The sequence below is a fragment of the Indicator indicator genome, chromosome 8, assembly GCF_027791375.1.
Source record: "Indicator indicator isolate 239-I01 chromosome 8, UM_Iind_1.1, whole genome shotgun sequence".
NCBI classification, from domain to species: Eukaryota; Metazoa; Chordata; class Aves; order Piciformes; family Indicatoridae; genus Indicator; species Indicator indicator.
This window is the reverse complement of record NC_072017.1, coordinates 13,342,889-13,410,000: the sequence shown is the minus strand read 5'-3', so window position 1 is coordinate 13,410,000 and position 67,112 is coordinate 13,342,889. Positions and strand designations below refer to the sequence as shown.

General features: G+C 40.6%; 2 protein-coding genes across 2 annotated transcripts; one reads left to right on the top strand and one right to left on the bottom strand.

Annotated features, from left to right (window-relative positions):
* The first annotated feature begins 29,080 nt into the window (after positions 1 to 29,080).
* On the top strand, positions 29,081 to 31,916 carry SLC25A4 (solute carrier family 25 member 4). Its single transcript, XM_054382786.1, has 4 exons — positions 29,081 to 29,266; positions 29,581 to 30,067; positions 30,633 to 30,773; positions 31,123 to 31,916. The coding sequence occupies exons 1-4, from the start codon at positions 29,156 to 29,158 to the stop codon at positions 31,278 to 31,280; spliced, it is 897 nt and encodes a 298-aa protein (XP_054238761.1). The 5' UTR covers positions 29,081 to 29,155; the 3' UTR covers positions 31,281 to 31,916.
* A 5,848-nt stretch (positions 31,917 to 37,764) lies between these two features.
* Positions 37,765 to 64,883, bottom strand: CFAP97 (cilia and flagella associated protein 97). Its single transcript, XM_054383098.1, has 6 exons — positions 64,854 to 64,883; positions 55,295 to 56,176; positions 55,134 to 55,205; positions 47,730 to 47,992; positions 38,866 to 39,016; positions 37,765 to 38,149 (listed from the first exon to the last, which is right to left on the bottom strand). The coding sequence occupies exons 2-6, from the start codon at positions 56,154 to 56,156 to the stop codon at positions 38,022 to 38,024; spliced, it is 1,476 nt and encodes a 491-aa protein (XP_054239073.1). The 5' UTR covers positions 56,157 to 56,176; positions 64,854 to 64,883; the 3' UTR covers positions 37,765 to 38,021.
* Positions 64,884 to 67,112: the final 2,229 nt, after the last annotated feature.

Below are 67,112 nucleotides of genomic sequence, written 5' to 3'. Positions count from 1 at the left end.
AGAAAGTTAGAAAATACACCAGCAATACATTAGTGAATCTTATTTTCCTGTCTTGTGGTCCTTCACTGACAGAGCATCCCAGATCACTACTGCTGCTCTTGACAGCTCAGGAGAACAGTTACTTAACTGGAGAGTAGCAAGACTGCAAGATCTGATATCCACTGGGATGTGCAAGGCTTTTAGCAGTGTGTAGGAAATTTGGTATACTAAAAACAATCCCTGAGGGACATAGGTCTATTTGCTGACAACTATAGCCTAAATGAGCAGAAGGTAGTTGGCTGCACTTCTTGCACTGAAGAAAAGCCAGGACTGGATATGGTGTGACTCAGCTAACTGATGAGGGAGCTGCTGTTCAAACTGGTAGCAAGAAAGACCTGAAGATGTCACAAGTTTGTCCTCAAATGTCTCAGGTTCTACTAAAACCTCCCCTTGGATAGTAGCACAACATTCCTCTGATCTGCCTCACTGACCTAGTCTTTCTGCCTACCTCTCTGTTCTTCTTATCACCTGCATTTTTCTTTCCTATTCCTTCTAGTCTTTCCCCTGTGACTAGGAAAGCCTCTTTGCTGTCTGGCTTTCTTCCAGACTTTTTCTGCCCTATCAAAGCTTCACAGGATTTACATCATGTCTGCAGAAAAAGTAGTTCTTTAAATATTCCTTCTCCATTTTTTTTCCCTAATTTAACATTGTGGCTGCATTATTCATTTTCCAAGCCTGTTGGGAGCCAATTAGGAAAAAATAAAAAGCAGCACTAAATTTAGAAAACTAAGAAACAAAATGAAGATGTATTGAAGCCAGCTGACCCATAGGCCCTGGAAAGAGAGTGCAGGAGGAAAAGGTAACCCACTGGGTATTGCAGCCAGGGGCTGTGCTTAAGAGCTGGTCAAGAATGAGAAATCTTTCTGTTAGAGGATGACTGGCAATCAGAAGACCAAAACACTCACCTCCTGCATGCAAATTTGGGGAGACAACAGGAAAAAGCAGTCAGTTTTAGAGGGTGGGAGACTCAAGGGCGCACGGTTTTGGAAGTACAGGACTAAATTTTAACCTCTGGAAGGCCTCTTGCCTTAGGTCCTTCTCAGATGCACCACTGACAGCTGACATTCATTCTTAATCATGTCTGCCTGTGGTTACAAACTGTTTCTGAAATCTAGACAGAGCATCTGTGAATGATAAAGCAAACTCCAAAGGCACAGCTAACAGGTATACACTCTGCAGTACAGACTACTTTACCTTTGTAGGTTTGAATCCTGCCTGGCTCGCTGGGGTCTATCAGTGACATTAGAACTTCTAAATCAGCTTCATCAGAACCACACAACCTTTAAAAAGCTCATCTGCAAGGCAAAATAACTGTTCTGCAGCGTAACATGGCCCTCTGCTTCTCACCCAAGTGGTTTGGTGTCAGTGTTCCCTAACAAAGCTATCAGCTGGGAGAACAGCTCACACAGTATTTCAGCATTCTAATATCCTCTTCTTATAGAATAGTGATAAATAAATTTGTCAAAGTAAATTACTTAGATTCTCAAAAGCATTTATTATGCAGCTGCTCAACATGATAAAGTTTGAAAGGGGTCTGGACCACAGCTTTCATTGACATCAGGGTATATGTTGAACACTTCTCAAACGCTATCCTACATAACTGGTATATATCTTTTATACAAGGAAGGAACACAGCATAATCTTCCTTCAAAAACTGAACGAGTCAATTCCAGGTGTGCCGCTCACAAGACAGCAGTGACAAGACAACAAAGCACCACTGTAAGAGGCCAGGAATCAAAAGTAGTGTTATTAAATATAAATAAAGAAAACTAAACCTTTCCTCTATGAATATACTGTGAGGAGAAAGAGGTCAGAGGCAGGTAACCAGTGCCTTGATTCATCTCCTTTCTGCCTTCTGCATGTAAATAGCTTGCTACTGCAGTAGTCAGAGATTTGCAGATTGGGCAGTAGGAGACAAGCCACTGATGTATTTGCTTTCTGGAGCAGTTTCCTCTTCTTAGAGTCTGTGTGCCAGCTGGAGCACATGGCTCTTTTCTAATGTTTCAAAGGTAGTATTCAAAATGCTACATTTCCTTAGAAACCTTGTCTCACTTCTCTATAACATACCTAGAGCACATTATTAATAACTTTTGTCTTTATTAATTCATTTACCATCCTCCATAGTACGAAATGCCACTATAGAAAAATAAGTTAGATTTTATTGTTCTTGCTACACTAAACCTCTGCACAGTTTGTCTATAATTTTACACATTATCTGTACTGATTATATTCCCTCAGGCTCACAAATGATCCTCTGCTCCCAGTTAATGCAATTTCTTGAGTTCTCCTCTCCTTGATACCAGTGAGACTGGGAACAAACACCCTCTTCAGACACTGAACAGTGGGCTCACTCTCTACCTTTGTGTTTTGTCTCAGGCCTGCTTACCTGTCTGGATAATGAGAGAGGGCTGAGGGAAACAGATGACTGAGTGAGAGGAAGCCATCACAAGGCAGTGAATAACCACTTTTCAACCAGACTGAGATCTTTTAGAATGCTCTTTTCCAACCAAAGTAACACCTTACTTGAAGATAAACAATGCATTTAACTTACAGTAAAAGGAATTCCCAATTCAAATGTTATTTCAGTAAATGAAACATCTTTACTGACATTTTAATGAGATAGCCTAGATTTTCCTAAACGCTTCATAACTTTCTGTTTCACAGAAATTATTTAAAGACAAATGGGTAGAAAGAGAATGAAAAAGCAAGCTTTTTCCTGCCCTAAGAGAAAAGGAGCAAGAAATGTCTATGGAAGCAAGAAACATTCTGAATCTGTCTCAGCTGAGACACCCAGGAACAGCTCCAGACTCCCAGCCTGACCATGTACTGAGGTTACATAGTATGTCCATTCAAGGAAAATAGGTCCATAGAATCATGGAATGATTTAGGTTGGAAGGAACCTTAAAGATCACCTATTCCAACCCCCTGACACGGGCAGGGACACCTTCCACTAGACCAGGTTGCTCAGGGCCCCATCCAACTCAGCCTGGAACACCTCCAGGGAAGAGGTATCCACAACCTTTCTGGGCAACCTCTTCCAGTGTCTCACCACCCTCACTGTAAAGAATTTCTTCCTAATATCCAGTCTAAATTTCCCCTCTTCCAGCTTATTTCTGCACCCCTCACTCAATAGTCAAAATGGCTTCTAATATCAATGCATCTGCTTCCTGCGATCCATGCTGTCAGTGTGAAGACCAAAAAAATGAAACACAACATATTCCAGGCTCATCCTTAATATAGACAAATTAGAGCTGTGACTGGAGGTCACGCTGAAACTTGTGCAAGCTGTGTGATTTAGACATGGCTAAAATAGTGCTTTCTTAATATGTCCCCTGGCAAACTAGATGCCAAAGGTTCTTGAGAAGGAGCCCTTTCTCTGTGTGCAGGCACACTCAAAAGGATAGCTCTCTGATGCAGGGCATGGCAGCTGTTACTGGTCAGGTCCTCTAAGCAAAGCTAAGCAGGAGCTGCGTAAGGCAGTAAGAAAGCTTCATAGGAGATAGAAATCAGCTCAGCTGCTGCAGACATGTTGCATCCCTCCTGCCATCCAGGACAGGCACCCTGGAAGGGATAGCAACCCATGGAAGGCCCAAGACAGAGCAGAGGAAAAGAGGGAGATGGAAGGAACAGCAGAAAGAAACAACTACATCCTGACCATAACCACCTCTTCCCTCAGTGCTGTTCACTGGCTTTCTCGATGAAGAGACTGAGAGTAACTGGTGATGGCTACATGGGGAGGAGTTTTGAGGGAAGGAATGAAGCTGATCCTGGGAAAATTGAGGTGAAAGGTCTTCTCCTAGGTGTCTTAATGTTTGTCTTTCTTCTTAATAATTTTATATATATATACACATATATGAATTTTCAGTGAATTAATTCTTCCTAAGACAAGTCTGTTTTGCCCACAATGAAATTGGCAGTCATCTCCTTCTCTTCAGCTCAACCCATGAGCTTTCCCTTTCCCATTCCTTCTACTTTCTTCCTGCTTCCCACTGAGCAATTAAGCAGCTGGGTGGAAGTTTGGCAGCTGGCTGTGGCCAACCCACCAGTTACAGCAGAGAATCTGGGACAATGCCTGCAAGCAACATCTGGTTTTATAGGAGGAAAGATACCCCTGGGTGGATGATGAAAGTGAAAATTATGTTAAAATTATCTCAGTCACAGTAGCACAGTGTCACAGTATATCAGAGGTTGGAAGGGACCTCATGAGATCATCAGGTCCAACCCCCCTGCCAGAGCAGGATCACTTAGGGTAGTCTGCACAGGAATGCATCCAGGTGGGTTTTGAAAGTATCCCGAGGAGACTCCACAACCCCTCTGGGCAGCCTGTTCCAGTGCTCTGTCACCCTCACTGTAAAGAAGATTCTTCTCATGTTGAGGTGAAATCTTCTGTGTTCTAGTTTGAACCCATTGTTCCTTGTCTTATCACTGTGAATCACCCAAAAGAGCCTGGCCCCCTCCACTTGACACCCACCCCTCAGATATTTATAGACATTGATCAGATCCCCTCTCAGTCTTCTCTTCTCAAGACTAATCAGCCCCAGGGCTCTCAGTCTCTCTTCATAGGGGAGATGCTCAAGTCCCCTAATCATCCTTGTGGCTCTCTGTTGGATTGTCTCCAGCAGGTTTCTGTTTCTCTTGAACTGGGGAGCCTAAAACTGGACACAGTATTCCAGGTGTGGTCTCACCAGGGCAGAGTAGAGAGGTAGAAGAACTTCCCTCAACCTGCTGGACACACCTTTCTTGATACATCCCAGGATCCCATTGGCTCTCTTGGCCACAAGAGCACATTGTTGTTCCATGGAGAACTTGCTGTCCACCAGCACTCCAAGGTCTTTCTCTGTGGAGCTGCTTTCCAGCAGGGCAGCCCCTAACCTGTCCTGGTGCCTGTTGTTATTTCTCCCCAGATGTAGGACCCTGTACTTGTCCTTATTAAACTTCATGAGGTTTGCCTGCACCCAGCTCTCCAGCCTGTCCAGGTCACGTTGGATGGCTGCACAGCCTGACAGGTGTCAGCCAACCCCCCCAGTTTTGTATCATCAGGGAACTTGCTGAGGGTACTCTCAATGCCCTCATCCAGGTCGTTGATAAAGATACTGAACAAAACTGGACCCAGTACCGATCCCTGGGGGACACCACTTGCCACAGGCCTCCAAGTTGACTCTGTGCCACTGATGATGACCCTCTGAACTCTGTTGTGGAGCCAGTTTGCAATCCACCTCAAGTCCTACACTGAATGCTCAGTAACACTCTGGTTTTGCACTGGATTAAATGACATTGCCCCATATTAACACAGAAGTAACCTGAAAGAATCATCTGGCTTCTGGTTCTCACCATAAAGCAAATGAAGAGCTATTATCTAAGCTATGCTCTGGGGCCTATGCACTCTCTCCCACTCAACTTGGGCAACAATAGCCCCAGTGAGCATATATAATTATTTGTTTGGATCACATCCAAATACAGAATTATGACACAGAAGTATAATGATTTCTGTATAAAGACTAACTATTTCTAAACAACAAGCATGATAATAATATTTGAAATTGCTAGATTTAGTGAATTCTGAAGGCTGATTTGGAAATGGCACTGATTATCATGCAGAGAAAGCATTGCATCACTGAATGATCAGTTTCTATTCTTTCTACTGTGAGAAAAGTCAGGCTGCAACTTTAGTCTCTAAAATCCTCTCCTCCCTTATTCCAAGTTTCTAACCTAACAGCTCTTTTATTCTGCAGTTAAGACAGACCTTAGAATATTCATCCTCTTTTTCATATGCATGGTTTACTTTTGCATTTGACAGTGTTGGGATGTATGAAGGTCCCCTGACAAGGAAAACCAGATGTTGTGGGTGTCCATGTAAGTGACTTAAACCTAATCTTGGTAGCATTTGATAACAAAATGAGCACAGGGCTCATGCAAGACATGTAAAACTCAGCTTGTGCATATGGCCATTCATGTTCTGGAAATAATGAGGAGATCTCTCAATATCTCACTGGCAAGAGATAGTAGTTCAGCTCCTAGGGTCCCCTTACTATTTCTGGAAAAATATGAGGCCAAGCATGTCTGTACTTTCCCTGGCTGATGTAAGGAAAAGAGCCTTCATAAGCCCATAAACTTTTTTTGCACCTATACTTGTCTGCTATGCATCCAGGCTCCCTTACCAGCGCACTCCCATTTATAGCAGGCAGTTTTAACTTGTCAGTTACTGTAGATTCCTTCCCACATGGTTTCCTTCCCACATGGTTTAATGTAGATAGACCAAGTGTCTTAACTGACTTTTGAAACTCAACAGTAACATCTTGGGTGTTGTCTGTGATTCCCTGGTAGAGGTCAACCTCAGAGGTCAGCTTTTAATTTGTATTGTGTTCTCAAGTCACCTTGGATTGCAAAGGGTCCTGAAGCTGGCAGGGCTGGATTAGTACAAATTAGGCATCCCATGTGTTCCTACAAATCATGATGTTCAGTTTTGCTTCAGGTTCATAAGAATGTCAGATTCAAACCTGCATGTTAACCACTCTCTTGCTTTTGTTTAGAAGTCTGTCACTTCCCCAGTCTACAGAAAGCATGAAGGTATGTTACATGCCTTTAAGTCTTCTAAAATATGCAATTAGTATTTAAAGATCAACTAAATTATAAACAGCATGTACTGATAACATCAGATAATTTAAAATGTAATCGCCATACTCCATGGAAGAAATACTTTGTAAAGGAGCATATCTGAGAAAGGAGAATCAGTCTGAAAATGTTATGTGAGCCTCTTAGATGAAAAATAATGCCACTCACAAATGAGAAATAAAATGCATAGGCTGCATACCACAAATCAAATCTAGCCATGAACTGGGGGTATCTGACATTTCCATCTTCATCAAGGGGGATTCTGTCAAGTAGCAGCTCAAACTCTTCATCAGTAATCTCCACACCAAACCTGAAACAAACAGCAGTTAGCAGCACTGGCTTGCGGAGTTCACATTTGGGTCAACAGTACCCACAATACCCTGAGCATATGGCTGCCATTAACTCTTTGTTACTGCTTCGGTCCTCAAGATCAAGAGCACCACGTGAATATCAGAGGTTAATCAGGGTTTTGATCGCTTCAGCTTTCTCAAAGAAAGAAATTCTAGCCCAGAATCCCGGCATTGGTGGGGCACAGAAATAGAAATACTAGCATATTGAACTGTGTGCAATTGTCCTCTATAAAAAAGTTATTCATTACACTAAAACACTGGTATTGCTTAAACTAGTTAACTCTGAAAGGCTTTTCATTTGGACTGTTTAGCATGAAAGAAAATGTAGAGAAAAACTGTCTTTTCAGGAGATAGCTTCTTAGTGCTTTTGGAAAGCATTTCATAATGGCTTTAAAGACATTTTGCATACAAATATTTAAAAGTGGCAGTGTTTATTCATCAGCAAGAAAGTGTTTTCACTTCAGAACAATCAAAACATAATCCTTGAAATACTGGCATAAACAGGAATGACTCAAGCAATAATAATAAAGAACAAGGCGTTCATTCATCATTTTGCAAAGCTGATACAACTCAGCTGACTTACTTTTGGGAGGATATATTTTATTTTCAGTAAGGCAATGAAAGGGTATACAAAACATAGTATTTATTTGTGATTTTGGTTTCATCATCATGCTTTTCCATTTTACATAGCTCAGGAAAGCCTTCTGTTAGAGTGTCATTTGTCCTTACTTATTTTGGGGATTTCTAACTCAGAGGTTTGGAGCATGGCAAACAGCTCATTCTGTAGAATCCTTTACCCTGCTCTATTTCTGAGGAAGTCTGCTGAGGAGGGCAGTTTTTGCATTTGCCCTCAGCTGACAGTATCTTATTTTACTGGCTTTCAACTTCACTTATCTGCATTCAGTTAGTCATGTGCATTTAAGCATGTTGGACATGAAATGTCCATGAAATGTCCATGAAACCAATCAGAAACAATGTAACTTGCAGCATTTTTTACTTGAAGAACCTAAAACCTAACTTGGCTAGAAAGTGTTAGTGAGAACAGTTTTTCAGGAATCCATAACTGTTCTGGGGTTGAACACCGTTGCACAGGTCATTTGAATATTAGCTATTTGCATATATGATTAATGGATAAAATCTATTTGCTTACATGACCTGTTACAATCTCCTCCTAATCCTTTTCTGTGTCACTTGTATCAAGGGATGCCATCTCAGGATGGAGTTCAGGCTGTATATAAGGCATAAGCAATAGCGAGTCTGTGCTGAGAACCAAAAAGTTAGGTAAATTGGCCAACTTCCAGTCTGCAACTAAACCAGATAGACTGTTAAGTCATTATAGTACTTCTCTGTTTGTAACCATAGTTACAAAGTAAGATGAACAGGTTCCATGTAAAAGCAACACACCAGATTCAAGAAAGAAAAAGAACATCACTTACTGCAGCATTTATGGGTTTGTATAGCAAGCACACCTATCTGTATCAGAGGTAAAGAAAAGGGTTTCCCATATTCATTATCACTATCTTCAAATAGGCAGGAGAGCAACAAAGCCACAAACTGTTCAAAAAGTGAAATGAAGCTTTTTGAAGATTGTTCTGGAGCTAAACAATGGCTCCATTTTGTGCTCTCTTGGTCACTTCATTTGCCTCACTACAATAATTTTTGTAAAATCTAGAATGAGACCAAAATTCACATAGAGATCACTCCAGCTTCTTTGCTGCAAATAAATAATCTTTCAGTCACTAATTGGGCAGACTTCTCTGGGGGCTCTAGGTTATATTATTTTCCTCTCTCCATAGCAAAAGATGGTGTTCTGATTATGCCAATTATGCATGAAAAAAACCCAACACCATAAACTTGGGGTTTTGTTGTTGACTGAGATTTTTGATGTTAAATGAAGGAGAAAAATCTTCAGGCCTTCTGGTCACCAAATGGAAAGCAAAAGAAATAAAATCTATTGATAGGCAAAAGAGTAAGGATTTTCTTGGTACTCAAACCAATCTGATCATGACTTGTTACTGAGAATATTTATCATTCTGTAGGGTCAGTACAGCTCTGGATTACTGCTCATTTAATTTCACTTGGGGAGGCTGATAACACATTGGCACATGCAGTTCTCTAATGTGGAGTGAACCATGCCACTGCAGCAATGACTTTTGTCAGAGGAAATGTCTCAAATTGCTCTCCATATTAGGCTACCAAAAAGGGTTGTCTCAGTTTAATGGTCTAGAAAGTTATTGAATTGTCAGCTGCCAAGATGGAGTTATTTATACCCACATGGAAGAACTAACTATCTCTTTCCACTCTGTAGTTTCCCATTCCCAGCAGGACCCTGTAACTGTGATGTGCGACACCTGATCTGGGCTGTTGATCTCTGAAACCCAGATATATACTCAACAGCGTACAAATACCATCATTTAATGAGCTAAATGGATAATGTAGTTTCCACAAGGAGGGTGGATCAGAATCATACTCTCTTGAACACTTTGCTGTTAACCTCTAGTAGTATAAAAAAGCCTTCAAGTCGTTTTGACCAAAGCATTTCCAGTGACATGTAACTCATCCCTGAAAGTGGCTGGGGAAAAACATCAGTCTGGAAATAACCTAGTGATCTCCAGGTGAAACAGTTCCTCTTAGGAGATGTCAAAAGTAATTTCAGTGTGGAAGGTCCTTGAGCTTCCTAAATGCATCCATAGAGATGGGAGCTGATCCTGAAGGTCTGGTCTAAAAGTACACCTGTATAAATTTACTTTGTAGGGTGGTGAATCCTATTGGACTAGGAGGGGAGTCAATACAAGTTTCTGGAGGGTTTCCTATTCCCACCTTATGTTATATCTGCAAGGTCAGAAAAATACATAGACTGGGCTAAAGGAGGAGCTCTGGGGGATGGGAGGAACAAGGCTGCACCAACTTTGTATACTGACATTTTCTCCATTATTAAAATTCCAAAGACCTATTTTACATTACTGATCTCAGGATTTCTGGAAGCATGCTGTGACTACATTACATCCATCGTGCTCACTGGTCTGGAAACAGAAAAAGCATTGAATGAAGAGAGCGTATGACCTATACCATTTGTTACCCCAAGGCACTGATATTATACCCTTCATTCTGAACTTCCCCTCAAGCTTTACAAACATTTCTACAATATACAAAAGCAGTAAACAGGAGGATCAAGTGCTTCAGCATGCAAATGCAGCCACCTGAAACTAAGCAATGATTTAATCAAATAGCAACCACACACAACAGTTGAATCACTGGGTTTTTGAGGGTGCATTTTCAAAGGCAGGTGCAATGGGTAGGGCTTGAGAAAAAGATATCTATGAACTGGAGAGCTAAGCCTATTTAGACAGAAGCTGATGCAAAATGCAAGGGACTGGTTAATAGCGAGGTTGAGAGAAAATGCTTTGGCAAGGTGCCCAGAGCCCTGGCAAACGGAGCACCTGCAAAAAGTCACGTGTGGCTTATCGTACCAATACCTACATTTGCACATGCAAACTAGGAAATCATGATTTACATTTTATCATATATTTAGCAATATTCTCAAATAAAGTCAGTTCTCACCTCTCAGATATTATATAAAAGAGACAGAGGAGGATAAGGTACATTGGAAAATCCAGCAACTGCTTTTTAATCATCTCTAAAGATGGGTACTAAGGTAACAGCATGTTTTTAAGAGGTTGTTAGTGGGGGAGAGGGGGAGGGAGGGGCAGGGGGGCAATCCTCTGCAAGAAAACACTTGGGAAGAAGCAGAGAAATCAGAGATGAAAAATTAACAGGATGTCAAGACCACAATGCTACAGGAGCAGAGATGGCAAGGCAAGTAAGACAACAGACCAAGTTAGAGTGATAAGCAAGCCTAAAACTCTGATGGGCATTTGAAGAAAGAATGAGACGTTTATGATGATCTGATTGCAAGGAGAAGTGGGAGGAATATTCAAGCAGGGCATGATGTAGCCAGGAAGATAAACTAAAGGGATTATTTCAGCAGTGTGACCAGGGAATAAGGGTGAGGTAGAGGTACTTGCAATTGTTGAGAAACAGCAGGCTGTTGCGAGGTGTACAGCCATGCAGTTCCTATGTGCATGTGTGTGTGCAAATCATGGCTTCTGCTGGCATGCAGAGCATGAATTCACTACATGCTGCATTTGCTTATGAAAACATGGCCTTGTGCATCTTGTAAGAGATCACCAAGTACCTTGCCTGTGAAAGCAACATTAATGAATCAAAGAGTTACAAAGGAAGCAGAAGCAATTTCTCTCTCTCTTGGCATTTATTGAGGAATTAGCAAAAAGTTGGGCAAGTACTTAAATATTTATGAAAAGAGAACCTAACAATGGATCTTAAGGAAACTAAAATTATGTTTTATTGGCATAAATCACAGGTTTCAACTCCCCCAGAAAACCTCCACCTCTCATAATACAAACACTAAAATTATCTGAGTGTTCTTGTTTGTGTTGTTTGTGGCTATTTGGGCTTTTAGCCCTCTCATCACTGAAGGAAGACACCAGATGCATCTCAGCAGTCTTCAACTGTCAGGCAGCTTTCCAGAAGCAGGGACCTACCATGTAAATGCTAGGCTTAGGAAGCTGAACCACTGCAATCTTTGTTTGAAACTGCCTGGAAAAAACTGACCTGCAAGATTCAGAGGCAGGAAAAGGCAGAAAAAACGCCCAGACTGTCTCCTACGTATTCTTTCTCTATATTCTGTGGTCTCTCTGGCTTATAATGCTTCAAATAACCCAGGTACTGCAATTCAGCTCCAAATAATCAGTAGTTTGTGCCTGTTGCCCTAACATCTTTCTTGTGAAATGTTTTTCAAATGAATCCATTTTTTACCCTTTAAGAGTTATCCCTCAGTATGTAAGATTAACCAGGCCTCTCTGTCACTGGCATTTAGTTTTTACATCCTGGAATGCTGTTTCAGAGCAAGTTTAATTTAAAATCTCTCAGTCACTTAGGCACAGCAGTACAACACAATTATTTTCCCATTTCATCACCATTTCTCCAGTAAAGCCTCAGCCAGAACAATGCACACTTCAGCAGCAAAGCTCTTCTAGCTCTTATTTTGATCCTGTCACTCAGACTCTGATGGTAGGCAACAAATTGCCAGGGATATTGGATCACACCACAGACTCTTCAGAGCCTGGTATCCTCCCATTGGGAATGAGGCACGTGAAAGCCTTCTAAAACTTGTCCCAAAAGTCTCTTTTAATTTTTACTATTTGAATACAATCAAAGCAAGAAACAATCATTCCATGGCAGCAGTGAGACAAGGAAAGACAACACCAGGCATGCCTGTCTCCCTTTTGTTTCCATATAAAGAGAAGTTTAGCATTTAGGTAAGCATGCAACAGCAGCTCAAAAAAAGGCTCTGACATTGCCAATGTAAGAAACAAGAAGTAAAGAGCAAATATTTCCTGTTATAGTTCCCTATGTACATTGTGAGAGAGCACAAGCAAATCCATACTATGTCAAACATATGTTACGTTATTAAGAGATAACAATTCAGCACGCAGTACATGTACAGTGTTTTCCTGAACTGACCAGCTGTGTCCCTTTTCCTTCTGTATCTTGGATTATTTCACTCTTTAGATGCATAAATCAGAGACCAGCATGTCTAGATAGTTATATGACTTTTTGTCATCCCTCAATAACTGTGCCCTTCAGAAACTGATAGCTTTTACAATTATTGACCTCTGCATGCCATAGGAGGGAGAAGAGATGCATTGTCCAAAGTCACACACTAGGAAATAAAATTAAATCTCATGAACTCTTATGTCATGCCTCTTAAACCACCCTTTTAGTCCAATACCTTTCTACTCTTATTAAAGGGATCTTCCAGATCCCAGTTCTGTGCATCTTACCCTCAGATAAAACTACTTCAATGCTACCATATGTTTTTTTTTTTTGTAGTACTGTAACACTCATGATCAGAAGAGGTCTAAGTAAAGTAGCAGTTAAAATACTGCAAGCTCTCACCACCTGTCTATATGAAATGTGCCACAGCAGCAGCAGCCCTGGGTGCTAAATGAATAGTAGAAACATCAGGAATTGGGAGGAAATTAAAAAGCTTGACTATTAAATACCTTTCCATAGTAAAACAGACACATGAAACAGCATTGTGAGGATCTGCTGCTAAAATAATTTCTCAGCTACTGGGGTTCTGTCTTGTAGCACATTCTCCAAGAGGTTAGTCTGTTTACCAAGTGGCCATGGCAGACTTATGCTGCCAGCTGTACAATAATTAGGAGAAGTAGAAGGCCTTACTTCCGTCTCCTTACAGCAGATATCAAGACATAAAACCATCTTGAAAATCCTCATTCTGCCAGAACACATGATCAAGACTTATCAGAGTTAGCTTCTTCTGAGTGCTAAACTCAGAGAGGATGTCATAAGCAGAGACACCATGCAGGACCGTTTCTGTGGCTGTGTTCTCCACATATACTCTCTGGGCTGCTTTACACTGTGCTCAGGTCTAGCTTTTATGCCACTGGGGCTTTGAGAACATCTGGAATCGAGATGTTGCTCAGCAGCCTTCCCTCACCTGTGTGAGATTTATGAAGAAGGATGATGCAAACCCCAGTTCTTCATTTGAACTGTCGACATCATATGCAATGGAGGGTGTGAACTGCTAGGAGCACTGCCACACCTATAAACCATGAGTGAAAAATCCAGGCTGGGGAACAGGCTACTGTGGCAGTTTAGGCTGGGTGCCCCCTGCCACTGCCGCATGAGATACACCTCTGGTGTCCTGGGTGCCCACCCACAGGGGTGGACACAGGAAACGACGTATTTCTACCCATAAGTCCTGCACCCTATAAGGCCATCTGCAAAGTCATTCTCTTCCTCTTTCTTCCCTCTCTGCTCCCCTGGGAGATGTCCTCTCTTATCGGGTAATGCCGGGGGAGTATCCTCAAGGCCTCTTAGGCCTGTCTAGGCCTAATGCCAGGAGGAGGATGGAGGGGGGGGGGCAGTCTCAGACCTGGCCAGCCTGAGACTTGCCTAGCAGCAGGAGGGGGAAGAAAGAGCCCTGGGGGGTTTGGGTTTACCCTCAGGTGGGAAGAAGGGAAGGATTGGGAAGCCTCTGGGAATTCTGTGAGGGGTTCTGTACGCTTTGGGATACTCTTTGTCACTATGCTTTGTGGGTTTGTAGTTCTCTGTAGCTTCACCAATTGCTTTTTCCATTTAAACTTTCCATCACTCTCCAATCCGTTTGTGTGAGTCTCATTCTTTTGTCCCTTTTCGGGGCAAGAGACGATCTGTCTGGCCCCAAACCAGCACAGCTACCAAACAGAATAATTTCCTGCTGAAAGAGTTATTTTAGAAGCTTCCCAATTCAAGAACTGCACTGTTTTGGAGGGTACAAGGGGTGCCATTTCCTAACCCTCAAGCTGCATACTGCAGGGGGGTTCGACTAGATGATCTTTAAAGGTTCTTTCCAACCCATTCTATGATTCTATGTTAACAGCAGATTTCTGAAGTTACATTCAGACATAGCAAAAGAAATCCATTCAGGTAGTGCAGGTACCAAAATAGAATCTTTATTACAAAGCAAATGAACAAAAGTGATATAAGAAAAAAGAGGTTTTCATCCGCACAGCATGTTTTCTCTGGAAATGAACTTTAAAAACTTCACAACTAACGTGGAGACATTTTGCTTCTGTAAACCACAAATCTTACATTATATGGACTAAAGCAGTTGCTACTCCATTCACTTTCACTGAAGCTGGCTGGGCAGTTCCACCAAGATCCTCTCAGCAAGAAGCAGTGTCCCAGATGGAGCTTTGCCACACTGCCTGCTCTGCTCACAGCTGGGATCGATCTGCACACTGCTAAAAATATAGCATCTCCTGCTGGAGCATAAGAGAAACCTCATGTCTTATACCCTGAATGAATATACATTCAACACTAGTCCAGATGTGATTGGTAGTCTACCAGTTAGAGCACCCTGTTCTAAAATCTGCCCTTGCACACAGAGGAGTAAGACAGATAAGAAAGCTAAGTGCAAGCCAAGTCGTGTATGAATAGTGTACATGCAATGCAGGCAGCCTCAAGAGAGTTAGATCCTTGTGCAGAAGACTATGAAAGCTGATACTTTTTCCCTCTGAAGCAGCTCTAGATCTTTCTCAAACTGTGTGTGGACAAAACTTGGAAAAAAATTCTTATATTTCACTAAAGCTGAAGGATCAAAGTCATAAACCAACAAGCTTAAGTATTTGTAACAAATCTTAGCCAGTGGCAAATACTACAAGTACTACAAGTAAGTAGCTTCTGAAAATGTGATATAAAATTACATGATATGTCACATCACACACCACTGGAAAATATCTTTTGAACAAGTTGATGTGTTGAAGGATTCCCTCCCTCAATCAGCTTTTCACACTTGCACTTTATTTTAGAAACAAACTAATTTTAAAGTGAATTAAATATTTTTTTTTGAATAAATGATAAAAAAATATTCCAGAAAAAGATAAATTAATCCATCTCAAAATCCACAGCATATAAACTTGAAAATACTGACATCTTTTATTTGGGGCAATTGCACTGAGTATCATGTACCCTGATAAAATCAATGTTACCTTGTCATTACACTCCTTAAAATGAGTCAACTGATATAAAAATTAGCTTTTTATCAACTAAAAAGATAAAAGTCCAAAAATTTGAGAATTTCCCTACAAGTTTCCTAGAGCAGTACAATGCTACAAAACCCAGGACAATGCACCCAGTTTGGTACACCTTTCACCTTTGACTCTCGTTATCTCCCAGGCTCTTTGACACAGACCTGATCTTAGTGTGGCCATCGACATCTGCCAATGCATAATGCTCCATGTCAGCACGGAGGAGTGTTACACCTGTTTTATCCAGAAGCATCTGTTTGAGATCAGTGAATGTGCACAACTTCCTCATCTTCATATTCTGATGACTATAACAACTCCAGCCTAAACAGGCATCCTGTGTCTTAGCACCATTGCACAAGTTTCATTCAACTGAATTTATTAGCATTACACTAAGATGAAATTAGTGTGAAAGAGTGAAAATTAGAGCTCTTAACTCTTCAAAAGGCTAACTGGATCTTCCACCTGCAACTAACTGGCAGAACTAACTATTCAAAGCCAGATTACAGGCTCGTGACTTGGGCCAGACTTCTCTTTGCAATTCATGTCAAGGACTGATTGAGTGCTTCAGAACTCGGCACAACGAACACAGCACGTGCACAAGAGGAAGAGAGTTCTCCAACAAATTCACCAGCACTGATTTGTGGCTTAATTGTGGTTAAAACACAGCTTTTCATTATTATCCTTTTATGCAAAGCTCTGTGGAATTCAATTAAGATATCTATTGTACTGGGGAAAATTTAAAACTGCAATCCAGTGTCACCAAAGGGTCACAAGATAATTACAGTTCTCTTCAGTACTCCTCTCATTCCTGCAAAACTCTCGACAGGCTCAAAGAGAGACTGGCCAGGCTGAGAGCAAAGTAGCGTTGAACGCAGCCCGTTTATTGCTTCTATTACCCAAAGGGCGTCCTGCCATCTAGTGGCAAGGACATTCCAAAAAATTCACCCGTTTTTCAGAAGGGGAACTTCATTATGGAAACTTTCCCACATTGTAGTACACATCACAGATCTAAAAACAAACAAAAAACCAACCAACCAACCACCACAACAACAACAAAAACAACCAACCAACCAACCAAACAACCCCCCCCACTGTATATCACATGTTGAATATCAAATTTTAAACACCTATGCAGAGAGCCACTAAGAAAAAACCCACAAAGTAAAAAAATTAATCTCCTCTAACCATACTGCATTGAAATATGTAATATATGAGCAACTTTGATATATAGTTCTGCACACATTAAATATTAAGCTCCTTTTTCTAGCTAACTGTTCATAAGAGATTCATGCATCATAGATTCAGAGAACCAAACCATTGCACACCTTTTGCCAGGGACAGTTTTCTATAGCTAGGTCGCTTCTGTCATTTTCCTCAGTCCCAGCCAGGCATTCTCAGTCTCCTGCCTACATAACAGCTTCAACTCACTACTCAGGACATGCTGAAGACTCCATTTTTTCAAGGCTCCATGATTGCTAGGGCTGACATGACAGGAGATGGGGAACATGTCATAGGAGTGGAGAAGGCACTAAGTGCTGCCATTGAGTCATCAGGATCCTTATGTCAACCACGAAATTGCACCCTCAATTTGTAATCTAGTATGCATTAGTGTTAAGCTCTGCTGTGCTGGGTCTTGCTGGAATCAAGTTAACTTCATAGCAACCCATATGCTGCTATGAATTGTGGTATCAAGAGTGTTGATAGCACACTGTATTTTGGCTGTTGTTGAACACTGCTTGCACAGCATCAAGGCTTTCTCTTTTTCTCACACTGCCCCCCCTGTAGTGAGTAGGCTGGGGAAGGTGGGTGCAAGAAGATGAGAGGGGACAGTACCCACACAGCTGACTTGAACTGCCCAAAGAGTTATTCTATACCATATAACATTGTGGTCAGCAATAAAAATTGGGGATGAGGTTGTTTACCAAGGTAGCTATTGTAGCTGTTGCTCAGAGACTAGGCAGGCATCAGCCTGCTTGTAGGAGGTGGCGAGTGACTGCTTTTGCATTGTTCACTTCATTTATTAATCATCTTTATCTTAATCCAAGAGTTTTCTCTTCCTATTCTCTCCCTTCCTGCCTGGAGGAGAGCAAGTGGCTGCGTGGGTACTTAGCTTCTGACCAAGGCCAACACATCACAGACGTCCCATTAGCTTTTCATTGAAGATAGCACAGACAGATATTTCAGAGCTGACAGTTCAACGTTAGTGGTTTGCTCTGTTGATAATACAACAATGTACTGAAATGACACCTCCAAGACTAGGAGGTCTTTTCTAAAGAACAAGAGAGGTAGAAAGCAGTGAGGAATTACAGCTACTGGCGACAACCAAGATGGTTGTTGTTTCCTTGTGGAAAGGAGAGTGTAGGGGTACAGCAGAGCCTGCTGTTCCCAGCCTGGAATAAGCAACACAAAAAATGAATCTGTTCCACACAGAGGTGAACACAGAATAATGCTTGCTGCAAACTTTAGTTTCTAAGCTGTTGGACAGGACAGCATCACATCTCCCACAGTCTTGGAGAGACTTGGGTTATATCTGTGGGAGTAGGATGTGGGATTTCCTCCAACCATCACCTGTTACCTTCCAGTTCAGAGTGACTCCCCTTTATTCTGGACAACACCCAAAAATGCCCACTAGTGAAATGGCTAAAGAATCCTGGGGACTTAGTGCAAGCCATCTACATGTATATTGTGGCCAGAAAAAACAGAAGCTGGGCAAAGCTGGGCTTCCATATGAAAGGGTTAGGAAGGTCCTTATGTAAAGCTATTCATTGCTGTGAAAACATGGACAGCAGTATAAACTCTGTCTCTGAAATAAATCTAACCTATAGGAAAGAGCTGCAGAGGAAGAAAACTCATGCTGAAGTTCAGACAGATTGCGATCAAAGCATTATCAGGAGCTGTTAAACTCATTCCTCAAGGAAGTTGAGATCTCCATGGTGGAGATGGATGGCAGGAAATGTGTATCCAGGAATACAACTCTTGAAGCTTTAGACGTGTCTGTGCCTTGCTTACTTGGTAGTAGGGGTGAACTTCTCTGCAAATATTCAAAATGAAGTGCAAATAAAATCAAGTAATCGTGCAATACTCTCCTTAAAGATATAGGATATTCAGTGACCTGTACAATCATTTGAAACCACAGGCACCACACTGCTTTGGACATAGGACAAGAATCTTGAACACGACTGACTGGGAAATGCAAGAATAATCATTCTAAGAATAATGAGAAACTGGTAACATTTTTAGTCTTCAAAACATCAGCATAGTGGGCACACTGAGGATAGGGAAGTTGCAGAGATTTGTCCAGCTGTGGCTTGAAAAACTAACTGGAAATTCCATTCTTCCCCTGCCCCTAAAATCTGGTTACTTCATATAGTTTCCCTTATACAGAAAAACATGTGTGCCTTGAGCCTGTTTAGCTGCAGGCACTGTGGAAAAGGGTGCGTAACCAAACATTCCTAGGAAGTTAAAATTCTATCTCCCCCCAGACAGATGTTTTTGGATACAGAAAGTAATTCTTACCTGCACTTAACTGCCGTCTGAAATTCCCGCTCACTAATCACCTCTCTCTTAAATTTGTCATCAATTTTTTTTCTGAGGGAAAAAAAAAAAAAAGCAAACATGACAAAACAATACTAAGAAAACACAGCTTCATACACATTGAAAACCAGTATTAGTGAAAAGATTGACCTATTTTAACTAGAGGTTCCAAGACCTGGAGAAAGGGTTCAATTTAATTTCAAATATGTTGCCAGCCCTATATGGTAAGTGGAAAATTGTATCCTTCCCCCCTTCCACTCTAGCTCCAGCCCACACTATGCAGGAATGGCACAAGACTTAAGGGAGTTTACAAAAATACTGTTTTTTATAAACAGTCTATCAGAGATCTCAACCAACCAATGGAGCACAGTAGTGGATAATTTAGGACACTTTGCTGGCATGTTTCAAACTAAACATTTATATCTGAACTGGCCCTCTGTGATTGGAATAAAGACTACTGCACTGAGAAACACCCCAGTCTCCAGTTAAGAAGCATAAGCAAAAAGTATATAACATGAGATACAGACGCAAATTTTCCAAGCACTGCCAAACCCCAACTGCAGGACAGACATCAGGTTCTGCGAGTGTGAGAGAAGGCATCATTCTGGGGACCTAGTGTTTCTGATGACTGAGGGGTGAAGTAGGAAGAGAATGGAGCATGCCAGATACCCAACTGACAGCCAGATACCAAGGTTTCTAAGATACCAGGGATCCTGTTCCACAAGAGATATTTCCACCTAGCCTGCTAGCTTCATACTGCAGGAGGAGTGCAAAGGTGTTAAGGACTAAAGATTTCTCCACTGATTACCGTTTGTGGTTTGTCTGCCCTATAAGCGATTGAAAGAAAGCTGATTGTCTTTGCAAGCGTGTACAAATGTCCCTTCCTGAAATGAACCTGGTGATGCTGCCTCTTTCCATGCAATGCAGCCCACAAATTCTCAACAAGTCTCCTTTCACATTGCAGGATTGCTGCAGGCAGGAAACTGGTGTGCAATTCACCCGTCCCTATATAGATAGTCACACAGTCCTTGTTTACATCAGCCAGCCAGCTATAAAAGACAGATTCATACATGTCTAATGCATGACTTTTTGACACTTCTCAGAAGGTGATATCAAATTGTGGGATCCTGTCCAAAGACTATTATCTTTGGAAAAAGATCCCCCTCTTCTATCACAGGTGATTGTTCTGAGCACAATTCACACTCACAAAGGGGTCACATATTAAGCAAAATAAATGTGATTGGCAAGTGCTTAGCAGGACATGGCCAAGAGTGAAATTAAATCACACTAAACCAAGTTCGCCAACATGGCTTCAGTTACAATCATACCAGATGCTGGACTGATTCACATTCTCTCACTTCTCTGTGGAATCTTTGAAAGAGAAGACACAATCAGATTTTATCTGATCTCGCATCTTTCAGCCTACATTCCCAAGTTCTGAGACTACAAGTAAAAGTGATCTGGTTTTTATCTTCCATTAGAATTGTTTTCTGTTGTGAATGGTGATGTGGTGGCCGACCAAAACCATGGACTATGTAGAGCAATAGGATCACTTCTAGTCAAACAGGTTTTCCTGTCACTCTGGCTGAGATGCACAAATCAGCATCCCAATCAGATGACATAAAATCTTTGCTCTCTCTTCTGATATCAGGAGCCTGAGGAATGGAGCCAAATGATCCCAAAACTGAAGAGCAAGCCAAGTGGAAAGAAAGGTTAATCGGACATTTCTACCAGTTCATCTGCCTGCAAATGGGCTCCGATTTAAGTCCTGATTATTGTTTACAACTCTCATGTTGTTTAGTCAGTTGAATATGGTGGTGAGATTCTAATCCCATGCTGCCATCATGCCAGCTTTAAAACAGAAGTGCTGGCTGGAGCAAAGTACCATGGGGCTTGTAGTTTGGTTTGTAACATGAGAGGCTTCCTGTTCTCATTGTTGCTTCCTGTTTCTGGTCTGGCTGGTTTGCTGGTTGTTTTTGCTGGCTTGACTTGTTTACTCATTAACATGTTGTTGTACATTGCATTATTTCCATTAAACTCTCCTTATCTCAACCCGCAGGGCTTTGCGTGTTACTTTCTCTCCCAGTCTGGGGAGGGGGGACTTGCTTGTGAGAGAATGGGCTGTCTTAAACCAGCACAACAACACAAGCACAAAAGTCCTCACCTTTAAATCTCAGTTTGAGGGTGCAGGCTGGAGTGTTAGAAAAGTGATTCTCTAACAGCAATAAAAATATTCACTCCTGAAGGCAGGGGGAGCCATGAGCAGCCTCAGAGCTCTGCTGTTACAGTGACTGCCCCAAGTCAAAGCACATTTCTAAAAGGCATTGCCTCACATATTTTCACAGAATCAAAGAGAAGGTTTGATTTATTTTATCACTTATGAACTGCCTGCACAAACAAGTCACTGCAAACCTCTGCACTCTGTACAGCAATTTGTTATTGACAGGATTTATGTCTACAGCTGCTTTTATTTATCTCTGTACAACATCAGATGAGTCACAGGACCATCGATCAGTTCTGCCTTAGTTTAGATTTTTGTTTGCTTGTTTGGTTTTGATACTTGTTAGAAAGTGAGAAGTTTCTTTTCCTTGAAAGGGAGCCATCACTTGTGCCCTCTAAAGCACATCAATAGCTAAATCAATGCCCACACACAGCAATATATGTGAGGCAAAGACATTGAAGGCAAGGATTTTAAAATCAGTATCATAAGGTGAAATATAAATATCACATTTAAAGACACAAACATTAAGATGAGAATCAAGGCTTAATTTTGCAAAGTGAAGAAGTGGTGTTCCTGAATCACATACCACAAACCCACTTACATCATTTGTCAGGGCCATGAAATCAGCCCATATGTGGATATTATGTTCCAGAATAGAGCCCTAAACACAACCATTAGAGCTGCCAGGGATATCTCAGGGCTATGCATGCTGCAAGTCTAGTAGGGGTATACTGCATTAGAGCTAGGAAATACCCCTTGATGGCAGTTCCCTCTAGTTCCAATGAAAATACCAGATTACTTCTGTTTTTATACCACACTGGCTCACAGATTAGCCCCCTGCACACTGAAACACAAACAAGCACAACAGAAAGTATGACTTCCAGGTCACAAGATGCTTTGAACAGCCACAAGGACTACCAGTGCTAAAAACCAATTAAACTATTAGCTATATTCTGTTGCTGTGAACTAAACTGCTAGTGAATATGTGAGAGCACATTTCAACTGGCTGAAACGCTGTATGAAGTGACAGGGGGAAATAATTCATGTGTTCACACACTGCTGCTTTCCTAGTTATGTTTTGTTAACATTTTGTTGGATTTTATTATTAACTTTTAAGTTTTTCCTGAATGCCAACAGCAGAGGACAGCACTATCACCTGGTTCAGCTTAACATTAGACTCTGAAAAAAGACCCCAGACAATTTTTTTTCTTCTGTTTATCAGAAAGGTTATTCCAGGATACTTCTCTTGCACTGGGCAAAAGCCCAGCAGTTAGAGGCCCTGCCTACTTATTAGGTATCTCCGGCTTTCCGAGTCACCCTAACTATGGAAGGCCATGGTTCCTGGCTCAGTCCCAAGCTGACCTATTCAGGGGAAAATTAATCCTGCTTCAGAAGGCCAATGCTAAAATAAACTGGCGCTTGCTGGAAAGTGGAGAGGTGGCAGGGAAAAGGAGCCCATGTAAATGCTTGCTTCTCATCCCCTGTGATAACCAACCTCCTCCCACCCCAAGTACTACCTTTAAAGCTGAGAACCACCTCCCCTGCTGAGCAGTGCCCAGTAGGAGAAAGTGCACAGCTTCAGGGTAGTTTTCCTAAAAGCTGTGTCAATGGGATCTCTTCTCTGAAAGTGAGGGTATTTTTGAAGTGGGGGAAGATGGAGATAAGAGAAGGAGAGTGCTCTGCCTAAAGGTTTTTTTAATCTTGTTTTGCAGAGGTGAGGGGCAGAACAGGAGACAAAGTGTAAAATAATAAGCTGCTGGGAACCAGGGTCACTGCTGTCTCACAAGTTTTCAATTTTTTATCTCTTCCTGCCTGTGGATTATTACCAGTGAATGAGAAAGCCTTGTAACTTCAGAAATGCCTCACAAAAATGAATTGATGGAAACGCATGGAAGCCACAGAGACTCTTTTCAAATTACATAAAGATCTATCTATTGTGTTTGAACTGTTACTTTTGACCCAAGGTACTGGTCTAGTTCTGTCTACACTGTAATTTCTGAAAGGAAAGGCAAATAATACACAAGCAGCAGACTTGTGACCCCTCTGTCACTATGATCCTAGAAGTAATTTAGAAGGTCCAGACAATTTATCCCAGTCTGACTATTTCAAGACTGTTTCATGTCTGGATGACTGTTCCCATGACATTCATTTTCTCTACTATATATACTCAGAGCATCCCCTCTCTTTTATTCCCATTATAGCTGTATGGAAGATAGAGAATAGCTTAGTTTCTTCCACTACTGCATCCTACTGTACATGAGAAAAGACTAAATGGAGCAAAATGACAATTCTTTCTACAATGTTGACCTGTAAGACACTTTTGCAGCATATACTTGTCCATATAATACAACTGTATATCCTACACATATAATTTCAAGCGATCTAGCAATGTTAATAAAACATTTTCCTTTCTTTCTTACAACTTAAAAGAACATACTAAAAGGTCTCTTTTCCCATGGGATATGAAACAAGCACTCATTCTCCATGAATAGAGGAACTACAGAATGGGTTTTTGTCAAGCTGAGGTAACACACCACATACTATTCCCTGACTTCTGCTTCCACCCCCAGAATTTCTTCCCTTTCATATCGTGTATAACAGCTCAGCTGGGCAAATTAAAGTCCAAAGGATCTTTTGGAACTGAGACTTGAACTGGATCTTTTCTGGAGTGAATTCTGAAGTAGTAAAATGCCCCATCAAAGGACACAACAGATTTGACATCACTTGTTACTTTAAATCAGTATTGGCTCTCAAGGACACCACTTGCCTAGTTTAAGCATGAAGCTTTGACTTGGACTTACAAGCCTTTGGCAGATGCTGTATCCTATATCAAATAGGCTAGACTATACAGAGTAGCCTTTTCTGTCAGACCTATGGAGAGAAGCAGAAGCTATTTGCTTTTTCTTTGCTTTGCTGTTTCTTTCATCTGTCCATCATCTGGCCATGCAGTCACCATGACTATGACTGTCCACAGGTCTGCAGCTGACTGTGGTCATACCAGTAGTAGGGTCACAAACACTGCATATAATTTTTCAGCTTGACAATGGGTTTATCTTGCAGTTTCGGTTTGTTACAGTGCAGAAGTGGAGGCATCTGTTTTTTCCTGCATTCTCCTTAGTGACAGAGACACTAAGGGCTCATGAATATGACTTACTGACCATCACCTATGCAGGACAAACATTCTAAAACAAGATATTCCACTTCATTACACAAAACCCTTGTTTAAGTCAGCAAAAGTTGTGAAGATCTGATCAATGCAAACAAAAGGGCTCAGCAACGCCACCCACAGACAGAATGAAACGAAAATAAAATATGAAAATAAAACTACTGTCAGCAAGAAAATTATTAACTACTTCACAGAACAAAAACCGCTCTAAAGTCGAATCACAGAATGAGAAACTCTACAAGTCATCTGAAGAGTGGAAGAGGTAACAACTTGAGCAGGAGCTAAAAATACTGACACTGTTATTAAAAATAAAACAATTACATTATGATTGGATGTGTAGTCAGAAATAGCAGATGGCAACCAAATAAATCAGTTAAACTATTTCACTTAATTTAAATTTGTCAGCCTGAGACAACAAATTTTTAAAAGATAAAATATCCAGGACAGTAAAATCACATACAGAGGCAACTTAGCAAATAGAGCCCAGAAGTAAAGGTAGCAAACAAAAAGATCAACTTTAATTTTCTGACATTTCAAAATTACTGCAACACAAAGGAAGATAAAAAAAAAAAAATTGAACAGAGCTAAAATCAAGCACTTTCATTATCCCATTAAGACTGATATAAAACTGTTTAGAAGAGTAAGCTTGAGAAAAACAGTGGGAGAAAAAAAAAAAACAAACTAAACCCAGCTATGACATTCCATCAGATACACTGATTTGCACCAATGTTGTGTCACTGATTCAAAAAGATAATTCCTGGATTACATGAACATGAAGAGAAAAGAGGTCTGTACAACTCTAATAAGAAGCAAACAATTGCACAACATGCAAGAGCTACCAGAGAGATGGAAAGCTGACCATGGGAGTTACCACTCAAGGTATTGCAGGAATTACGCAAACAATTTTGCACTATGAAAAGAGGGCTAGGTGACCTACTACACATGCCTTCAACCCAGAAGATTTCCTGAAGAACAGCAAGTTGCAAACTTCCAGTCAGAAAAATGTATTTTAATATTATTGCTTTTTAATAGCTTTGCTTTACTAAGCTTTGAAAACAAATCAGACCTATTTTCTCCTACTAAAATTTCCTTCCTCAGTGTACTGCTTACATTTACTGTCCACGTCTCCCATCAAGCTCAGTATAGGCTCCTTCGCCAGATGACACCAATACCCAGCTAAAATAACCCACACTAATATCTGTCCAAGACAAACCTCAAAGCACACAGTCCTTCATCCTTACTGATTGTCTTTATCCTTACCAACCCTGCTATTTCTCCAGAACTCTCATCCTCATTTAGCCTTTTTGGGTTCTCTTACTGTCCTCCTTATGACCTCAAACAAACCAGTCTTACCCAAAGAGAATTAACTACAACTTTACAACTCTAAAAATCTTTCCTGGAAAAAAAAATCATATGTTTCTTCTTGACATCTTGCCAATACACTGTCTATGCTGGAGGGCAGCATGGTCTGACTGATGCCTTGTGCTCCCCCTTGTGCCTGCTGTCAGACTCAGGCTGCTGACTGGAAAAAAGCTTTTTTTTATTTTGTGTCTGGAAATAGGGTTCCCAGTGTCCTGGAAATGCAAATAAACAAGGGTCCACACTACTGTGTAAAAGCTGATGCCTGCAGTGTTTCAAACTGGCTATTCACACATCAAAGCACAATGCAGTCAGTCACTAATCTCTTGAAAAGGTAGATCTAGGTTATTATTTTTAGCTCAGAATTTGTAGGAATAAATTCCAATGTCTTTTTGCTGTGTCAGCAGTACAGAGCACCCACAAACACAGCCTAAAAAGCCAGGTAATCCTTCCCAAGCTGCAAAGACCTAAGGAAGATGAGGCTTAAAAGCTGGTTTCCAATAATTCAGAAAGCTTGCATTTTCAGAACTGTTCTAACTATTTCTCTATGAAAGTATCAGTAACTATTCTGAATATAGAACATTAGAGTTCCCAATGTTGTTTTAAGTATTTTTCAATGATATTTCCAACTAGCGGAAATGCTTTTCCTCAAGTTTGGCGGTACTGGTGGAGTCAGCAATAAGTTCCTTACAGAATACATTTGAATTCCTACAACAAGTAGCATAAAAAGCCTCACTGGCATACATAGCAAAGCTCTAAAACAGGCATTTGCAGCAAAAATCAAACAAATTAAAAATAACTCCCAGAGCAGCACACATGTGCCCTGGTCCAGCCCCACTTTTGTTAAAACTGTTTGGGAGCTGAGTATCTCCTGTAAATAGACATTTGGACTCAGAAGGGAGAGCAGAAGCAGGAAAAGTGGCTATTCACTTTCTGTGCACTGTTTTCTTTAAATACTGGCAATCATGGGTAAACAGTACCACTGCTCAGAAATACTCATTAAACCAAAGGGGATGATGATGAGGTAGGATGGGGTAGGATGATAATGCATAACAACTTAAAAAAAAACCTGTAATTCTTATTAAAATGTATGTTTGGGAAAAAAAGGCAATTTATATGAACTTTAAATGTATTTTTTTTTTTTTAAGAAGCAATTTTCATGAGTTTAAAATGTCATTAAAAAGAAGACGACAACCATTTAAATGAGCTAAAACAAAAATGGTGGTGGAGGGGCAGGCAAAAGACCCTTTCAGGCTACACATCACACTGCTCCAGAGTCTCACTCCAAGCCCTTCACTCTTCTCCCTCCCCAGTAACATCCCACTGCCAATCTTGCACCTTTCACTCACCATACACCAGTCAGCAGGGCTCCTACTGACACCTGAGTGCACACACTGAGAAGACCTTAACAGCCTGGACCGTCAGGCAGCAACTATGAGCACCACATCACACAGATCTGTATGAAACCAGCAATTGAAGCCCTGAGACATTAAAAGGGATATTTACTTTCCTGTGAAAAGAGAAGACACCAGATCTGGTGAGCAAAGTACAAGGGTAAGGTCAAGGGTACATATGTTAGATAATACTCAACTCAACCTAACTCTAGGGATCCCCTGTGCTTCTTGTTTGCGCCTGCTTACGATCCTTGCTTGGGAGAAAGGTCTCTTCAGGGAAGCTCTCTTCCCCTTTCTTAGAAGCCGAGGGAAAGGCTTCATCTGCTCAAGATGACCAAGGTGCAAAGGGTACTTCTGGAAATTAAAGCAATTGTCCAATTCCCCGAGCTGAGGCTGATGAGAACTCTAAACAGACATAAAAGCAGCAGAGGGCAAGAGAGACATGGAATCAAACTTACAGTCTCATTGACTTGTACTAACAAACATGTCAGTAAGAGATTTGCTGTCCTGAAGCGAATGTCTCTTCATGGAATGGCCAATCTTTTCGAACCTACATTAAGATGAATACTATTACTGATACCGTATGTTCAAATCAAAGCAGATCCATTATTCAATGCTTTCCTCAGTATAACATTGTCCTAGGAGCACTTAATGCATTCTTAAGGCAAACTCCTAGCTATGCACATAGAAATTTCTGCATTGGCTTTCATGTAACTACTCCATGCAATGAAGTCACCCAACAGTGAATCACAAACTCCTGCCTTCTTACATGGGTCACTTAGAACAGCTGGGAAACAGGGAAACTAGTGACAGAACCATGTAATCTTAATTCAAGACTTGGAATGTTTCCGTAAGGACCAGACACTGAATGAAGGCTGTGTTTCACTGCAGCCTTTACTCTTCTTTCACATCATGAGCATGCGTTAAGTAGCTTAACCATGCCTGGCCATGCGCTTCCCAGAGTCCCTTCCCCTCCCTCCTTCAGAGGGACTTCTGTGAGTGTCTGACCTTGCAGGGTTGAAATGAGGGTACAAGCAGGAAGGCACATTATCTCCTCTTTTGGAAAGCCACATCCTGGGATATTTAAAGACCGCAACATCTGCAGATTCACACAGTGCATCAGGCAGGAAGCAGATCTCTCCATCCTTGACTCAGAGAAATATAGCCTGTATCTGGTTACCAGTGCTCATGAGCATTGCATCACAGGACTACCTTCCAAGTTGACTGAGCATCCTTGGAGACCTTTGTTTCTAGGGTACATCATCTGCATCAGGGTGCCTGCCCAGCATCCATGTTCTCCGTTCCTAGTGGGAATCTGTGCACACCAAGTCAAAACTCACAACACCCTGGCTTCTTTGAATTGAGCTGTGTTGACAGGCTGACTGGTCACCACATTCAGACTTCTTGGGGCAAACTTTCAGCCCCTATTGCGATCCTCTGGCCTGCATGAAACAGTTAATGTCGCCTGAGGTACTCCTGCCAGCTCCTTTAGTCCCCTCCTGTGCCTCCCCGTGAGCTATTAATACAGTAGGCACATGCTCTGACATAGCGTTCCCCGGCAGCGACCAGATAACTTTAATTTGCCCTTTAAACGTCCCCAGGCCGCTGGTCCTCGCAGTTCCCCCACACAGGAACATGGCGGCGCTGCCCCGCGTCCCCCAGCGGGGGCGGGCTTGGGGGGGTCTCCAGCCAATGTCCGTACCCCGGGGGGAGCCTCCTCCTATCGCGAGAGGCCGCGGAGTATAAGAGGGCTGCGCGGGTTAGGGGGGCTACTTGGCTGGCGGTACGCGGGGGCGGCTGGGTGGGGAGGTACGCGGCTCGTTGGCTTGCTCCGGGCAGGGAGTGTTGGACCGGCTGCAAGCATGGGTGACCAAGCGCTCGGCTTCCTCAAGGACTTTTTGGCCGGTGGGATCGCTGCTGCTATCTCCAAGACTGCTGTCGCCCCCATCGAGAGAGTGAAGTTGTTGCTGCAGGTGAGGAGGCAGCGGGGGTCGACGGCGACCCCGCTGTCAGCGGCGGCGGGAGTCCGGCGGGGCTGCGCCCCATGTGGGTGCGGGCGCGGAGGGCCCCGGGCCCCGGCCGGCGTGGCTAAATATGGGAAGGAGTTCGGCCGGCTCTGGTTACTCGTGAGCCGCCCGAGCCCTTCAGCACCTTCTCGGGCAGCGGGACCCGGGCCAGACGATAGGGCAGGCCTTGTCCCTGCCCTTCAACGGGCCGCCGTGCGGGGTCACCCTTGGCAGTGTCCCTCTTTCAGCCTTTCCACTTCTCCATCTTTCCTTCCCTACAGGTCCAGCATGCCAGCAAACAAATCACGGCGGATAAGCAGTACAAGGGCATCGTGGACTGCATAGTCCGCATTCCTAAGGAGCAGGGCATCGCCTCCTTCTGGAGAGGCAACCTGGCCAATGTCATCCGGTACTTCCCCACCCAAGCCCTCAACTTCGCCTTCAAGGACAAGTATAAGCAGATCTTCCTGGGGGGAGTTGACAAGCACAAGCAGTTCTGGCGCTACTTTGCGGGGAACCTGGCATCTGGAGGTGCTGCAGGAGCTACTTCCCTCTGCTTCGTCTACCCCCTGGATTTTGCCAGGACCCGTCTGGCAGCTGATGTGGGCAAAGGAGCCAGTGAGAGAGAGTTCTCAGGGCTGGGCGACTGCATCGTCAAGATTTTCAAGTCTGATGGTTTGAGGGGCCTGTATCAAGGATTCAGTGTGTCTGTTCAGGGCATCATCATCTACAGAGCAGCATACTTCGGGGTTTATGACACTGCCAAGGGTAAGAAGTGCATGGAGAAGTGACTGCAAGGAAAGGTCTATCCAGTGAGGGCACTGTAGGGCTTTTGGTGGTACAAGGGCAGGCAGGGTATGGCTTAGCACCACTTCACGGTGCTGGTGCTGTAACATCCACAAGTGTTTCTGAAATGCATTGCTGCTTCCCTCAGCTTGCTGCTTTCAGCAGAAGCCTTGGATTTGCAGAGATTTTCAGATGCTTTTTTTTTTTTCCTTAATGCTTGCACCAAAGGGCTTGTATGGTAGCCTGCTAGTCATCACAGCTCATGACACAAGCCTGGGAGGGTTCCATAGGAGATACCTTTTGGTCAGGGAGCACAAAGAGGGCTTAGATTCCAAAATTCAGCAGTCCTATAAACTTGAGTTATAAACTCATAGTACCTGTTAATAGTCACGTATGGGTGAAATGAGAAGTTGCAGGCTTGAGTTGGGGTTGACTCAAGAAGTTGACTTGAGTGGGGTTCATGGGTGTTTGGTGTTTTTTTTTTTTTTTTTTTTTTCCACAGCCCTTTCCCTCTGTACTGACTGTACTCATTTGTTCTTGATGATAGGTATGTTGCCTGATCCAAAGAATGTGCATATTATAGTGAGCTGGATGATTGCCCAGTCTGTCACTGCAGTAGCAGGGCTGGTTTCTTATCCTTTTGATACTGTGCGACGTAGGATGATGATGCAGTCTGGCCGAAAAGGAGGTAAGAATAGGGTGCTTCTGTGGTGGTCTGGCACTAGAAAGTATCTCTTTATCAAGATACTGATGGGAGATGCTTGATATTTTTTCTTACAGAATACAATTTAACTTCATATCGGAATCATTAAAAAAATAGATACGGGGAAAACCAATGCTCATTATTTTTGTCATTTTAACTTAAGAGCCTTAGAGTTGATTTGGTTTGAGTTCCATGTGAAGAAATTACTTTCATGAATTGATTACTTTTAAATTCTTGGCTATACTTTGCATATTCCTCATTTTTAAATGCATGCAAATTGAAACAGACTTGCTGCATGACTGAGTTTTTTTGACCTTTATGTCTCTTTCCACAGCTGATATCATGTACACGGGCACACTTGATTGTTGGAGGAAGATAGCTAAAGATGAAGGAGGCAAAGCCTTTTTCAAAGGTGCCTGGTCGAATGTTTTGAGAGGCATGGGTGGAGCTTTTGTATTGGTACTTTACGATGAAATCAAGAAATTCGTCTAAAGCAACATCATAATGCAGTTCAATTGTTCTCAACCAACTTTTTTTTTCTAAATATGCTGTTGTGATGTAATGGACAACAAAATATTTCCTAGGGAAACAATAAAATGAGTAACATACCTATTTTAGGATGCATTAATGTAAAAATTGTCCACTACATCAACAGTTGCATTTTATATGAAAAGTCCTCCAACATTTGTATTGGAACCTGTGTATATATTGGAATTCAAATTTCAGGTAATTTTGTCTAGAGATGAGACTTAGGTGATATACACCTATTAAAATGCAATGTGATCTCTCAATAGGTATTTCAGATTATCTCATTCTGTTAGGGTAAGTGATATCTCTACCCAGCAGTGTGATGACACAACATGAAGTAAAATCATGTTTTCTAAACATGTGTTTTCTGAGATTAAAATAATTATGAAGCTGTACCAAAGCACCAGGCTCAGTTCATAACTGCAGCCTCTTCACTCAGACTGTACAATCATATGGTTCAAAACATAACCTGATTCATCAAAGATGCATTGTAGAATGTGGAAATTAGTGTTTCAGATATTCCCTGTATATTCATAAAGAAAAAGTTGTCTGCTGATGTTCAATTGAACTAAAACTGAACTAATGAAATAAATTAATATAAATGAATGTTTTCTTGTTTTTACTATACTGAACACCTTGCATATCCCATGTACATGGGTAAGTGGAATGATGTTGATTATTGGTGTATTTCTTTGTGAAGAAAAATTAAGACAGTCTTAAAACCATCACAAGGGGTAATTATACAATGAAGAAGCCAGTTGTCTTACAGGTAAACTATCTAGTCTTAGCTGCTTTGATAATTCCTTTCTCTTGGTGTTAAGGTTGAAGTGTTTTTCAGTTCCTATTAATGTCATTAGTGATTTGCCTGTTTTTTCAAGTAAACTAGAAAACAGTTACTTTAATACCTATAATTCCTACTACAGCATTAAGAACATGAGCTATTAATTCAGTATAAGCAGAAGCAGCTCAGAGTTTAAACTGCAGCTGTTGGTTGGTTCTTCACTAACTGAAGAATGGGCTTGCTAAGTAGGCAAAGGAGGGAAAGTGTCTGTTCAGTGCTTGTTTGACTACATAGCAAATGTTTGTTTACAGCTGTCCACCCAAGAAAAGGGAAGGACTAGGCACATAATACTAAACCAAGCTTTTAGGTCAGCTGCATCTTTTACTTTCTATGTATGGATTCCAGTTATCCCTTTCACATATAGGAAGGAAATTTGTCAGATGTGATTAGTCTTGGCCTTCATGTCACTTAGCATGATGGGCTGTGTCTGGCAGGTACATGCTGTATGAAAGCAACATCTGTCCAGCTGAAGTGAAGCATTTTGGGAAAAAATCATCTGAGAATTATAGATTGTTTTAAAATTATTACTTCTGTCTCATGAAAATAGACTCTCATTCAAGGGGGCCTTATAGCTACCACTGAAGAAAGGAGATGAAACAATCCTAAAACACTTGCTTAGCATAGGCTTGTAAGTGCTAGTTTTTCAAGTGCTTATTGCGGTAGTCCCAGTTAAAAGCTTTACCTGCTTGCTCTTGCCCTTCCTGTGCACGTTCCTAATGCTTTGCTAGGAGAACCCTGCTACCACACTGCAACTATTCATTTCCTGTTTACCTCAGGGACAAGGTTGTGTAAGGCATTTGGGTATTTCAGAGATCTGAGTTGCCTATGAAAATACCAGAGATGACAACACAGTACAGTAACAGAGAGGTACCAGGCAAATCAGCCACTTGGACTCCCTTGGTGAAGTCCCTCTTAACACCAACCCTGTAGTGATAACTGAGACCTCTCATTTTTGTTCCAAGCCCTAACCACTCCTTTCCCAGGAAGGAGAATTAAGGCTTTTGTACACAATCAGAGCCCAGAACAAAAATAATAGAGAATAATATTTTAAAACTCTACAGGGAATACTGTAGTACTGGAGCTGGCAGCAACAGCTACAAGATCAATGTAAAATCCTGTCTCATCTTGTAAAAGGAGGATAGTTAGCAGGAGACCTATAATAGCTTTCTTGACCATGGTAATTAGAACCATCCTGAAGAACAAACCCAGTCCTTATCTCAAGCACCAGCAATCCCTGCTGATACCTGAAACAGTATGACTTGAACAATTTCAGTCCTGGAAGATGGTTCTAGATACAGCTCTTACTATTTCTGTTTCTCATTCAAGTGGAAATGACATGATTCATCCACTACTTTACTCAAGACTTCGAGCAGGTAAACACAATGATTGCACCTGATGCCCAAGAGTTCCTGGCTCCTATGATAAACCACTTACAGAATTTCATAGAATCAAGAAGGCTAGAAGAGACCTCAAAGATCATTGAGTCCAACCTGTCACCTTAAACCTCATGACTATCTAAACCATGGCACCAAGTGCCATGTCCAATCCCCTCTTGAACACCTCCAGGGATGGTGACTCCACCACCTCCCTGGGCAGCCCATTCCAATGGCCAACCACTCTCTCTGTGAAGAACTTTCTCCTCACCTCCAGCCTAAACCTCCCCTGGTGCAGCTTGAGACTGTGTCCTCTTGTTCTGGTGCTGGTTGCCTGGGAGAAGAGACCAACCCCCTCCTGGCTACAACCTCCCTTCAGGTAGTTGTAGACAGCAATGAGGTCACCCCTGAGCCTCCTCTTCTCCAGGCTAAACAGTCCCAGCTCCCTCAGCCTCTCCTCATAGGACTTGTGCTCAAGGCCTCTCCCCAGCCTCGTTGCCCTTCTCTGGACATGCTCCAGCAATTCAACATCTTTCCTAAACTGAGGGGCCCAGAACTGGACACAGTACTCAAGGTGTGGCCTAACCAGTGCTGTGAACAGGGGTACAATGACTTCCCTGCTCCTGCTGGCCACACTATTCCTGATGCAGGCCAGGATGCCATTGGCTCTCTTGGCCACCTGGGCACACTGCTGGCTCATGTTCAGGCGCCTGTCAACCAGTACCCCCAGGTCTCTTTCTGCCTGGCTGCTCTCCAGCCACTCTGACCCCAGCCTGTAGCTCTGCATGGGGTTGTTGTGGCCTAAGTGCAGCACCCGGCACTTGGATTTGTTGAATGCCATCATGTTGGACTCTGCCCATCTGTCCAGCCTGTCAAGGTCCCTCTGCAGAGCCCTTCTACCTTCTAACAGATCACCACCTGCTCCCAGCTTGGTGTCATCTGCAAATTTACTGAGGATGGACTCAATCCCCTCATCCAGATCATCAATAAAGATATTGAACAGGATGGGGCCCAGCACTGATCCCTGGGGGACACCACTAGTGACAGGCTGCCAGCTGGATGTGGCACCATTCACCACCACTCTCTGGGCTCGGCCCTCCAGCCAGTTCCTAACCCAGCGCAGAGTGCTGCTGTCCAAGCCACAGGCTGACAGCTTGGCCAGGAGTTTGCTGTGGGGGACAGTGTCAAAGGCCTTGCTGAAGTCCAGGTAGACTACATCCCCAGCCTTTCCTACGTCCACCAGGCTGGTCACCTGATCATAGAAGGAGATCAGGTTGCTGAGGCAGGACCTGCCCTTCCTAAATCCATGTTGGCTGGGCCTGATTCCTTGGCCATCCTTCAGGTGCACAGTGATTGCCCCCAAGACAATCTGCTCCATGATTTTCCCTGGCACTGAGGTCAGGCTGACAGGCCTATAGTTCCCAGGTTCTTCTGTTCATCCCTTCTTGTGGATGGGTGTCACATTGGCCAGTTTCTTCAACACAGGAGCAGTCTTTTTTCTCTCCCTCATCATTCTCTAGTTATATCACATCATTGCCTGCATACAATGGTCATGACTGTGCAGGCAGAAGGGACCTTACTGCCCTCATCTCCCCCACAGTGATAGGCAGGCTGTGCTCTGGGGAAAAGCACAAGCTCTCACCTACAAGATGATTCAATGTACAACCCAGGTTGGGAAAGCAAGTGATTTTTGTCTATTGGGCCCTGGATAACGGAAAAATAGTTGGGATAAAAATGTTATTGGTGACGTGTTAGAAGGAAAGGTCTCAAGCTTTTTACAGGGGGTTATCCTGAAACTTACTAAATAACAACCAGAAAAAACACAATCCAATGTAAAGTTCATGTACACGAATGAAGACACATAAATCCAACTAGCCAGTTGATTTAGGACAATCAGACAAAGCCTCATCTGAGCAGCAGGATGACAGCACAAATGGCTCAGGATCTTCAGTGAAGATTGCAAGCAAGCTGATAGATGACAGAGTCTAGCACAAGGCAAAACCCACACATTCCACAGGAAAAATGGCCTTGTGTGATTCTTCCAAATTGGCTTGAGTCTCAGCTTTACTGGGATTAAAACTGAGTTCTAAAGGAGGCAGTGGTCTACTTGGGAAAATGTCCTTCACAGGTTACCTATTTAGACTGATACATATCACTCACTCCTCTCCCATAGTCAGTGATCTGAGCTAAGGCCACCTTTGAGACCTTCAATATCGTAGAAGGACTCCATAGCAGAACTGTATCCTAGAAGAAATGAGAGTCCACAGTGAGGCAGGGACAATTCCAGAGCAAAAATGCAGCATCACAGGCCATTTCTCATACTAGTGAAGTCAATACATCAGTGCTCTCATCCAAACTGGCAATCTTGTCACTTGAGCAAAGGATTGGCTCCTACCTGAAAGGGCATCAAACCAATGTGGCAGTTTGTTTTAAGGAGAAAGTAAAGCTGCTTGTACTTTTCTTTCACTTAGATCTTCTGGAGGGAAAACAAAACAACAAAAAACTAGACTATTAGAAGCAGGATACTTTTGTTATCAAAATCTAACTTAATTAAGACCTGACAAAATGGCTTATTTTAAGAAACCCAAAGTCAGAGGTATAGGTAAAGCGTATCAATGAATTAACTGATTCATTGTATTTTCCTCCACTACACACAGCATGTAATGTTTCTCCTGTGACTTCCTTTGCACTTTAATACCAATTCGAAAATTCTAAAAGAAGTCACTGCAATGACAATGTTAAATATTTTATTTATGATTTACAAAAAAGACATACAAAATTGACAGTCTTTCATAACAAAGTTAAATAAAGTAAGACAAAGGGATTAAAAGTAATCCTTTTTGTTAATTCCTTCAGAGAAAAAAAGTATCATATGAACACCTGAAATTATTTAAAATTGTGACCCTGATATTCACATTCAAGGACAAAAATCTTTAAGATAGTGAATAATTTTAATTTTCACAATAGTACAAATAAATACAGCGGCACTAGACCAAAAAAAAATTAATGACAGTCCCTACCAATGAATACTAATTGGGAAAAAAAAAAGCCACAATGCTGGTAAAGGTTAAAAGTTTAAATACTGTGAAACAGCTAAATTTGACCCACAGGTCACCAGGTACAGAAGCTCTGCCAAACTATCACACAAGACCAAGTATAAAGTTTGTTACGATACAGAAAGCATAAGCCCTCATGCAAGGACAAGCAAAGAAGAGTAAACTCTCCTCTCCACAGGGCTAAGACCCAGCATTACTGCATACAGCTTTTTCTAGCTTATGCATAATACAAAGAGATTTTCTGTATCTCTCCTTGGAAGAAGCTGAGAAAGCAAGCAGAGTTCCACCAATATCCATAGACAGTGGCATCACAATTTATGCTTTTCATAAGGCTGAAGTCCTACAAAACAAGCTCACTGAAAGTTTGCCTTTATGTATAGAAATAAAGCATATCACCTACTATTTGCCATTACCCATTTCATTAAAGTTGCTCCCCCGGTAAATCGATGTTGCTACCAAAGCTTATCAGACACTAGTATGAATATTTGTTATGAACATGACATTAAAAAACAGATTAAGAAGCATAACAAGAGTTTCTGGTTTCTACTGTTTTCTTAGGTTTTTAAATCTTGGTTGGTAGTTGCTCTCAAAACCAAGTTTCCTGCAGCTCAATTTTGTACCTCCCCATCGAGAAGGGCAAGGATCTGCAAAAACAGGGCCATGAAGTATGTCCCTTGCTTAGTACTCTCTAACTTGAAAAGTAATTGAAAGTTACTCTTGTTTAGAGTGAATCTGAAACTGTTGTTCACTTCAGTTTTAATTCTTCAAATAGTATGAGATGCTTCTTCCCTGCACAAAGGTCCCAATACAACTTCCAAGTCTTTTAAATCTGGAAGAGAGACAGCTTTGAGTACAAAACAAAATGTTCAACACCTGGAATGCACGAGTGGCAGAATAACATCTTTGGCAGCCTCAGTATTCTAGTTAACCATGCAGGAATACACAATCTGCTTTTCACTCCTTCCTGATGCCATAAGAAGATTCTTTCAGTTGTAAGAACATGGTCCTTATTGAAAGGCTTATTGAAACCCAGGATGAAAAACAAGGATGACATAGGAATTAAGCATATGCTTTAATACAGTATTTTAAAATATTATTAAAGATTTTCTTTACATCTTGCACCTACAGTGCTGCAGTTGTGTTTCATATTATGGATACAAAATCCACTTACGATTTGAGATAAAATAATAATTAGCAATTTCTATTTAACTTATCTGTTTAAATATCTTCTTCCCTTTTGCAAGTTCTTCCCATCATAGAAAACACTGACTGAAATGAAAGTGTTCACTTGAAACCATTTTATAAGCAATTACATCATACGCAATGCATTTTGATCACTGAACGATGCAGGAAATATTTGTTCACATAGAATTTACAAAAGCACTCAAACCAGAAGTCTGAGGGTAATACCACACTGAGGCAGAGAACGCAGCACTTAGAGCCAAGCAGCACGAACATTAGTGGGTTTAGGTCTCTGTAGTGCCCCACTGGCTGAATCAGACACAGGCTTTTCGTTCCTCTGGCTCGTTGTACTTGGTACAGTGGATGCTCTTGAAGTGCCTCCTGTTAACATACACAAACAAAAATTTAAGAGTAAGAATGTTTATGCTTGGTACAACAGAAAACTTCATGCTATATATAGTACTGCAACACTCGTTTTATCACAGTTTCCAGAAAAACAAATCACAGCAAGTTGAATACAAAGCCAGAATGTTACCAGTTGCTTGTAAATGGTCAGGACAAATTCAGGCCTGTGCCATAGTTCTGTGATTCTTTAAATTGACATGTATGGATCTATGGGAACACACGATCCACTTCCAAACATCCCACACACAATTTCAAAGAGAAACAAGGCTGAAATCAGTATATTTACATTTTCTGAATGAAAATTTGAACCTTCTTTGGGATTTTTGTGTTGTTGGTAGGTTTTTTTTGTTTGCTTGTTCCCCCCCCTTCTTTTCTCATTTCAATAGAGGGTATTGGCAAAATGAGAACTATTTCTTTACAGCAAGGATTCTTTTACCTTGTTGGAAAAAAAAAATGATGAATGAGATAGTTTACAGATTTAGGATGGTAAATAAACCATACACACAGTCATCGTATTTTGTTATAATTAAAAATTTTAAAATCACTTTAATGATGTCTGTGTGACAAATGATCAGTCTAAGGAAGACAGAGGAACTTATTTGCACTTTGCAGTAAGTGCTTCACAATTCTGAATGGTAAGAAGACAAACACATGCAAAGAAATGCAAGAATCTGAAACTTCAAAGTACTCACTTGAAGGACTAAGCTGGCTGAAAGCAGATTTTCCTCTTCTTACAGATGGTGAAGAACTTAGATAACTCATCTGGCGCTGATAGTCCAACAACTGCTCAGAACGCCTCATACCAGCTGTCGGTTTCACAGCTTCCAGTCTTTTCAGGAAAGCCTTAATATTGAAGGAAAAAACATAATCAAGAAAGAAAAAAGGATGAACAAGAAGCCACAAAACAAACATTCACAAACTGATTTCTTTTACCTGAATTGCATCCCACCCTTCCATCCCCAATTTTCAGGATTGCACAACATGAATTTTGCCATTGATGACCAGCACAGGCTATCCTGCTCATATTCAATTATTTTTTTAAGTGTTAAAATGGGACACAAATAGTAACTATCCCTTACATACCATAAATTAGATGTTGAACACATCTTCAGTACCCCACAGCTCTCTGTACCTCATGATAACATGAAACAATACACCTGTTTGGCAATAGTAAAGGTGATAAGAAGGTGCACTGTGCTCTCTGGATTTCCAGGAGGAGATGGAAGTTGTTTTAATCTTTGCTTTGCATACATGCTTTTACCATCTTATATTGCCCTACAGTTTCCACAGAGAAAATGACTCACCTCAATTCTGTGAAAATAATGTCAAAAGCAAAGCACAAACACTCAGTGGACTCTGTGTTAACCACGTTATTTTAAGAGATTCTAGTTGAAATTGTTATAGACAATTTTCCCTTGTTGAAATTAAGATTGTTGGCAATTATGCAACAAGCATTATATTAGAACAGCTACTTACATAGTATTTGTAAGATACAAACAGTTTCCCATTCTGCATAGCTAGTTCTACTTAAACAGGATTTATTGTTTAAGAATTTTCCATAATCTGATGGCAGGACAAATTTAGAACTACCCAGCAACCTGCAATTTACATTTAACTTCACATTTTTAATATATTTTGCCTCCAGTGCTTGCTCTACATAGATCTATACATTCCCTCACTAACCAATTTCAATTCATTTGATGGCCTACAAACACTTGGCAATGACACAAACACCGCTGGTCAGTGATGATGTGCATCCCATCAATGACAGACAATGAAAAATGTGATTACACAAGTCTCCAAACTAGTAAAAATACCTCTGTTTGTTAACAGATGTATTGCCTAGATGCATGCTTAGATGGATAGAAGTGAAGAATCCGTCTGTACAGCCATTAAACTGCACTTTGTATGAAATGATCTTTCTTCCCACTCCCAAACCAGTACTGCTTTTCACATCTATTTTTTTAATAATGCAAAGAATTTGCACAATGTGGCTTAGGAAATAGTATAGTATTTACAGGATGTCAGTTGTCACTGTCTCACTGCAAAAGGAATCTACAAACTCTCGATAGTTTATGCATGAGCACTGGAAACCTGCAATGAGTGCACAAGAGAGAAAGGACAAGTGATTTTTGGCTCAGACATATGTCACAAGTGCTTGCCTCAAGTGCCACTCAGTTCATCAGCAAGTGGAAATACCTAAGTAAGCAAAAGTCAAAGGAAGGACTTCAGCTAGAAATAGCTCTTCACCAAAGCCAGTTACAGAACATGAAATGGTAGACTTGTCTCTAAATGTTACATCCAATGTTCTACTCACAACTTCACATCTCCTAATGCAACTGCATCCATTTAGATTTACAAAGATGACTTATTTACCTTCACTATTAAAAACAGAAGCTCTAAATACATTCAGTTCAATCACAAACAAATCAGGTAAACTGTAGAAGTGACTTCTCTGTGGGAGCTGAGCATGCTTCAGGTCTGCACTCCAACACCCTCATAGAACTTAACACAGCAGCAATTTCAAACTCGATTCTGAACATTTATATACACCTGCTTGCCTCTAGTTTAAATACAATTCTCTCCTTTTTTGCTTTTATGCCTGCATGTTGACAAGTATCAAGTCCCCATTATTAAAGCAAAAAGATACTTTACTCAGTACTAAAAGATTACTTTTTGAACAGGGTAACACTAGACTTGATACAGCCCTGACCTACAGAAAGAACAGGCATGGGTTCTGTGGTGTAGAAATGTTCTAAGAAAAGCTCTTCTGCAACATAAGAGAGTAACTCCTGTGGTTCCCTTGCCCTCTGCACCAAGGGCATGGTAACTTACACGCTATTTGTGGCTGTGAGTTTTGCAGTTTGGAGAAGGGCCTGCTGCACACAGAAATGAACTCATCGCCACACTCCAGCAGCAGTCCTGACCTATTACATTTGTAATACAGGACTAATCTGATTCTCATGGTTTTATTTCCAGTCCTACAATCTTGAGGTCTTTAACCTTCTAAAATGGTGTAAGTACTTTGAATGAATGTTCCTTTTCAGTTATAGACATAAATCTACTAATTTCTTTCATTATGTACTGCTTTGTAGAGATGGACTGAAGAACACTGCCACTTCCCTTGTTCTTTTGAAGTGCTTGATCTCTGAAGCCTTGATTCTGTACCCCTAAATAGAAATTTTGTCACTCATCTTAAGTGACCAAAGAATCTGATCACAATGTAATACAGGTGTTCAGAACCAAATGTATCTTAATGATCAGATATAATTAATAAATTAAAAGAATAACAGACACTAATGGCAGGCATGTTATGGTTATTTAACTCCTCATATCATACCATTGATAACCTCCCAGCTTAGCAAAAGCCTCCCAGGGCTTCTATTTTCCTCATCATCTTTTACTTTATTCGAGTACGGAATTTATAATAAAAGTATAATACAGTAAAAAGAAGGAAAAAAGTAATCACCAAAGTTTCTGCACAATTACCTTGTTGGAAGAGGACAATCTTTTATAAATCTAGGTATCTGGACATACATTACTCTCTCCAAATACATTAAAATACATACTGTCAATGACAGAAGAAAATGTCAGATTGCCAAAAATTGGAGAACAAAGGAACCTAACACTATCAAAACATTGCTGCTATACAGTGGGCCAAGATAAAGGCTAATTCAACCTTAGGTGTAATTAGAGAGCACTAAAGCTGTCAGACAAGGGGGAGGGGGGGGCAGAAAAAGAAAGAAAAAAAAAAAAAATCAGTACACACTTTTCTGCAGCTATGTTGAAAAAAAGGGAAGGAAAAAAAAAAAGAGGAAATGCAGCATCCCTAAATTGAGTTCAGAGAGATGGTAAGAAAATATCACCTTTTTTTGTTTTTACTTTGTTTTTAAGTGAAGTTTTCAGTTCCACCTTCTTTGAATCCTAACCAGCTGGCTTGTGTGCCTTGACAGCTGTTCAAGCATATTTATATTATGCCTCCTCTAATGTCACTGATGTTAGTGTCCACAGTATCCCCCTGCACAGTCCATGTGGGGGAGGGGAAGTAGATAACAGCATTCAAGGACAGCTTTCTGTTCTTATCAGCACAAGTATTTGTAATTTCTTCAATTGCCAGTGGCATTAATTAACTCACCTGACAAATTCTAGAGGTCAAAAACATCTTCAAGATGTTTTTTCCAGCAAAGTATTTTAAACTGAGCAGATATCAAGTTCATCTGTGGCTGGCAGCATTCAGGAATTTCAAGCCTGGGTCAGGAACCAGCAGGCTACTACTTTTAAGTCTGCCCAGAAAGAGCCTAAATACTGTGATCACAGAATTGCACTATATTTGCACCTTACTGCATTGTGTTTTTGTCAGGCACACTTGCATGCTTACCCTACATCCTGACAGAGTCTCCTGAGGAGAGGACCGTGGAAACATCTTTTCTATTTTTGCATTGCATTTTGTAATCCCAGGAAGTACCAACAGTTTTAGTCCTGGCATGTAGTGGCTTTTAACATAGTAGTGAAGTATCTTATAAAACCCTGCATGCCTGATTTTCTAAGGAGGCACCAACCCCTCATGAATATTTCTGAGTTCCTAAGAGGACCCAGAAGGCTACCTTCTCTTTCACAACTGCATTTCCTACAGCTTTCTCCTCCAGGCTGTAGACCAATAAGGTCAAACAACCTTGGTATTCTTCTACAACCACGTGAGGAGGTGATTCTCCCCCTCTACTCAGCTTTGATGAGATCCCACCTGGAGTACTGTGTCCAGTTCTGGAGCCCCTATTACAAGAGGGATATGGACATGCTGGAAGGTGTCCAGAGAAGGGCCACCAGGATGATCAGAGGGCTGGAGCACCTCTCCTATGAGGACAGACTGAAAGAGTTGGGGCTGTTCAGTCTGGAGAGAAGGCTCCAAGGTGACCTTATTGTGGCCTTCCAGTATCTGAAGGGGGCTACAAGAAAGCTGGGGAGGGACTTTTTAGGCTATCAGGTAGTGACAGGACTAGGGGGAATGGAATAGAGCTGGAAGTGGGGAGATTCAGGCTGGAAGTGAGGAAGAAGTTCTTCCCCATCAGAGTGGTGAGAGCCTGGAATGGGTTTTCCAGGGAGGTGGTTGGGGCCCCATCCCTGGAGGTGTTTAAGGCCAGGCTGGATGAGGCTCTGGCCAGCCTGATCTAGTGTGAGGTGTCCCTGCCCATGGCAGGGGGGTTGGAACTAGATGATCCTTGTGGTCCCTTCCAACCCTGACTGATTCTATGATTCTAAGTACGCAGCATGAGGCCTGAGGCTCTCTGACACCAGGGTGACCTTTTGGGACAGGACAAAGGGGAGACAGAAAAAATGCAGTGCAGAATACATTGAGGAAGGAAAGTCCAAGGTGCCCAGGTGCAACTCCAATGGATCAGGGCCCTCCTACTCCTCTTCCTTTCTATGCCTAGAAGTTATTTCTCTGGTTGTGGTACTACATGGCAGGCACAGTGCAGCACAGGACTGAAGGCTGTGGCTCCAGAACAGGTATGTTTTTTTCATGTGGTGACAGTCAATTAAGGTGATGGCCAGAAGCACTCCCTTGTCCTTTTCTCCTCACCCAAATTACCACAACCTATCAGCACCATTAATTAAATCAAACGAAGACAAATGAATATACATTCATTTATAGCACTACAGTACTTGCATCTCTAAAAGGGTTCAGGTTTTCCAACACAACAAAGGCAGCCCAGACAAAGTAAACAGTTTTGCTGAAGGATCTTTGTGCTGCTAGAGACTATGATGACTAGGAGTTAGTGATGGGGAGAAGCGCTGATGACATCTGCAGCCAGCAAGGTGACTTTGGGAACTAAGTAGGTAAAAAGAAAAAGATAGCCCTTGCAGAGAAACACAGTAAGTGCTTGGGCTTTTCTGTGTGCATGTGTGCGTACACAGGTAACTGTAACTGGGATAAGAGTTGGATCTGTGGAGCTCAGGGTACATTTTGGGAGAGTACAAGGTGGGAGAATGAACAACCTGCAGCAAGTCTGAACAGGGTAAGAAGAACACACAAGAGTGCATGGGAAGATCAAACATCCACAGAAAGAGAACATCCTTGACCTAAAGGTTTGAGAACTGCTGTTCCAGACTTGCTGAGACCTTCCAGTAGGAACGCAAAAGGTCACTTGCTTCCTAGGAACTTGGCTGAACATAGCATCTTGGCTCACTAAGGTCATCTAACACCTCAATTCTAGTTAGAATTAATAGAAGTGACCAAAAAAAGCCCCTTCAATAAAAACTCAACACAGAGATACAAACTAGTTCTAAGTTTAGATGAAATGACTGAAGAATGGCATGGTGGCTACAAATCTGTACTTAAAGGATCCCAAATACTTACTTGAATACACCAGTATAAACATTAAAAGTTTAAATGGTGTGTAGTGTCCAGTCTATGAAGTTGAGAATCTTACTTATATGGGCAGAATAATGATTCATGTGTTATTACAGGAACACGCATGTGCAGACATGGGAAAACAGTAACATATTGGTCACACTCATGTCCCTTTCCAATAGAGAGGAGATGGGGTTGAGAGTAACTTTAATCACAAGAGAAGGATGTTTTCTGAATCAGCAGCATCCTCTATTGGCAAGAGATGCCCTCTGGTCGTGGTAGCTCAGATAAGCAACCAAAAGTAGGTTCCACTTACGAAAGCAGAGTCAAAAGCAGGAAGTAGAAAATTTTTACACTAATTTTAATAGTGATCTATCTTGCTAACTGTGCTTTTCCCATAAACTACTCATCACTATGTTCTAACTGCTGTTCTTCAGAGCAATGCACTTCTTTATTCCATCATAGCTCTTTCTAGCAGAGTCTGTGGGAGCAATATATATTCCCTGTACCTCCTTGCACCCTCTCAAGAAGGTAGAGTCCACCAAATCACTTATATTGCTCTCTAATTACCTACTAATTTAATTACTTTCCTTGCATCACCTCTAATACCTGTGCCAGAAATGAAATTGTCTTTCTCATTACAGTAAATACAAGCATTATTCCAAGAATATTCTAGCAAAACAAATGATGTTTTTTGCTAAATATTGTTTTAACTTCAGGACAAGACATTATAAAAGCTGTAATTCAATAAATCTGCATCTGAACTCCTTAACCTCCTGTACAGACCACTACTGCAGATTTATACTCTTGAATTACTTAGAAAACCTGCATTCTTTCCAAGAAACATTTCACAAAGGTGTACCAAGCAGCAGATCCTGCAGGCAGTACCGTGTATAAAAAAAAAAAAAAAAAAAATTCCTGTCAAGTAATAGAATCAGTCAGGGTTGGAAGGGACCACAAGGATCATCCAGTTCCAACCCCCCTGCCATGGGCAGGGACACCTCACACTAGATCAGGCTGGCCAGAGCCTCATCCAGCTTGGCCTTAAACACCTCCAGGGATGGGGCCTCAACCACCTCCATGGAAAACCCATTCCAGGCTCTCACCACTCTGATGGGGAAGAACTTCTTCCTCATGTCCAGCCTGAACCTCCCCACTTCCAGCATTATTCCATTCCCCCTAGTCCTGTCACTACCTGATAGCCTAAAAAGTCCCTCCCCAGCTTTCTTGTAGCCCTCTTCAGATACTGGAAGGCCACAATAAGGTCACCTCGGAGCCTTCTCTTCTCCAGACTGAACAGCCCCAACTCTTTCAGTTTGTCCTCATAGGAGAGGTGCTCCAGCCCTCTGATCACCCTGGCGGCCCTAGAAAGATAGAGAACGAAGTTCTACAGAATTCCAGCTCTTCAGTCTACAAAAGGTGAAGAAAGCTACTGACCAGAAGGAAAGGAGTTCATAAAGCACTCTTAGCTGTATGAAGTAAAAATCCCCTGATCAATGAGCAGGGTAGGGCAGCTCTTTCATTTACACTCAGTGAGAAAAGCATGTTGTATTTGTAATCCCGAAAGGGAGTGCTAGGAAAAAAAAAAAAAGATGTTACAGCTGTGGTGCTCTAGGTACACATATTCTTCTAATGGAATGAAAAAAAGTAAACAAAACTGCTAAAAAAGGATAGCAGTGTCAAACAAAACACACTAGCTGTACTGATGAACTGAAGAGTATCTCACATCCTGAGTTTGGGGGAAAGACTAAACCAGATGTTTTTACAGTCTCAAGTAGCACAATGTCCTAACATAAATTCTAAGGAATGATTCTGATGTCAAACATGGCCACTGATGTTGCTGACAACAACTAAAGCATAAGTAAGTAAATGAAGGATATTATTTCTTGGACTACAAGCAACTACCATTAATCTCTAACATGTACTAAACAACAACATGTAAAAAGACTATACGTGCTTAGGTCCGTTCCATTTTTGATCCAAATGTTGCAAAATATTGGATAAAATATTACAACATAACAGAAAAGGCTTGTGGCTTTGAATAAACACAATTGTATGGTGAAAATATACATTAATTTACAGTAATCATCTATTGCTACACAGTATGGCATATTACTATTAGATCATGACTATTGACACTGTACTTCCTCCCCACAGCCTAAGAGTACACTCTTAGTATGAAGGTTTATATGGAAGGGCAAGCCCTGCTTTCAACATTTTGGAACATCTCCCTTAGGAGGAAAGGCTGAAGGAGATGGGTCTCTTTAGCTTGGAGAAGAGGAAACTGAGGGGAGAAAGTTTCCTGCTTTCAAAAGTTTTGAAAATCTGGATGTCTGAAAGCTGGAAGAATCAAAACCCAATGGATTTTCCTGAACAGGTAAATTAGACTCTCTTAATGTATATATCTATTTTTGTAAAAGGAAATTGCACCCTACACTTATACAGAAGGGAAAAAGTGAATTAATTACTTCCACTATGAATTTTCCAAATATGTTAACTCTATTTTATCTCCTTTTCAAGCACACTAACAAACAACTGGAAGATATAAAAATGTCATTGTATGCATTACAATTCAATCCCTAACAAAAATAATACTGGTTTGAATAAAGTATTTTTACCTGCCAATTTATTTTTGTTACCTGCCAATATCCTTATGAGTCCGAATTTCTGTTTTCTGCTAAAGTTCTAGTGATTGCCATTATAAGTACTGTGACGAGCAGAGCACTGCAAATACTGAAATACATGGAGAGCTATAAAATATGTGAAAAACCAAAACCTGACATTTGCATTTCATCCTTTGTAGTTCAAACACAATAGGTTTAATGCTATTATATTGATTGTTTTATTTTTGTGTAAGCTTCAGAGACCAGCAATCAGCACGGAGCAGGATGAATAGTCAGACTGCTATCCAAAGTCAGAAATGTTTTAGCAATAATGGTTGTTACTCTTAAGCTGATGATATTAAAGCAGAGCAAACTCTTATAAACTAGAATCAATTTTCACTTGAAAAAAAGTATAATTTCCCCCTTCCCTGTCCAAACATATGAACAATTACGCAAACAGCACAGCAATGGAAATTCATTGCAAACTTACTGCAGTAAAGCTCCAAGTGCTGCCTTATCAATTTTGTAAGTATTTGGAAGTAGTTCATTTGACAGCAAATGGTCCTTTTCAATGTATTGATTGAAACCAGTTCTCAAGACTTACCAGGTTTTCCCTTTCAATTCTTTGCTGCTCTTTTTGCCTGTTGAGGGCACTGTGATACAATCGAGGAGGTGGTACAGCTGACTTCTTCAACGTGGTACTCCTCCTTGGCTTTGCAGACTGTCTGGACAGTTCTTTCAGCAACCTTTGGTTTTCCCGATCAATCTGTCTTACTTCTTCATTTGTGAAAGAATAATTTTTCCTTGCTCCTTTAGATGGTGGATCGATAGTTATTTTTTGTTCTTTTTTATCCAACTGCAGGAAAGCTTTAAAATGGCCAAAGTACAAGAATCAGATTAAAAAACAAAACAAGCTCCAAACCAAATCTTGCATTCTATTCTTAGGATTTATTTACAGACCTCAAAAAAAGGTACATTTCACCTCCCCTCATAAAAATTCCAGATTTATGCAATTCAGAATTTTTCAGGGGTGTTCAGTTGTTCTCAGTACATCGGCCTTACACAAATTACACCACAAAAAGTACAATTTTGGCCTTAGCTAAAACAAATTTGCTTCCTTCTCACTAGGAATCCTACCTCTCTCCTTTAGGACAGGTAACCCAGAGGAACTGAACAGATGCAGTGAAACAGATTCTATGATTCTAACAACTAGACAAAACAAAAGAATCAGCAGCATGCACACAGACACTGAAAGCATTTGTGTAGAATATCTATCTCTGTTATTAGCCTTACATGCACAGTAATTGCTTCTTCATGGTCAGTATTCTTGATTCCCCCTTTTGACTCTCATCATCCCTTATCTCTATCTGTACCAGCATTTTTTCCCAACTTCTACATTGACACAATATGCTCAGCCTTCCATCCTCAATTATTTTTTACTGTAGTTACTATGGTATCAGCAATCACCCTAGACAACATGTATATGCTAGCGGAACCATCATTATACAACATGAAAGCAACATTGAACATAATTGTCACGGACAAATATCACAGTAGAATTTGTGGCACCAATACAGGCATCAAAGATGTTTTCCAAGCAATAGAAAACACAGCTTTAGAAAGTCAGAACTAGAAATAACTTACAAAAACAGAACCAAACCATAAATTAGTACTTAGAGGTTTGCACAAGGAAAGACATTTAAACTTTGCTTCAAAGATATCTAGCTTATCTGTCTCAGCTGAAAGTCAGAACATAAATGCTTCAGAGAAAACAGACACTAGGGAAGCATTACTCAGAAACACAAAGCACATTTCCTGAAGTGATTTTGTTCATCCTTTGCACCTGAAGTAATCCTACATCATGTTGGGGCAGGAGTTGCAAAAAAGAAAGATGAAAATTAAATTTAATGGATGGAGAGAAATGAGTGAGCACATGTAACAGAAGAAAAATTACTGTGGCATGGCAATTTAAGACAGTAAAAAGCCCCAAGAAATTAAGCCAGGATATGAGGTTTCAAGACAGAAAAGCAAATAAGGTACACTTGAAAATACACAGTAAGGCAGACTAGCACAAGTGCATGATAAGGTAACTTGGAAACTTCACTCTTTGCCACAGCCAGCTGCATTTATTATAGTTCCACTGGAGCTTTGCTACTGACCTACTTCTAAGCCTTTGCTTTCTAAAGCTCTGCAGTAGGTCTTCTGGCAAGCGTTTTGCTATCGTAGTATTACCCTGAAAAAAATCCACTGCATTATCTATGGTAAAGGAATGGCAGTACCAGGTTAGACCAAACAGATTTTTGGAGCTCAGACACAGATGAGGATGCCTTACTCAAGCCATTCCCCACATTCCTCCAATACCACAGTGTCTCCAGAAGATACCCTTCATTCTTACCCCTAGAAGCCTCACACAAGCACACAAGCATCCAAAGCAGAAGTTTGGAGAAAAGCAGAAAGAAAAAAGAAACTGGCAAGCAGTAGTAATTCTGCAGCAAACACTTGCACATCAGCAATTTTTGTGGAAGACTGAGGCAGCCCTTAATGGCTTATATCTTAACTCTTTAATCACTACGCCTAAGTGAAAGGTTTCTCTGACTATTGTTGCAGCGGCCAATGACAACATGAGGCAGTGCTACAGTACAAGGTTGATTTAAAGTTCTAAAGAGTTTTAAAGTTTAAGATTTACCTGTAGTAAGTAATTTAACTAAATCCCTACTTACCACTTCACTGTCAGCCAAACCATAAATCAGTAATTTAGGGGAAGGGGATAAACAAGCTGCAGTATTGGCATAAAGACTTGCACAGTGTGCAGTCTACTTCTCATTTGCTGTTAGGCAGGAAAAGAAAATTCTCTGGTATTCACAGGATTTCTATGAAAGCTGGTTTCCATGGAGAGACACCTGACTTTATTTTAAGCAATAAACAAGCTGTTTACTGCTTTCAATTTGTGTTGATGTGATCTTGCAGTTTGAGAAAGGACAAACCTTATATAAAACACAAATTGGCAAGTCAAATGCATTAGGACAGGATGATACAGTTGTCCTAATGGCATTAAGGCTAACATTAAAATCATGCATATTTCAGTCCTGCTGTTGTAATCCCAGTAGAGGAAAATGTCTTATACTACTTCAGTGCTTACACTTCTGTGTCTACCTGGTGCTCTGTTTGTTACTAACCCCCTAGGACATCTATAACACATTTGCAAAATACAAAAGTATTAAATCACTGTTCTTCGTAAGTGTCTAATAGTTTTTATCAAAACTATTTCCCTGTAGTATCTATAAACAAATATTCCTAGAGTATCCCTTATTTCCTATCACAGAGATCTACAAAAAAGATTTTGGAGATTTCATGGTTAGATGTTTTGGATTTCAAGAAAATCAAAACATGCTTTTCAAATATAAATTTTCACTATTTCAATATGCTTAAATAGAGCTGCTAGTTATTTACCCATGTCATGAGAAACAATTAGTTCAAAATATGAACACCCAACCTAAACAAGAGAATGCAAAAGCTCTAATGTTTAGTTCAGCTGTAGAGTGTGGGCGTTACATATATTTTTAAGTCTACTTTAAATTTAGATATTAACAGTTATACTACAAATATACTAACTAGTTCAGTGTGAATGAGACCATAGATAACATATGCCTAAGAGGTATGTGTTAATAGAAAAAAAAAAAAAAACAAAAAAACACCCTTATTCTACTTCCTGATTGACGAATTATAGCAAAAAAAGCTAAAGCAGTTCTACACGTTCAGCTGAAGTTGCTCTTTAGTCTTCTACAATAGGTTTTATTCAGAAACACAGAGCTTTTACTTTCATATTAATTATATTTATATCGGAGTGTCTTGCACCAAGTGAGCTCTGACTACTTACAATCTAAGGTACAGAAGAGGCAAAAAGATTTATCAGAGAGCATACAGGTTAGTGATGCTTCAAGGATCAGGCCTTCAGCTTGTGGTCCATTGTCCTACTTACCCCATGACACCACCCCCTCAAGTTAATAATAGCTAATACCATGGATTTACAAACTAATTCTCACGGACACTTGTGTAAAATAAGCAGGTATCAACCTCATTTTACAGAAAAGAAAATATGAACCACAAAACTAATACCCTGTGTACCTTGTGGAATCCCACTACTCCTGTGTTGACACCCAACATATATTCAGATAAAGATACACACAGCATTTTTAGCATATAACTTTATACCCTGAACTACAGAGTTCAGGCAAGACACTCGTCTCAAGACAGAGAACAAGACTGTAGTGTAATGGGATGGAAATGAATGAGTGCTTAGTTTACACTCATATGCTTAACCTCAGTCTCTTAAAATTACATAGGACATTGGATCAAAACATAGGATCAAGCAAACCAGCATCAGCAATTTCTCCAGCTTTTTCATTCCCAGCTTTCTAACATGGAGCTTCATTTCCAAATCAATTTTTGACAGTATTTTCTTGCACTGGCATATTGAATTATCTTTTTGTGTTCATATTACTCAAGAATACAGCAGAAGAGATAGCTCTGACATTTATTATTAAACGTTTTGAATATTGCTCTATTTTAATTTTCCAAAAGTCACAAAAGACTCACAAAAGCACTGCATGCAAAAGTCTGCGTAACACCATGAAACAAATGAGAAACTGTATTTCTACCTGAAAAATTATAATCACACCTGCATTTTTTTCCATGCAGGTGGTGAAAAAGAGAGAGGTAAAGAGTGAGGAGAGGTTTGTAAAATATAAACTCTCCTCAGGGAGAGAGCTGCAGGGAAGTGCTCCCTCCCACTGAGCACCAAGTCACTGTGAACTGAGCATCAGACACTGCCACTTGGAAACAAGCAAAAGAGATCAAGCAAAATAGTTCCAAGTTTATCCATCCACCCTCCACCTTCTCTGCTTTCAATATGGCCTGCAGTTTCTAGTGATACTGTTCCCACTGTGAACCGCAGGCTCCTTACAACACTGACAGTGTGAGCGTGCACCCTACACCTTAACATGGTAGCTTATGGACACCTGGGCTCCACGGTTTCTTCACTGCATGTCTATGTCTTCCTTTGTGCCATATCTGATTACAAGAGGGCTCTGCTGTTCACATGCCCCTCCTACATCAGTGTGCAGGCACAGCAATGCCAATACAGCCACACAACCTGCAGGTTCTGAAAGCTGCACATTTTATTGTACTTCTTCCTTCTCCTTCACAAAGGGCTCAACTCCCGTCTAATAAAAGCAAACCTAAGGACTATATCCATATGCTTTATTTGTCCTTGGCAACAGGCAGAATCTGCTTCTCTCAAGTTTTCAAGCATAATTTTCACTTTGCTCCCAGCTACTCTTATCACATAGTTTTCTGCCATTATGACTAAAACTAGTTCAGTTATTTTCCACAGGCTGAACGGAGACTGCTGTACCTGCCTATGCTGACCTGACTAACAGCATACACAAACCATCCACTTTCAGATGCAGTAATCAAGTGCTATCACAGATCTCTAGCAATTTCTTCTTCCAAGTTCTACTCACTGAAGAGTATTTCTACAATCAGTGATAAAACTGCATAGTAATACCCAGCTAAAAGTAATTCAAAACGCAATGTACAGCATGAAGATTATGAGATATCCAACTACAATGATGAACTATGTTATTTATGAGATGTTAAACTATTCAGAATGGCTTCTGCCAGGAACAAATATAGCTTTAGGAGATGCAAGGGCATGATAAATTTTTATCTAAATTATTTTTGAAGACAGTTATAAAAATCAATAGTTTGCAATACGAGCACACATATGTATCAAGGGCATATAACATAGGGAAAAAAAATATTTTAACTCCATTTCAATTTAACTGCAACATTTTCTTAAAATAGAATTAATTTGAAGCATTTAAAGATACACAAACTGCCTCACTGCTTAATAACCAGACTCTTGTTCCAGTGCAAAACTTGTTCTTTGACTACCATGTGTTTTTAACAGATTTCTTCTTTCTTTCTTCTTTTCTAACATAAGAGATTCTAGACTTCCCAAATGTTCACGTTACTGGTGTGTAGCATGGTACAAAATCAATTACTGCACACCTAGAAACAACACAGTAACAGATCATACTGAAACTCTGCAAGGTTCTGGAAAATTAAATTCACATAACTGCTATAAATGCTTAGGTCCAGCTACATTACAAGCATATACGACAAAAATTTTACACAAAACGCTTCATCAGCTAAGATTACTCCAAAACCAAATCTGAGACATACTGTTCATCATTTAAATACTTTGTGCACTCAAGTATAGTCCTACACTGCTCTCATTTGAAACACTACTCATGCCTATGATAAACATTTCATGCAGACTCAGGGGGAAGGGGAATGATTTGCACTTTTTTTTTTAAAATAAGTACAGAAACACCTGGAAGCAATAACTCAGAATAAGATTAGTTCTTATTTTACCAGACTAGTTACTTCCACCATTAATAATCCTACCCAATTTAAACTTCAAAATACCTAAAGCAATTAAAATATGTTGTGCTTGCCAATTCAGAGAGGCAGCTGGGAGTAATACGCATGTTAATCATGAACATTAGCTGCCAGACTGTATGAATTCCACTTCTCATTACTCTTTATTACTGTTATTTGGAATTGTTCTTCAGTTTGGGGAAAAAAAAACAAAACAACAAAACAGAACAAAACAAACTATCGCTCCCCCCAACAGAGATTCATCTCTGAGAATACTTACTCCAAGCTATAATACCCATTTGTCTTCATGATGAGATCAATCCTTCCATAATCACCAATTATTAAATAGCTTCTTGCTATCAGGGAACAAATAAAGACGTAGGACATCATAATTTGAATTGCCTAGCAACAACTCTTCTAATGGCATGTTTTGGCAAGTAGTTGGAGTCTTTTCTAGTGCAAAAAGAGTGGCCGGAGCACAAGGACTGTTCAGAGATGAGAATCAGCTCTGTCTTTCTTGGTGGCTACCTCTGTTCTTCTTACTATCACAAGAGTTTTTGTCTAAATGGGATGTTAATTTCTACTCATAGGAAAGTTAAACGATGTCTACAATATATTGTGAGTTCTTACTCACTTGAGGTTAAGTCTGGCAACGTACAAAGTGAAGAAAGATGATACACAGTTTTAGTCATGACAGACCTATCACTACATAGCAAACCTAGGTTGAAATGTACCAGGCTGAGAATGTAAGAGGCTTTCCTCTCTTGAAATCAGCGAGTATCTTTTAATCTATTTATTTCACTACTGAAAATTGAAAACAAGTGCAAAAGCACTATGCAGACCTTAAAATACACACAAGAGGTCCCAGTGCATCCTCACCCCATACAATGAAGGTTTGCAATGAATACAGTGAAAGACTCCAAGTTCTGTCTCATGGACTTTGCTATTAAGATTTAATAAAATCTTACTGGCAAGAAGCAACCAGTCACATTTTAATAAAGATATCCATTATTTTTCTCATTAAAATGCCTTTACTCAACTTTTTGGTATTTCAGAACACAGACACTTAGTTCATAGAAAGAATTTAAAATAATTCCATTTCATTATCAAAGAAGTATGAAAAGTTTAAAGATACAAATACTATTTCTCTTGTAATGTAGTTTTGAACTGCCTTTCAGTTTTGCAGGTTGATAACCCAGGTCGGTGTGTTACTTAAGGTAGTAAATTGTGGCACAGTCCAGTAAACCTTGAGTTCTAAAACGCACGTGCAGCTTTCCTATTTAATTTGTTAATATATCAAATCTTATTTAGGGATTTACCCTGTCTTACTTCTAGGTATATGCATACCAACACATACTCACTACACATGCTGCTTCATTCCACTGGAGAATCGGTACTATTTACATACATAAGAACTCAAAGAATTAAATCAACACAGCTTAATCACAAACTAGTTTGAAAAACACAAGTGGCACATTAACACCTCGTTCTCTTCTATTAGCAATCAACTGTTCTCCACAATGTACAGCTGTCATACCTGGTAAAAAGGAAATTCAAACATTACCTTTCAAAAGCTGGTTCAGGTCCATGGCATCATGCAACACTTTTCGACTATATCTGCGATCTAAATCAGAATCTAATGAAAAAAATACAGATATAAGATTGGAATTCCCAGCCCCACAGCTTTTAAAAGTTCTATGTTGCACTTAAATTCCTCAAAATTACCATATAATTCCTGGTTCACATTTTCCTGTCTTTTTACTTTTAGTTTCTTATCATTTGATGCTGCAAGTTCAAAAGACTGGATAGGACTGATGTCTGGAGTTGACAGAGGTGTTACATCAGTCACTGTGTCTTCAGACTCCTCCAGGTAGTCACTGAGCTTTGGTTTTCCTTCTGCCAATTTCATTGCTGACTTGAATTTTTGTTTTGGAGATAGAAGAGCATTCCTACAAGCATTCCTCTTTGAGGAAGGATGAGATGAATCCGATAAACAGCTATCAGAATCTGTATCAGAACAATCTGTATCTGAGCTTGAGGATGAGGAGGAGGACGATGATGAGGAAGAGGAAGAAGAGGAAGAGGAGCTGATATTAGTGTATTTTTTGCTAGACTTTTTCATGTTGTTTGATTGCTTAGCGGACTTTGGTCTAACCTTCTGTTTCTTGCCATCATCACTACTATCTTCTTCATCTGTATAATAATCTTCTTCACCCTCTTTCACTATCTTAGGGATTCCTGGAGGAACATTTTCCTGTGTTCCCATACTCACTGCAGATGTTGCTCCAGACGTATCTGCATTCTCCACAACTGGAGAAAGTGACAAAGATGAAGTATCTCCAGGATGATCTGTGCTATTTTTGAGGGACTGATCCTTCTGCAAAGGTGTCTGCTTTTCTTCACTTTCTTTCTCATGACAACTATCCTTTGAATTAGAAACCAAATTGGGGTCTGCAAGACCTGCCTTTGTACTTCCTTTCTCTACACATTCAACATTTTCTTCATCTTTCTTTTTCTCTTCCTCAAAATCACTGTCAAAGAAAGCATGATCCACTTCACCATCTGATACATCTTCAAACCGGTCCATACTGAAATACGAAGTGCCACCTGTAACAATCAGAAAAGGTTTCCAAAGGTTAACATAAAAAGATCCAAGTACGTGTTTATTATAATAGTTTTGCTCTTTACTCTTTTAGCTGTAGTAATTTATAATGCTGCAATTAACTATGCTATGTTGATAGGGACAGCTCTGTACTGAGTTCTGCAAAGTAATTTATTGTACACAGCTTTTATGTCAGCCTGAAAAGCTTTATTTACAAAACCTGTCACTATTTCAAAAAATTTATTCTTAAGGACATTAGACAAACACTGCTAGCAGCTGAAGAGTCTAATGTATTACAAACAAGCAACTGAAGTACTTTGTCCCTTTGAGCCATTTTAAGCTAGAGTCACTAATGAGCTATCAGTAGTTTGGATTTTATATTCAAAACCTTGAATGTGGTAGTTATCATCTTGGCTGACAGAGTCATTCAGACTACAGACTTTCAGCACTTAAAGTAGGAGCAATTTCGATATACATCAAAAGATCCATAGCTTTACAGGGTAAATCATAATAGATGTAGGGTGTGACAGTGCTTTAGTTTGGAGCAGCAGCCTGCTAGTCCAAATACATATATAGTGCGGTTATCAGGTCATCAGTGCTAACTATTAGGCTCTACAAATCTGCTCCTATGGTGTCATACTCGATGCAGCAATATATGGTGTTAGATCCTCTGCATGTGGCAGAGAAAGATAAAGTTTCTACTCCTTAGCAGGGTATACTCTGAGTTAAAACAAACAAACCAACCCCACCTCAGTCCATAACCAAACAAAATTAGCCAGTATCAAAGACTACTCTTCCCAGTAGCCAGCAATACTTTCCTTCTACTGTTCACAACAGATTTTATATAAATTTCATACGCTGCAATCAATGAATATGTTAAATGCTTCTGAGCCAAGGAAACCAAAATCAAACACGGTGGAAACAACTACACAACACAGGAGTGCCAGAATAATTTACAAGATGGATGGTCTCTCCTAAAATCTCTTATAGTTTGTTGCCACGGCAAACTAAGGCAAAAAAGGAATTCCTAAACTTGCTTTGAAACTGCAAGACTATTCCCAAGAAAGTTTTTAACTACAATTACTTAAAAACACAGACTTTTAAAAAGTCTGTCACTCAGTTATCTTGCCACTTCTCAAATAACGCTCAGTTGTAGATGAATTTGAAATATGCACCCCAGATAAAAAAAAGCACAATATGAATTATAAAGCAGGTGTGGAATCACCTGTGAGTTTAAGATTCACAAAGCCAAAGAACTGTAAAGAGACTTAGTAAGGTTAAATATTGGATAAAGCTGAAAATGCTATTATACAACAGAAGCAGAGGTCAACTCTGGTGCCAGAAAGAGAAAGTCTTTAAAGCAAGAGAACAAAGGAGTAAACCACCTGGGAACTCTGTTTGAAATGCTACATGGAATTTGGAAATTTTTCGTATTCACAGGATCACAGGATGTTAGGGGTTGGAAGAGACATCCAGAGGTCATCAGGTCCAACCCCCATGTCACTTCCTGTGATCCCTGGCTTCAGGCAGCTTGCACAGTCTGCAATGCCCAACTGTCATACAAGTTCCTGGAAGCTTTCCTAGAGCAGCTTCCTAAAACAGCAATAATACACTTTAATACACCTAAACATGCAAAACAGGAGAAAAAAAAAAAAAGGCAGAACTGTAACACATTATTTACATTTAATTTTCTACCTCACATGACCTAAACTAGAAAGGAACCAAGAAGAATGTTTTGGCACTATTTGTAGACTATAGATGGTGAATTATTTGTTGAGCAGGTACAACTTGTGCAAAATCAACCTGTGAAGAAAATTAATATAGGAAGTACAGTGTTAAAACTAAAACAAAAACCTTCCTTCTCCATGATGCAACATTTTTACTACTTTAAGGCACGAGAATCTCACCAGTCTGTAGCTTCTGACAGATTTTGACTGATCAGTAAAAGCAGGCATGTGGTTATTTCACTTGTCTCAAACAGATTTGATATATATGCACAACAGTGCTAACAGTAAGAGCATAAGGGGACAAGGCAAAAAAACCCAGATTTGCAGGTGGATACAGTACTGTTGGAAAGATAAAATGTGGTTGAATGTAATAAACACATCAATGTATTTTCAGTTTATATAATGCTACTCCTGAAAAGGAGACTAACACTACCTCATTAGCTATAATACAATACTTGGTCATGCCACAACTTCTCAGATGTCCCTCTTCTGAACAAAATCTTTCAAGTGAGGACAAGATTTAACTCAAGACATTGGAAAAAGGCACAGTGTACTTGTGGCAAAAATTGATAAAAGATGGTGAGGAGCCTGTATATCCCTTTCCACTATTAGCACCAACTGAAGAGCACACATCTTCCCACTCTGTGTGACCCAGGAAGAGCCTAACTGCAGTGGATGAAGATTGAGCCATCACAAAGGCTGCTCAGGGAGGTGGTAGAAGCCCCATCTCTGGAAGTTTTTAAGGCAGTCTGGATGGGGCTCTGAGCAACCTAATATAGTGTGAGGTGTCCCTGCCCATGGCAGGGGCGTTGGAACAAGATGATCCTTGAGGCCCCTTCCAACCCTGACAATTCTATGATTCTAACTGATTTATGAACAGCAAGTACTGTTACCAGGAAAAATGCAGTTTATCAGTCTCACTCTGTACAAGCAGCAGCAGTTGTAGCACCAGTCATTTCATCGTCAAATGCTCCGTCCACTTTTCTGGCACAACCTCTTCATGACTTTAGCCTTATTCTTAATGGAAAACAGACAAGCTGTGTTCATCAATTTCTCTCACTGACACTCTTAATTATTCACAAACTAAACTTAAGTAGTTTTGTAGCTTTCACCTAGGACAAGCAAGAGGAAATAGATGCAGATACAGTGTTCTTGATCCCTCATGCATCTAGAGTATCTTTAAAGGAGCTGGAATTTGCCAAGAAGCAGCAATTTTGCTGATAAACAGTGCCTAAATTTATAAATTGGCTACATGTGCACTCACTCACACCCCTTTACTGCACACAGGGCAGAGTTTGAGTTCTGTGGTAAGTACAGAATTCTACTACCTTATCAAACACAGAATCAGTGAGATCTTGAAACACCCAGAAAACTGCCATTAGAGTCAAATACTTTTATTTAACTGCTAATTCTAATGATCATCATATTGATTTATAAAAAAAAAAATATGCCTTCTGGGGCTTTATACCATTAAACCCTCTAGCAGGAATAAGATGAACTGAAATTAGCAGGTTTGCCATGAATTGTCGTTTTTTTACTGTAGTATTTCCTCTCCCCATACAAATCTCTACCTCTCCTATTTCGTTTTTAAACACCCACCCATCACCCCATCCAAGCACAACTATTTGACTTTGCTCCTCACTGCAGTTCCTCTTAGTTTACACCACTTTTTAATCCCTTCACCTGTAAAAACCAGGCTTCACCCACCTAAGATCAGGAACCAGTGACCAAGCAACCAAGGACAACATACAGGCTGGCTGTCAGGACAATAGGGACCCACACTTGTTCATTATAAGGTTGACACACTGAGCGTTTGGCTATCTAGCAGGACCACATACATGCATTCACAAGCCAGGCACTGCAAGAGCAAAGATCAGTCATCTCCTGTACAGGCCAACCACTGCCCAGAGGACAAGCACCATTTTGATATCCTCCTCCATGTTTAACAAAGATCAAGACCATATTGACACTAAATCTGTCAAGTACTTTTTTACCCTGTCAACTTCAGACTTACCAGCTACTGCAGCACCTGAGAATCTTTTTTAGGGAATGCCTAACGGCAGGTCTTTAGGCATGGCTTCAATATAAAGCACCTTAAACAAAAGTAGAATAGCAGATAAAAAGTGATGGGCGTGAAGATACAGATTTAGATGTGGTTTTGTGTTTGAACACATACTGTCTTTTGATAATGTTTTTTGAATGTCAGAAACTAACACTTATGAAGTGCATTAAGTATCTAGTGAAAGATTCAGTTATTTAAACCTTAAATTTATACAATCAATCTTCCACTTTTTGAAATGAAGACTTCCTGAAACACAGGTATTGAAGAGTACTGAAATAAACCACAAAAAAAAATTAAAGTACAAGCATTGATCAACTTTCCTTTCTTTTACGTATTCTGCTTTCATAATCAAGGAAGAGGATGGTCCTAGCACACAGAACATCACTTTCTGAATTTGTATGCTCTAGGTGCTCTGAAGGCCTTAAGTGCTTTCAGGAAGTCTTAAGATTGTGGTATTTTATTAGAAGTGGAAAATGAGCTCCTTAAGCGTGCTATGGGCTGAATCAGAAATTTCTGATACCACTCTGTGCATCGCCACAAAGGTCATAATACAACACAGCAAGAGTACACTCAGGATGAGTCAACAATGTTTCCTGCAACAAAAAGGAACAGAAATCATCTTAGGATGCATTAACAAGCATATGTAAAGTATCAGAAGCAAAAGAATGATGTTGTATTTGTCTCCACTAACAGCCTTTGTGATTTAGGGTTATTAATTTTGCTTTCTAAGTTTAACTGATACAAAAATAAATAACTAAGTAGGTGACCTTCTCCCAGCCCACTGTTAGTGCTCCCACCTATGGCACCTCTACTTTCAACTAGAAATGTATATTTTTCTGAGATCAGGAGGGTGGGTCCCTCTTCTGAAGAAAGCAGAAGCAAGTGCCTGAGAGCTAAGACAAGTGTTCTTTAGGACACTCCAAAATCCTCTGACTTCACTCATCAACTTCCCGTCAGAGATCCTGCCCCTTAAAACCTGCTGACCAGCAAATCACCTCTTTGCATGGTGAGCTTGGGAGAGGGTGAAAATGCTAAGTACGCCATCTGACTTTTAGGAACAACAATCATTAAGGGAAGTTGCAGTATAAAAATACACTAGTTCAAACTCCATCCCCCTCTTTCTCCCTCCCTTCCTCATTTTGTGCTGAGGCACTGAAAAAAAGACACATTTGAAAATATCTAGGAGAGAGCAATAAAAATTAAGACAATTAGGAAAGTCCAGCTTCTCAAGGTCTGTTTAAAAGAGGGAAAACCTAAACATACTAACCCAAAACTTAGTTTACTCTCAGATACAATCATCAGTAGTAAACTACTGCAGCTGTTTCCAGCCACCTGACAAACCATACATACCCAGTCCTACTTACCTCCTCTTTAATTAAACCTTTCATTTCTGCTACTAAGAAACAACAAAGCATGCCGAGGAAACACGCCTCCCAAGAAACTATTTCCCTGGAGGGAAATCCCTCAATAACTTAAATAACCAGTCTGTTTAGGAGATACTCTCATTTTCCAAGTTCAGAACATGGTACCTGCTACAGCCATTCAGCACACCATATGCCCCCCAAGCATTGGCAGTTTACAGATAGGGCCCACTTCTACAAGTGAAAATGTTTGATGTTTGTAGTTAGTACCAAGGACTGGTATGCAGAAAGGCTCTTACTTTTGCTTACTGTTAAATCACATATACCACATTGAGGTTCTGTAAATCAGAGTTTGCACCTCCAGGGAGGAGTGCACAGCATAGGTGACCCAAAAATGACCAACAAGGGATTCCATTCTATATATATATTCTATTCAATATAAAGCTCAGAAATCACAAGGGTCAAGCCCCTTCTTCAACAGTCAGTATCTGAGGAGGATTCTGCCTATTTTTCTGCCTTTGATCCCAATCTGACCATTCCAGAATCCCAATCTGTGCATTCCAAAATCCAGCTCCTAAATCTGGTTCCTGTCTGCCATTCAGTCCAGCCCAGTGCTGGCCCCACAGCAGTGACATAATTGCCATCTAAGAGTTGCATTCGATATTGATTTTGTATATATTTGTATATTTTTCATTATTATTGCTATTGTTTTGATAAAGTTTTACTTTTCTTATCCGTAAGTCTCTCTAATTCTCTTTCTCTTCCCCTTTGAAAAGGGAGAGGGGTTAATAAAGAACACCTGTCTTCATCCAGTGGCCAGCCACAGCCTTAACCCTGATCAACCTTCTGGAGGGATTTCCTTCATGATGCCCTCCACCTCTAGAGACGTAAGTGATGACACCCACATAAAAACACACATTGTATCTTGAATCTTTGTTTTGCCTTGTAACTTCAAATCATATTTGCAGCTTTCAGGGATGTAATTGCAAAGGAAAACATGAAGAATGACCTTGTGTGCTATCTACTACTGTTTAGTTTTGATGGATTTATATCTGATATTGCTTTTTCTCTAACAATTTAATCTATGTAGTCCAAGTAAATTTGGGTTTCCTCAGAATGTGTGTAGGAGGCAAATGAGGTAAAGGCCTCTTTAGATCCTCTCCTGTATTGTATTTTTATGACTTGTTAATTTCTTCAGATGAAAAATATCACTATGGGAAGGCAGATAAAAAGCTAAAAGATAGGGCTCTCTTTTAAAGTCAACATAATGTGTTTCCTGGAGTTCCAATGTTTATTATGTTATTAAAAGAAAACACTTTGTGACAAACACCAATCATTGATCTGTGGCTTAACATCAATTGAGATTGCTGGATGGAAAAGACCTTAGCCATGGAACGCAGGCTATGCATCAGATCATTCGATTACGAGTGTTGGCTGAGTATAAGACCAAGAAAGTAAAGAAAAAAAAACTTAAAAGAGTAGCTCTGGTGGAAGCACTAAGGTACATCCACCATAATAATAATCTGTTCATCTCCCATGAATTTAAGAAGATACTGAGGCTCACCTAGGAGTCAGCTCATTTTGAGTCCTTTACTTCTAAGCTCCAGGTATATTACTACATCCCCCAACTCCTGACTGGGTGGACTTCAAAATAATCTTGTAGATGCTCTTGTCACCTGTGCCACAGGAGATCATGTCATCTGTTCTGCAGATCTTGAAATACTCCTTAGAGAAGCAAATGTATGCTGTTGGGTTGAGTTTCTAAAGGGATTGGCCAACTGCACCTTCAAAACCTCAGGAGGCTCTGGAGCTCTGATGGCTCTCTGAGCCCATGTAAGTCTTATGCTGAAACACTGTATTCTATGAACGGCCTTTTAAACATGAACAAGTACAAAATCAAAATAAAAATCCCAGTAGGTCATAAAAGTTTTAACTCTCAAGAAATGGCAGAGAATGTCCGCAAATTACTTGTTCTCTCTTCTTCTCTGGTCTCCATTCCATATCATTACAAGAATCTTCTAGGCTGAGAAGACAGAAAGGAACAATGTCTGCACTACAGAGAAAAACAAACAACCCAAAATGAGAGCGCTTGAAGCATTCCAGAAGCTGAATCTAAATTTTTGGAAACTCTTTTAAAATGCCAATTATCGTACAGACCCAGTCTTTATCCAACATCTAGTAATGAGGTCTTCATTTTTGTCTTACAATAGCTCCTTTGAAGAATTTAACTTTTTGTGGAACTTCGCTCTCTCTCCATTGACAATTCTAGCAATCCCTTTTTATCCAAGAAAAGGAGATTAACTATTTTTTCATAGAAGCAAAAAAATGCAGAAGGCACTCTTTTTATACTGAGCACTTCCTAACAGACAAAGGCATACAAAATAAATTTAGCACTGCTATTTCTGTTATATTTATTCCATCCCACAGTCATCCTGCTGTTTCTGAGAACGCTGCATAGAAGTCTTAACCACACAATTAAAAATATATATAAATGTCCAAACACAAGTACTAGATAATTTTTATATATGTTTTATACTAATAATGAACAAGTATAAACACTTGCACACCTTAATAAAACCGGTTTCTGAAAAATTGTTTCACAAAACTGTAAGGGAAAAACTGTAGCAAGGCATAGAAGTTACATGGCATTAAATCAGGTTGTGGCAGGAGGCATGTTACACTTAATTTTAAAATGCCAATTTCTCTAGCATGCTGTGAAAACTCCAGAAAAGAGGGAGCTTCACAAAGATGACATATGTTGCTATCATCTCACTAAGATGCTCTGGAATTAATCCTGTACTCTGCTCTGCTGCAGGTGCTGCACAAAGACAGCCCAAAACAGGCCCAGGACTTAGTGTTACCTGTTTTGTGATTTCCACGCAAATTCACAGGAGGCCAAGAGATTTGGTGGTTGGGTATTCTTCCCAACTACAGCCCCACCTTGGAACTGTTACTGCAGAACCCAGCCCTGTGCAGGGCGGGGGGAGTTACAGTACTGCGGAGATGTACCTAATACAATAATTAACAGACCGAGGCAAGCTGCTTATAACGATCATTTCAGTTAACTTAATTCCCACGAATTACATCCAACCAGAACACTCCACTGAACTCTGTTCGAGCCCTGCTTTAATACATCCCTCCTAGTCCAGCAACTCTAAGGATGGCACGCACGACGCGGTAACCCGTTCCCAAAGCAGACAATTCCAACTCCAACGAAAGACAGTACCTCCGAAGAAAACCCCCCACCTCTTTTCCAACCAAACCCCCGAGGAGAAGAGCGGGCCATGCAGCACGTCTCACAACAGCACGACTAAACTCTAGCAGCTTAACAGGCAGCTGAAGCCCACCAAATATAGCGTGACTTGGTTGGGAAACACCTGCATGGATGTCGCTTAGGCAGGGACACAAGTAAAAAGAATACAAATCTAAAAAAAAAAAAAAAGTTACATAATTATTTTTTTAAAATTAAATAAATATATATATAACCAAACAAAACCACGTCTCCCCCCTTCTGTGATCTGGCCAAACTCACCACACGCGAGAGACGTAAACGCCTACCGTCCTCTTCCGCCGCTGCCAACCGCCACACACCCGATTTCTGGGCACCTTCCGTTCCGGCGACCCCCGAGACTGAGCACACACAGGCCTGGCCCTCGCCAGACGAGGTCGGCAGCCTCCGGGAAGCAGCAGCAGCAGCAGCAGCAGCCACCGTCTTCCCCTCCCCCGTTTTGTTATGGTAACGGCGCAGGCAGCCGGGCGGATACTCACACACACAGAGGAGCTAGAAGAGAAGAACGGGAAACGGCGCAGCCCTACAGCCGACGTCTGGATGCCAGGTTCCTGCGCAGCTCGGGCCAGCCCCGTCGCGTCGTCGGGTGCGGAAAGGCGGTGCCTAATGAGGGGGTGGGAAAGGAGCCGGGGGCTGAGACCTCCCGCTGGGAAGTCCTCGCATCCCGCCCGTCTCGGGGCAGATTCCGCGCTGCAATCATACCTTTGTCGGCTGCACAAGAAGGCGTGAGAAAGCTGGGGCGCTTGCTGAGGCAATGGCGTCCCATGCTAAAGTGATGTTGTCCTGGGTTGAGGTGATAGTCCCCAGACTGGAACGATATAGGGTTCCAGGCTTAGGCGCTCGCTATTCCGTTTTGACGTAATGGCGTCTTGAGATCCCAGTGCCCTACTTGGAAGCACTGAGGCCCCATGTTGAGGTGGTAATTTTTCACGCTGGGATACAATACCCCAGACCGAGCTGATGGTGTCCCAAATTGGGATTATGGCACCCCTGGTTGAGATGTTGGCAGCCTATAGGAGGGAATGGTGTCCCAGGCTGAGGAAACTTACATAGTTTGTAGAAACGTGGGCAACAAAATTGTTATTTTCTGAGAGCAGTTTGATTTAATTTTCACTAAAGGAGGAATGTTAGCCTAATAGAAAAATAGCATATGATCATGTAATTAAAGTCTATGTTAGGAAGTCTTAAAAAACTACATTCTTGTAAGGAGAAAAAAACCTCTATGTGTAAGTAGAAGTTTTGCAGTCATAATATACAAAATGAAGATAAAATTTAAAGTATGACTGCTTTTGTAAAGACTGTTTATATGGTATCTGCATTTTACATTTTCAATCAAATCCAAAGCATGAAGGGAAAGTTTTAAAAGGTTTGGCAGTTTTAAGTCCCTTTATTCTACAAACCTTTGAGAAATAATTAGAATTGTTTTCTTGAGTTTTGTGAAAGGTGCCAGATAAGACACTGAGAAATCTAACAATCGCCTTTCTTGCTCTATTAGCTAAGGTTCAGGAAATCAACAGCATACACTACCCAGTAAATTTGGTTTCTCTCTTTCCTAGGATTGTTTCTAGCAGTGTTAGTTATCACTTGCCCATACCACTAGGTTTAAAAGCTCATGACCATGTCTGCATTTTGTGCCTTAGAGTCTTTTAGAAATTTCTATAAACTCTTAACATGACTGTAACTAAAATGAAGCACCACAGTGGTTATAAAAAAGCTTGTAATTAATTCAAAGTTGTAAGAATGTTAAAAATATGACCTAAGAATGCACTTTACATAGGATTTGGGGTTTTTTTACCCCTAATGTAAATGTCTATTTTAACTGGGAAGTGGTAAACTGCTAACCTTTATATCAATGTGATCTGAGCCAGAAAGACTCACAAAACAAAGCAAATGTGAAAAGACCTGTAGGGAAACATTCATTTTCACCTTGTCTAAACATTGTGGGTTGGGCTGGATGACTTTCGGAGGTCCCTTCCAACCCAAGATATTCTATGATTCTATGATTTTAGAGGTGCAAATTTATTGAAGTTTGAAGTTTGTAGTGCTATGAAGATGAAAATTGCAAGATTGTCACTGAAGATAGATGTAAAACTGTGTTCAGACCAGTGGGGCTTTGTCTAGGTATGTTATAAAGAGGTAAGTTACACTACAAGCTCAAAGGGAAAAAAAGTGAGGATGCTGACTCTTCCTCCAAATAATACATAATTTCTCTTGTAAAACATTTCTCTGTTAAAATAGTGTGATGGTTTGAAGACTATGTCTTTTAAATTCGTCTCAGAAAGTTCGAGCAGAAAAGTGAAAGAACGTAAATAAATCACTATTGGGTGTAAGAAGGCAAAATAAGGATTATTGTAAACACTTCCATTGGAGAGAGAGAAATGTTTTGAGTGTCAATACTCAAAACAAGGTATGGGCATTTGGGCAGTCTTGCAGTTTTCTCTCAGTCTTTCTGCTGCTTCTGCCTTCGGAAGATAACGCTAACCCCCACATACTAACCTTGAC

What these genes read in the sequence shown, in the direction of transcription:
- SLC25A4 (XM_054382786.1), top strand. Translation starts at nt 29,156, where the DNA reads ATGGGTGACCAAGCGCTCGGCTTCCTCAAGGACTTTTTGGCCGGTGGG. An exon ending in GAGTGAAGTTGTTGCTGCAG is followed by an intron (nt 29,267 to 29,580) that starts GTGAGGAGGCAG and finishes CCTTCCCTACAG; the next exon opens with GTCCAGCATGCCAGCAAACA. An exon ending in GCAGTCTGGCCGAAAAGGAG is followed by an intron (nt 30,774 to 31,122) that starts GTAAGAATAGGG and finishes CTCTTTCCACAG; the next exon opens with CTGATATCATGTACACGGGC.
- CFAP97 (XM_054383098.1), bottom strand. Translation starts at nt 56,156, where the DNA reads ATGGACCGGTTTGAAGATGTATCAGATGGTGAAGTGGATCATGCTTTC. An exon ending in CCTGAACCAGCTTTTGAAAG is followed by an intron (nt 47,993 to 55,133) that starts GTAATGTTTGAA and finishes GCCATTTTAAAG; the next exon opens with CTTTCCTGCAGTTGGATAAA. An exon ending in CAGCCAGCTTAGTCCTTCAA is followed by an intron (nt 38,150 to 38,865) that starts GTGAGTACTTTG and finishes GTATGTTAACAG; the next exon opens with GAGGCACTTCAAGAGCATCC.